Genomic DNA, 72,089 nt, shown 5'->3' with positions numbered 1-72,089 from the left:
TTATTAAAAAAATTTATATTTTTATTTTAATAATAATTTATTTTATATTAGTTTTTCTTTGTGATTAATTCTCTTGAGGGGTTGAATGTAATTAATTACCTTTTTTTTGGGTGAAAGGATACATCACATTTAATCATCCTAATTTAAAAATATTTAACATTTTATTTTTATCAATATTTTTAATATATGTCAATATTTTCTAATATATATCCTTTTTTTTTGCAAAATAATATATATCACTTCACCTCCCATCTTTTTTCCGTTTAAGTTTTTTTGGATCACATCTGATTAGTCGTTTTTTATCCAAAACTTTGTTGTATAATTTTAGCAAAGCTTGGAGATCGATGATTCCTTTTATTATAATTTTTATTCTTAATCTAAATTGTCATAAAAAAAACTTTAAGATGTTTTTAATGTGTCGTTGCATGTAAATTTTTAAAATATTTTTTAAAAATGAAGATAACTGAGCTAATTAATTTATGAGAATTGATATTCTATCTTTCATAATAAATTTTGTTTATTGAATCAATTAAAAGATATTGGATGAACTTTGCGTAGAAAACAGATATGAAGCTTTTAAATAAAAATATATTTTGCAATGAAAATAAAATAAAATAAAATTTAAGGATAATATAACTTATAATATATCACGAATAAGAAAAAATATATCGAAAAAGTTACATCGATCGGGTTGATTATTATCTTGTAATTCTTAATATCAAATAATTGTATAAGAATTATATTGATATTTTTTTTTGCTAATTATAAGTGGCTGAAATTGTTTAAAGAAAGGGATAGATATCATGGAAAGAGAACATTTCTACGGTTTGACATCTCTCAAGTCATTTAAGTAGATTAATTAAATTATTTTGATCTTGATATCATAATTAAACTTAATTAAATATCTATATCATAATTTAAGCTTAATTTCCATTATCAAATATGGTTTACATTCCCACACACACAGAGGGTATATATATATATATATATATTGATCTGCAGAGTATAAATTCTTCAGTCTTAACAGCCATCTGTTTGACAAATGGCTACAATGGGCATCAAGTGATTTTCTATAAACTTAACTCTAGCCCTACAGATGTTGAAAGGTATATGAGGCTTATTAATAAATCATTGTAATACATTGATTTGATAATAAATTACCAATTATTTTTACTGTCTAACAGTTATTAATTAAAATAATCCTTTGATTATATCAATCTTCACTATTGCCGTACCTAATGAGTTTCCTAATGGCGAGTTATTGAAAAATGCAATGCTTTATTATAAAATGAAAATGCAATACTGTTTATTCATTTTTTTAAAAATCGTCATAAATTCAGTGAGATTAATTGCACTTTCTATTTTATCTATTGATATTATTTTTTTTAGAAAAAAATAAACTAATTTTTCGCATAAGATCGATCGCTTTCGACCACCCAATGATTCGACTGGGGAAAGAGATGTGAAAAGACAGCATCATAAAGCATTTTTAAATTGTAATATTAAATATTACATAAAGAGCTAATTTCACTTGAGGATCTTTACTAAATTAGAAAAAGGTAGGTTGCAATTTTCTTATGATTCTAATGAATGGCTTGCCACTCCTAAATAATGTAATAAAATTTTTTCAAATTTCCTTACAATTAGTTATAAAATTTCAAAGTGATCAACCGATCTTGTTAATTCAAAATATACAGGGTCTTAAAACTAAATCGTTATGATATCTGTTATTATACTGACATCCACATATGAACTGAAAGCGATCTATAACATCTGTGCATGTGCATGATTTGGCACTTTTGTATCTCTCAATGTTCAATTATTGTAGACTGTAAATCTAATTCATCGTCAGATTAGATGTGTGATAAGCATGCTGATTTTTAATGTCAAATTTCATAAAAAACGAGATGATGGAAAGTTATGATTAAGTTTCACATATAGAATTTACAATAATATATTATATGTTAATTTCAAATGGTTAATTTTCTTAAAATTTAAGGCAATGAGTTTATATCTTTTTTTTTAGTTCAGTCCTATTCAATTGAAGCTTTTTTTTTTTTTTGGTCATCCTTCTCCCGTTAAGTCAAATTCAACCATGGTACCAAGTTCAATACATGTTGGTCTTAATAAAAATGGTTATAATTATTTAAATATCTTAAGTTTGAATATATGTAAATGTAAAAAACGCCTTGGGAGAATAACACTAAAATTTCAAAGAACTATTTTATCTCAATAAAGTTCAAATGAATTTTCAAAAACATAAAAAGTCTCTTGATCTTTATCTAATCTTTTGACAATATTTTAAGTTGCAAAATTACAACTTATTTCTTGAAATTTCAAGTCTATAGCTTCTAGCTTGATTCGCAACTCAATTTCTTATTTAATTTAAGAATGTAAATTTTTTTTATAAAAAACACAGTATTTTAACAGTGAATTATATAAGATTACTTATTCAGCTTTAATTGCAACTTTATCTATTATGATTTACGATTCTATATCCCAATCTTATTATGAATATAATCTCAATATTTATTGCTTATTCAATTCCAAGAGTTTGCAACTTACTCTCTACAATTTATAATTCCATTTACCTTAGTTTGCAACTCAAGTTTCAAATTTTATTTAAAAAATCAAGATTTCAACCTGAATTTATAATGTTATTTTGTTAGTTATAGGAATTGTAACTTACTCTTATATTTTCAACTCGTTACCATGATTTGCAACAATATCCCACTTTATTTATGAACACAAAATCATAAATTATTTAAGAAATTTTATTTATGAATTTGGTTTTAAATAAAATTTGGAACTCAAGTTATAACTAAGGTAAATGGAATTGTATGTTACATAAAGTATATAACAATTCTTGAATTGAATAAGTAATTTTTTATGAAAAAAATAAATATTGAGATTATGTTCATAAATAAAATTAGGATATAGTGTTGTAAATCACAATAGATAAAGTTGCAAATCCAAGAGAGTAAGTTGTAAATTTCTAGAACTGAGCAAATAATCTTATAATAAAATTCAATGTTAAAATTTTGTGTTTTTATATAAAAAATTGTGTGTTTCTTAATTAAATTAGAAAATTAAAACTGAGTTGCAAATTTTAGAAATAGGCTTAGAATTTAGAAGTTTAAAATTTTGTCAAAAAATCAATTAATGTTCTGAGGAACTTTCTTTGCATTTTGACATTTGTTGGGATTTTACTGAGATAAAATGGTTTCTTTGAAACTTATGTGTTATTATAGGAAAACATCTTTAGAAAAGATATTTTCAATTAGACCTGATAATGTTTGAATCTAAAAAAAAAAATCACCCATACTTACTATTCTAACATAAATATTTAATAAAAAATTAACCAATTAATGTCAGATTTCATGGGGAATTTTTATATAAAATTATTAGTCCATCATTAAAAAAAACATTATCAATGAAAATTTATTCAGTGGAGGGAAACTTGAATTTTGATCAATCCCGGTATATATCCGATATTGACCCCTCTTCAAAATGTCTCTTACATAAAAAAAAAAAAGGCTTTTCATATATCTACTTTTTAATTTTTTTTTATCTGTTATAGTTCAATTATTACTAAAACATGGTGGAGTTAGATAATAATTTATATTTTTGGATAAAATTAAATTAAATTACAAATTACAATTTGACTGAGACATTTAGCTATAGCCATTATGGTTATATCAAATACGCGCAGAGACAACGAAGCTTGAGTTGTAATATCTTCTTGCATGTATTAAGATCTAGAGAAATTCTTAAATACATTAGGTACCCTATCTTATTTATAGTCTGTTCTAACAAAAATATGCATTTAGATTATATTAAATATAAATTAATTTTGATATTATTATCAAAATCAATTTTATATTATAAGAAAATGAAAAAAAATCAAATTTGCATTATATATAAGGATAAAATCATTAGAAAATGTCTACAAAATTTTATTCAGATTACTTAAAGCATTTTAATTGTATAGATTATCACATGACGTGGTACACCTGATCTATTTAATTATTTCTTTTAAAATCTATCACATTCATCTCATCAAATATCAATAGAATATTAAAACTTAAAAGTTAAGAAAAATGATAAAATCTTCAATTTAAAAAGAGTAAATAAATAATTTGTTGTCTGAAATATATAGTTTGGTTTAAAAGAAAAAAAAATAGTGACTGCAGAAGTGAATTTTAATTTAAAAAGAAAAAAATCTATTTGCAGATACAATTTATATTAATCAATATAAAAATTCAACTAGGAATATTCATCAGGTGTTTTAACTATGAAACACTGAAAGTTAAATTAAACAAATATAATAATAACAAGCATGAAAATCAAACATGATTATTTAATTCTGTGATTGAGACAAGAGATGATGATTATATAAAATATCAAGGTTCTAAGTGGATTAATTTAAAATTTGTATATTTGCAATATTTCATCTAGTCTTATTTGTAAGTCATTATTTTCAACATATTTACCAAAACAAAAAAAAAACCCTAAAAACTCATTACTTTATCTAAATATTTAATAAGCTTACAACTTTGTCCTATTAAATATACATACATACATACATACATACATATATAGATACATATAATATATATATATATACACATATTACATACACTCCCTCCTTTTTTTAATATAAGGCAAAGTTTAAAAGTTTTTTTATCTTTAATATAAAACAAAGTTAGAGTAACTAATGTTTTCTTTCTACTTTTTTACCCCCTTGTTTATTTATTATCATTTAAATTTCTATACAATAATTTTTACTCCCTTTATTCAAAAATATAAGACATTTTTAACCCAATTTTACCCCCCATAAAATAGTTATCTACTTTTAAACTAACTATCTTTTTAATTTATCCTTATTAAACATCCTACAATAATATAAAGTCATTATTAATAGGGACACTTTGAAAAAAATATAATGATTACATCTCGAAAGACTAAAAATACCTTATATTTTTTAACATAAAATTTCTCAAAAATGCTTATATTTTTTGAATGGAGGAAGTATTACTTTTTAATTGCAAAGGAGAGTAAAATTATAAAGTTACATATATTTTTGTACAATTTTATATTTATAACTAACATTTCTTAAACAAGTGCAAAATGGTTAACCTTACCTTATATTAAGGAACGTACTTATACTTATTAATAATGTACTTTCCCTCACAAATATTTAATAGGGGTAAAAGAAAAAATTTGTTTATAAGAAATGAATGGCATGACTTATAAATAAGAACGAAGGAGTACATGAATAATATCTCTCTCCCTGAAACTTACACATGAATTAGGAATTAATTAAGAGGAGAATACGAATATTGAGACAAAGGTGTGATGTGAATTTGGACATAAAAATCAAAAAGCAGGAGAAGGGAGGAATTGAGGTTCATGCATTCTATATTATACCAAAATCCAAAAACTACAGAGAGATAGAGAGATTATTATGCTTTGTTGTCCCCCCCTCAAAACATAACATTACCATGTGTAATCATCCATCCTCTATATATATTATATATATATGGTTGCTTCAATACTCTCTCCTCTCCCTCCTCCATCGTTTTCCCTCCAAGCATTAGCACATGGCCGTGCATATATGTGAATGATACACACACAACACATACTATATGTGTATATAAAAATATATATATAAGAGAGAGAAAGAAGAAAAAGAAAGAGAGGAGTAATTGAGGAGAAGGGGAGCATAGGATACTATGAAAGAGTGATGAATAGGGTCATCTACTACCTTATCTTCCATTGTTTGCGTGTCTCATTGCATGTTTGGGCATTTTTAATTAAGTAATGCAAATTAAATAATACAAAGAAACCGTGTTGATTATATTAGATTTTGATTCATAAATTGAATTACATTTACATGACATTACATGAATGAATCTTTGCATGTGCTGTGTCTCTCATGCTTGGTTTTCACCGCTAATCATATCTATGCAACCACCTCTTCTTTATTCTTTCTCTAAACCTCCACTCCTACCCTACTCCCAACTCCTACATGATGCTTTTTATATTTGTTAAAAAATGTTTGACTTTTTAATTTGTATTTCTCTATATGAATTACAAGTTGGTGAAATTAAGGAGGGTAATATTGAAAAAAAAAGTAACGGCTACATTTTCATTCTATGTTTAGAATCAATTAAGGCTTTAAAATTTTGTTATGTAATTAGGATTAGAATGACTGTGTTTTAGATTTATCATCACACGTCATATTATCTATTATTTATACTTTGCTTTCTTTTGTCAATTGATCAATCCACAACGAGGCAACATGCTTATTATAAGAATATTTTATTGATAGGTGATCTATAGCATTCTTTAAATCTTAGACATGCCATATGTCACTAAATCACAATTCTTCAAAATTCAACTTATCTAAATTCTTACTTTTTTTTTTACATACAAGCTCCTTCTGGTCCCATGTATAATAAGTTACATGTGTTAGAAAGAATTGATGGTTTTTTTTATAAATCAATTTATATAAAAAGTGGTTCATTAATTACTTTCTTTAAATTTTGTCATTTTACAATTTTCAATAAATAAAAGATATTGCATATGAGAGGAAAAATATTTTTTTAAAGATGATGTATTTAATTAATAAATGTAAACTAGAAATTTTTTTTAACATAACATCAAAAATTTAACTATATATCTCTTCTCGATTTTAATGTAGATTTTTTTTTAACATAACATAAAAAATTTAACTATATATCTCTTCTTTATTTTAATGAAATAGTTAAGAGTGATTTATATATGAGGGGAAATTGTTTACAACTCAACATACTTACTACATGTGGATGTGATAATTGATAATATTAACATTTACATATATATATATATATATATTATGCCATATTATTATTGCACGTCTCTCTCAACCATATTTTCAAAAGTTGATGGACCAAAAACGGTTGTTAATAACGTTTTGGGAGAACGAGTTTTGAGAGAAGTGAGAAGAAGAAACAAGCCTCCACCAACATTCCGCGTGTTGCATGCTTAATTTATATTATAATTAACTATATTTGTATTTCCCAACTTTACCATATTGCATAACTCGATGTTGACCTTTCCTTAGTTGCACACTTTTTCACTTTCTATTCTTTCAATTAACTTCATCTATTAATATTCCATTGCTCTCCAGATCCAAAGATTAATATAATCATAAAAGAGATCATTGATTAGAAAGAAGGCCACATCACCGACCTTAATTGGTATCAAGTAAAGCCTGTCTTCCTTCTTTTATATATTCGGTCAAGATCAAACATACGTTCTTCATATGTTAATATAATTATATTGTTGCCTGCATGAATTGTATGGGAAATGACACTACAGGATCAAAAAAATTGAATTAAACTTAAATAAGGAGTAAAAGTTTTGAAAATACAGAGTAAGGATCAAAAGTCTGTTATTGAATTGGCCTAGTTACGGTTATTACTTTCATCTCATATTTTGCAACGTAACCTTTTGAAACAAAAATTTGCTGATTTGTGACATTACTTAAAAATCATTTTTCTTAATAAATTAATGAATCTTACTAGTAAATTTGTGCTTTAAGAGTTGCAATTGAGAGTATATGAGAGTAGCAAATAACCAAAAATGATGATATGTTTATCAAGTTTTTCTTTATTGACAAATTTCATTTGAAAATTCTTGTTTAAATGGTTGCAAATCATGAAATGAGAACAGTAAATTTTTAGACCAAATAAATAAATTATTTTTGGTCCTCATTTTGGATTTTCAATTTTTTTAGTCATTTAATGTCATATCCCTTGTTTATAATAAATAAAACCCTAAGCAATTAATGTGATTTGTTTCCGATATTAATAAAAGATATGGGTTTTGCACACACAAACAAAAAATAAGCAAACACAAGTCTGAATTTTAATTAAAATACATGAAGGGTAAGAATAATATATAAATTAGGAGACAGTGGATAATAAATATAGATGGATAATTAATAAAAAAAACAAAGTAGGATGAATGAGATAAAGATGGGTCAGAAGTCCCCCAGCTGGAGGATGCATCACAGTTTCTGTTTGCTCGTGGGATCACTCACCCATGCCATCTCTTCTTTTGTCTCCTTAAGGTATCCTATGAACTAATAATATAATATATATATATATATATATGAATTATTGTCAAATCATTAATTACCCTAAAGTAATTTTATATAGTAAAAAAAATTATATTGAGAAGGTTCTCAATAGTGATGAAATCAATATGTCAATTTGTCATACTTCTTCAAGAAATTGGAATGAGAGATCTTACTACTTGTTATCAGAGATCATCGATTGTGTAATTATTTATTTAGAGAGATAAATAATTATTCGAACTGGCTTGCTTACGGATATAATTACTACTAGAATTCTTAATGCCTCACTCGTACGTATAGGGATATTTTGGTTGAACAATATATGAGATTGACATGAAGAAAGGAGAGATTAACATGAAGCTAAGTGATAAACATGCAGATCTATATATCAATTCAGTTCTTCCAGTGAAATCAATATACATACATACATACATACATACATACATACATATATATATATATATATATAAAAACAAGTGTGCGTGGGCGTGAGACTGTGTGCATGTTTTGTGTGTGTGAGTAAAATACAAAGAAAGTACAGATATTGTGAATTGGATGAATGAAGACGGATGAGTTTGGGAGGACTTGCCGGCAACACCTTTTTGGCTTTCACTCATCACAATCACTCAATCACACCCTCTCTGACACATCTATCTTACATTTTTATTTTCATTAACTGAACATTTCCTACACAAAGTCGGCGCTTTCATTTCTTTCTTGATCTCAGAGTAATTTTTTCTTCAATAGCACTAAAATACAAACCCAGGGGGACCCATAAATTTAAAAAAAAATTGAAACAGGAAGATTTTCATATTCAAAAAAAAAAAAAAAACCAAAGCTCATGCATATGACTTTTTCATCTGTCAATTTATAAGCTGCTCATTATTAAGTAATTAATATATGCCTTTAAGTTTTGGACTTCCGGGTAATAAAGTTTTGGATTCATGAAATTAAGTGAGCCGGGTTTAAAATTGTTTTCATTTTATTATTATGAGAAGTGGTATTTTACAAAATATGTTCTAAAAATAAAAAGTAATAAAAATAAATATTTTTTTCATCATTTTATATTTTTCAGAACAATAATTCTAAAATACTTAAAAGATATTTTTATTTTTTTTACTCTCTAAACTAATATTTTGTTTTTCAAAATAATTTTTAAAAACATGCTATCAAATAATTTTTTTTGTTTTAGAAAATAAAAAACTGTTTTTAAAATAAATTGTCAAATAGGCCCTGTATATCTTTTATAGATAGATGATAGAAAGATTTTACCATATGTATGTATTAAAGTATAATTTGTAAGTTCATATATAAAATGAATAACAATAATTTTAGTGTCACATTCGGCTTCTAAATTTCTTTTGGATGGAAGAATGTAATTTTGTTAAAGTTCAAACAATTTTTACCACAATAAACTGATTTTCATCTAAATTTTTTATTCTATTTATCTTTTAAATCTGTTTAATTTTGTGTACTAAATAGTATTATATAAATAATCTCTTAGTCTTCATAAGAAAACAAAGAAGCCTCTAAAAAATAATAAAATTAAAAAGTACATTGTTCCTGCTCATGTGTAAGTTGAGACGTTGCATGCATGAGAGAATGGGGCCAAAATGCAAATAAACAAAGGACAAAGGAGGAGATATAGTACTTTAATTTAATTTTAATTCATTTTAAAACTAATAATTGATGAGAACAAATTAGTACGTACCGAAACAAACCAATTTCATTTATTTATTATAAGAAACCTACTCCTCCATGTGCAAGTTGTTGAGAAAATAATAATAATTTTTTATAATAAAATATAGCTTTTCAAGACAGAAAGTGGGTAGATTTTAGTTGGGGTCACCCATTACGTACATTCATGGATATTGAAACCCTTATCAATGTCTAGTGTTCTAGTTGCGCCAATACACATTATTATAATATTTATACACACACACACACCTATACACATTATGATAATATATATATATATATATATATATGGCCACGATACTAGCTCAGATTCAATCCATTATTGAGTCTAATTGGGATAAATCTCCCAACATCGTTTTCACTTAGATTTAAATTCGAAATGTCATGTTTAAGCAGTCATAATTTCTTCTATTAAAACCAATGTTCGTAAGTCACATTATTACAATATTATAAGTGAAAAATATTGTATTTAATTAGCACAACGTGGATCAAGATTTTTTTTTTTTTAAATTCATAGAAATGAACACACACACTGCAGTTAGAGATATAGGGGGAAAAGGATAAAATTGGTATAAATATGAAATCTGAATCACACAAACTCAATTACAATAATGGAGATAGGAGAAGTGATGGGAAAAATGATAGTTAAGTTTTAAAAGAGAAAATTGATGACAATTAGATTCAATAAAAAATTGTAAAAAATAAGTTAAAAATATTGATTTAAATAATTGTAAATTCAATAGTTTCAATCGTTAAAAAAAGGACAATTAAGTTGTAAATAAAACTATCAATTTTTAATTGGCATTTCTATTTATAATTGTTTAAATCAATAATTGAGAACCCAATTATCATTAATTTTTCCTTTGAAAACCTTTCTACTACCATGTGATTTGCTCTTTATGCATATTGTCACTTTCTCTCTGAATACATTGATTAATGTAGGAAATATATATGAGATCTAACTTTATTTGTTGATCAACATTTGTATGCCAACTATGTTATTGAATTTACTAAAGATTGTTGTAGCCATAGTTTGGTAGATCTACACCAACTATGATTTTTTTTGTGTGGGGGAATTTAAATAGTTTGGTAGATCTACTTCAAAACTAAAGTGTAGTTGACGAAGGGTTTATTTAAGGAAAGTTTATATTTATCTACCTTCATTTTTGTATATAAAATTTTCCTTTCAATCAACCAACTTTTGTGATTGATTTTGATTCATTCATCTATGCTTGAAGGCATGTACCCCAGATGAAGATAAATCTGCATATTTTCATTTTCTATCATTGTAAATATGTTGATTGTTGTGCATATGTAAAAGCAGAAAAAGTACAAATACACTCATATATTTATGTATCATGAAAGTTAATTACATCAATAGAATCTGTAATAAATTACACTATTCACAAGTCAATAGAACAAGTTGAAATTATATTGTTAATATGATATAGTTAATAAATCTGGCAAATTCATGAGGATAAGAACTTGGTTGGTGGTGGGTTTGTTAGAATAATTATTATAAGTATATAGTTTGATAGGTCAAATTTCAGTAACAATTACTACCTACACCATTATACAGCAAGGGTGGATTTTTTTTTTTTTAAGTATAAGGAGCAGGCTTTGCTAATAGGAGAGAATATTTTCTTTAAAGTATTAAGAATAATGGGTAAATCTCTCTCAATTAAATTGCTACATACAAACAGCATGAGGTTTGAACCTCCAACTATTTACTAAAGTGACAAGATCTTCTATACTCATGCCAACTTTAGTTGGTATAAGGGAGGATTTTTGTAGAAAGCTAGAGTTCTTATTTAGGAGACTAGGACCTGTTTAACAAAGGAGCTAAAAATGGCTAACCTAATTGAAAATGGACGGTATATCTTTTCTTTATATATCAGTTTAAATTTGATTATTATAATTAACTAGCTAGTATTTTGGGTATGAAATTTTAAATGCAATGAGTCTCCACTATACATGAAGTGTTTGCTTTTAACTCAAACGACCGATTATTATTATCTTGCATTTGAATTTAATGAATACATTTCTTTCATGGAATATTATATTGCTCTAGTCGTGTCTTGTATATAACTTAACTCTTTACATATTATACTTTTTATTCAGGAGAATGGTCAATTATTTACCTGCTGGAGGAATGAGAAAATCTCCCATAAAGAAGACATTTTGGTTTTACTTTATTGGAATAAAATGGGGAAACAAGAAGAAAATAGTAATATTGATATCCAATCCAGCTTTTATATATATATATATATATATATAACTCTGCTTTTTCCACCTGCCATAAACTTGGAATCTTCCTTTTCAACAGTTCACAGATTTATTGCAAGATTGTTGTCCTCCTCCATGTCACTCTGATCTGATTTATGCCTCTCAGAACTGTCTGGAACAAACTCTTTATTTTATTTTATTTTTTGGGTGAACAAAGCAAACCATTTTGCCTCTGAATTAAGTCTGCCAATGTGAGCTTTCTGCAACATATTCCTACCTTTCATATTGCATGCATCCGTCATAATTCTGAGTGCGTGTGTATCAAATTTTATGAACTTGCATGTTCCCTCTCTGCTTCTTCATCAAGGACATTGAATTATTTTAAAGGGCATGTTCAGATTACAGAGAAGGGGCTGAAGAAGGTAATGATTAGATTTACAAGTAAAGCGAACAATTACTTTCCTTCTTTTATTTTTTTTTTCAATCCAAAAAATATCCTGAACAATATATAGATTTTATGGCATAAATCTTTAAAATTAAAATTGAAAAAACATGAAAATTAGTTAGAGCCATGCCAAAAATTTAAACCACCAAGTGAAAATTTATAAATTTCTTTTTTTTTTTCAAGTGTATACAAGTGTCTTTATTTATTCAAGGCACTAAATGTGAGCACCTTGCTTAACAAGAGTTTGAACTTTGATTTGCCATATCATGTCATGAAGAACCAATCCCTTCCATTAGACAGAACTCCTATTAATTGTAAATATTATATATGAAGCTAAGCATGCATTATAATTAGGAAAAAAGTAACAAAAACTGTCCAAATGAAAATCCAGCCATTATTCTACACAAAATTGCCACTAATAATGACGAATAATATACAGAAATGAAAGAATACAACTTCATGCTAAATTTCAGTGTCCCTTTAACTGGAGAAAGAATTTCTGTAAGAATTTGAGTACTCGCATCCCTATCCTTTGTGCACTAGCTACAAATGACCAATGAAAAAAGGCCATGAAAGTAGTCCATAGCGGCAGCTAACTGAGTTAGTCTTCGGCTCTCTCCGTCTCAACCTTTTTCATACTCTCTTCATGCTTCATTAAGGCATATGTATTCAGTCAAAGAAAGAAAGAAGTGGGCACCCTGTCTCTGCCAATACGGTTAGAATCAAAACTTGTTCAATTTCCAAGTCAAGAAAAACTGGGTTCAGTAGACATGGGTCAAGTCAAAAAGAGTATAGCTCTTCGGGACTAGAACTCCATTTTGGCCCTTCACAAATGGATTTATTTTCAAGTTAGTCCGAAAAAGATTTTTATTCTTCTCTAGATTCCTCATGTTTCAAAATCCATTAGATCTTGATCTTGTTAGTGAATTGCCAACTTGGCTAATAAATCATAAACAATGTGTCACTTCACCAGATTTATTAGCAAGTTTAGAAATTCAATAACGGACTGAGGGATTCGATTGAATGATCTTGAAACAGGAGGAGGTAAAATAAGAATGAAAATCTAATAAGGACCAACATGAGAATTGAGTTATCAACGGTGGACTAAAGAGGGCTTTTAGTATATGATATGTGAAGGCCGGGTATAGCCCTTCCTATCGTCCAAGTGATTTCTGCTTGTAACCATATTTCATTCTTTCAATTAGCTTCTCTTTCAATTTTCTCTTCTTATCCATTTTCAGCCTATACCTTTCTTCCCTCTCCCTTTCATAGACCCCTTGCCAGTGAACCTCCCCTGTTAACGGCCACAGCCACATATATCTGGGATGGTCACCATCATCAGAAGCCTCAGCTAAATCTTCATCCATGCTTTTCAATGTAGTAAAGTTGAAGTATTTTGCCCACATAAAAGGCCTGCGCTGTTCAACCGGGTGCTGCTCTTCCATGGCACCGGTGCTAGGATCTATGTATACCATCTTCCGTGCACTATGATAGGCCCATATGTTGATGAGAAGTTCCGAAACTCGACAGTAGCAGTGCTTCCGCTGTGCAGAAAAAACAAATGTGAGAATGAAAACAAATAATGAAATCCTCAACAGCAAAATCCAACAACTTACTTCAATCTCTGAAGACCCTAACAAGCACATATTAGAATTGCTGGAGTTTGTGTGCAGGGCATCAATGGAATCAACAAACATCCTGTATTGAGAAATCACATCTCAGTTTATAGTTTAATTCAGAGAAAGGTGCATCCCTTCAATTACTGTCATGAAAATTAAAATGGATCTGTCAATCACCGTGAGAACATTATGAACTCCAAGAAAGAAGGGGTTGGCATCACCCAGCTGTGTAAGGCTGACCAATAATGACCATCTTCTGGCATAGGAGGAAGTGCTTCTGCATATGATGGCAATGCATACATCTGGCGGAAGCCATCTTGAAAAGCAGTTCTGAATGCATTTTTGGAGCATAATATTAGTAGACATGTTCGAAAAAGTTTTTCCAAGATCTAATTTTAAGAAAATATATTGGAACTTGGAAGTACATAGCTAAGGTCGTCTGGTCAGTGATCATAATAGGGTCACTTCATGCCCAGAATCTCTTACCATACTACAATCATTATGAAAAAAACTAGTCTCATTTTTAGCATAAGCTACAGCATCATATGCAGATACTGCGACTAACACTGGATGCAACTTTAGGATTAACATAGGAGCAACTGGTGTGATCATTGAAACTACTTAGTAGCTAAAAGAAGGCAATGAACACGATGTATGTATAACATTATAGCCATATTTAAGTACCTGCAGTTGCCCCCATTTAAGATGTCACACATCGACCAAAAGGTAAGTGCACTACTGCTTCCTATGACACCCTGACCAATGTCCAAGTGTGCCCAAAAATATATGACATCTCCTTTTGAATTCTCTTGTAATGCCTCAGTCAAAACCCTTTCAGCTTCCGCTGACAATGCTACCTGCTTTAAAAAAATGATGTTCTAAGCAATGATTGCAAAAGCAACTGTAACATAGGAAAATTTCGTTTTTTTCTTTTAATACTAGTAGCATAGGAAAATTTCAATATAAATGTTAAGAGGCCCAATTTTCTGAAAACCAAACTTCAACCTTGCAATTTATATTCAACTTCTATGGCTAAGAAAAGCCAAGGGAAAAAAAATTCTTAAAGCTATTATGCATGGCTTCAATAGAATACAAACACAGAAATCTACAATCCTGTCTGTAGAGTAAAAATGGTGTAATGAGTCAAACGAAAACAAGGAATACCTTGCTACCAGCAGCACGCCATGACTGAAACCCAATCCAAGGCCTCCTGTGAATGCTATCCACCCTATTTGCAATTGCAAACATGCCGCCCATTTCACAGAGGATGTCTCGAAAGTAAGTGTTATTTAAAATATGAAGACGATTGGTTGCATCCACATCATCTGACCATTGTCTTAGTGCCCTTCTAGACTGCCATTACAAATACTTCTTATTGATCACGAAATATGTCAAAGAAATTGCAGTAGCATTCACACCATCCACATCGTTATACAGGATTAACAATGAAAATTCAGTCATCTAGAGACAAGGAAGCCATCACCATGTAACTAGAGCAAAACTTTCGTGCCTTGTCTGAGTTATGGAGGCAAAGAAATAACAAAAGAGGTTTGTTTACATGTTTTAAACGTGGTAATCAAGAAGTTAGAATAATTACATGGCTCAGAGAAAAGATATTTTGTAAACAACCCATATCTTAATTTATAAAGTGAATAACAATGCTCAAACAAAACAAGGGAGAGAATGGAAGAAATTATAATTTTCACATGGCAAAAAATATTAAATGTGGACTATGACACTCACAAGACTTAACCCGCGGTACAAAGAACCATGGTGCAGGAATGGCCATGCTCCAGACCCACTGTATATCTCATAAATGCACACTGGTTGTCCCATTCTCTCCAGCTCCCCCTCATCCCTTTCATTTGCTTCAAACTTCAATTTCTCAGATTTTCTAGCATTACGATAGATCACATCCCATATGCCACCATGTTTTTCCATCCTCTCTTCAAGCTGCAACAGGAACAAATCATATTCTTGATCCCTCAGTCTCTAAAATGAAGTTTCAATAGAGTGAAATATGCAGAAAATGGAAAATGTAGGTAGGAAGGAAGTACAAATTAAATGCTGCAGTTGCAATACAACAAACCTCTTCCGTTTCAAGCATCTCAACCTCTTCTGATCTTTCAATTTCCCGTAGAATATCCCAATCTAATTTGGTTGGGATATCATGGAATGAAACTTCAGTTTCATGCTCAGGGATGTTTGTTGCATTATTGATACCAGCCAAATCCTGCTCAAGGGCATAGACAATGCTAACTTCTCCAATGGATTCATCATCAGCCTCTTGCATATGAGCACCAAGTTCTTTTTCATTCTCAAACAAATCCCACTCCCACATCCCCTGTTGAAGTTGAGAAACAGGTCTAGGTAATAAAGTATCAGATGGAAAACTGAGTACATTCTCCAGAAGTCTTGCATATCCTGTTATGCATTCCAAAGCTAGCACATTTTTAGCTAGCTGTCTGCCAGATGAAGCAATGGCTTGAGCAAATTTTGAGAGTCTTCCATTGGAGAGCAAAAGTGAAAAAGCACTCATCAAAGAATCTGTACTGTGTTTAGAAAAAAATATCCCATGGACACCATCTATTATCTGTAAGTTGATAGAAGCTCTTTATGAGTTAAAGAAAGAAGCAACCATGCTTACAGAAATCAACGAGTGAAAAAAAGGGAAGAACTTGGCCAAAACTCACGTATTTTCTTAAGACTGGAAAATCAGGTGCAATGACAGGGACTCCAAAAGTCATTGCTCTAATTAGTAATGGAGGAAAACCCTGTATATCTTGAGCAGAACCATAGAGAACGATATCAGCCATCAGTAACACACTGTTAACATCACCATTCAGGCCATAATGCCTTAAAGAATCATCAGGAAGTCCCAAGCTTGAAGCAACTTCCTGCACCAAATGCTAAAGGGATTAGTGAGCAATTTCTAGGACAACGTGTCCAAAGTTGACACTAAAGGGGGAGCTAAACATAATTAAGATTACACATTTTCATTCACGCAATCAAGAAAGCCCACATTCAATGTTTCCATTTTCAAAAGGATACTGGCAAAATATTAGTTCAGAGGGTATGAGCATGCTCAGTCATTAATTTAGCGGTTAAAACTTAAAACTCATAAATATGATGCCCAAGTTGAAAGAAATTCTACCTGTAATGCGTCATCATACCCATCAGTGGAATTGCCACATAAGAAAATAAATTTATATGATTCAGTTGAATCCTTCCTTCTTGCGTATTTTAACAGTAGAGGTCCTACAGCATGCATTGCCACAGCATAGTCCCAAGACAGACCGTCATAGAAGATAGAACTCCCAATAATGACAACCAATATATCATCTTTATGAAACCCTCCGAGATCTCTTAATTGATCCCTCGAATGGGTCTTACTATAGCTTTCTCCAGCCCACACATCTACTGGTGATCCCGGAATCACAAAAAAGTTTCCCGTGTCAAGCACACCGTATAACATCTGACAACAGAAGAAATAAATTCTAAGAACCTGCCTAGAAACAAACGGGACAAGTCTAATTATTAAGTCTAATAATGTCAATGTTTGTGTAATTGTGTGTACTTAAGGGAAACATTACTGGAAAAGTGAACTCTGGGAACACCACAACACTGGCCCTTCCAAAAGCACTTCTCCAATGAGAAACAAGATGCTCCCAGCCCATTTGCTCATAAATCTTGAGACGACTTGAAAGATTATCTTCTTGAATAATCCATATAACAGGTAGTGAACAGAATGGCGCCTGCATAAGGCTGCACAAATATAAAACTCACTAAACACAGCAAATGAATGCATCACATCATGTGTGACGCTAGAGAGATAGAAGTCTCACAGCTATAAATCCGCATTACCAGACTCTGCCAAGTGATATAACAAAACCAAATATATTCTAGGAACACTTGATTATTTCTCATACAGAAAATATGAGATGTCGAATAGAAATAGAAGTGTCTGTACATTAACCACCATATAAAACATCCATCATGCCAATCCATTACCACATATTAAATTCCCAGAATGTGTGTGCTGTGAATTATAAACACAAAGGACCAACAAGCAGGAAAATGTAAGAGCACAGGAATTCTAGCCATCATGTTTAGATTATAATTTCTTTTAAAGGAAAAGGTCAGGGGCCTCCATGATGGGTCAACCGCATATCAAGATGCAGTTGAGGATGACTGCACCTAGAATTTTCTCAAGAAAAATTTAAAATGAAAGGGTTGACATTAAAAAAAAAATAAAAAAATAAAGAAGTAGAAAAAATTGAAAGCTTTTGTTTTTAACAAATGGCAACTAATGTTTCTTCACCCCCCCCCCCCAAAAAAAATATTTAGTTTTGAGTAGCATTAAAAGTTCAACCTCAAAACATCAAATCTCGTTCATGATCTGCTAAATAAGCCTAATTAGGAAACAAATCCATCTGATCCCTCAAAAAAGGGGGGGATCCATCCAAATAATCTCATGCACATGGTAGAATTTTCAAATACCTGCTGAAATTATGCGCTACACAAAATTAAAATACAGAAAAACAGGTAGCAACACTTTTGAACTCCAACAGGGCTAAAAATTAAGGCCCAAATGACTTCTCTACACAAGGCAAGAGGTCAAATATTTTAACAACAATCATCAAGTGTCAGAGAGGATGAATCAAAGAAAACCCACCTTGAAATGGCTTCTTTTGATTCTAGAGAGTCAACAATGACACCTTCAAAACTGTAAGGAATGGAAAAAATTAATCAACTATGTCAAGTTATAACAAGCAATAATTTCATAAAAATCATGCTGGTGCAAAAAGTGCAACTGTGTAAGCAGGTAACCCTGATTTGAACCCTAACATCAAAAGCAGAAAAGTAGTAGAACTTCAAGAAAAATATTTTAGTGAGGAGAAAGATTACAAAAGAGGCAGAGGACAAGATATCCTCTCAACAAAGGATGAAATGAAGTAGACTAAGAAGAAATGCCATCAATACAAAAAGGCTTTCCACTCCTCTACAATGTCTTCGAGATAAATAATCTTGAAATGAATATGAGCATAGCACTAAAATGAGGTCATAAAGATAAACCCCGAAAATAAAAAGCAAAAAGTAAATAACATAAAATTCACACCTACATTGACCAATTGATCTGGCCTTGCTCCTCTGGACCTAAAAATGTGAGATGACCATCTATTTTCTCCCATATTGAATGTGCATTTCCATTCCCTACTGCAAATATCTGTCAACCCACATGAAAAAGAAACGCAGAGACTTCTCAAAATATTTGCTTAGTAACAATTCAAGGGTAGAAAAATGAACAAGCTAGCCAACCCATTCAGGAGTAACTCATACTGACAAGGATGTGTGTATCAATTTTTACTTAACTTAGATATCATGTATATGTTCTGAATAAAGCACCATCAGCTTTCACGAAAAACTCAATATAATATCATAAAGAAAAAACAGTGACTCACCTTAAAAACATAACCCAGTTTCTGTAGATTCTGAATTATGGTAACCAACATCAATGACTGGGGATTTTTCTTCATGTGACCTAAAATCTGACAGAGATGAAACAAGCACTAATAAATATGCAAAGTGCAAGCAATTCAACGAATATGTGAAAAATCAAGATGCTATGTTTTATGCACAGAGAAACTTTCATTATATACAAAGAAAGATATACCAGAGAGAATAAGACATTACCCTAGAGAATCATAGGATAACAAGGCTAAAAAATGAAGAATCTACCACAAGGAGTCTTATAAGACTGTATGAGATAGTTGTAATATGTAAAACAAACTAGAAGCCTTTTCTTTTCATGCTTTGACAATCCAAGATGGAACCAATAGTTAAATAACTGGACTAAGAGCTGTAGGATTTCTTCTTTTCTTTTCTTTTTTTCCTTTTAGTCAAACAGCAGGGAAGAATAAAGCTTTCTATTGCGAATATATGATCAAACAAAATTGACCACACCAAAAGTCTTGGTCTATTGTCCTGACCCATGTAGTATCTAAAAGGACTCTGGCACAGTTATAATTTCCATAAAATCACATAACAGAAAATAGGATCAAATGAAATTTCTAAAACATTATAATTATAAAATTACATAAACATTAAAAAAAAATTTACGCCCATAACTAACTCTTCGGATCCGCATGATTGAACCCCAACTTCTATATTGCGCTAACATCAGATTGAAGTTTCCATTCATTAAGCTCAGCAGCCATAAAATGGAATTCTTTTAGTTTTTATAGCAAGTCATATAAAGACTAGGGAGAATTTTTATCACATAATTAGATAACCTCTGTTAAACTCGTCAATCTCATCATAAAAAATGATTTCAAATTATTCATCAGCGTTAAAATGGAATAATATTTTCCTCATTTTCCACAAAACCTGAGCAATACTCAAGATGATAGCAAGTCTAACTACAAACATGCAGCCAAAAGACTTGCAAATGATGCCAGTTTCATTTCTTCAAGCAAAGGAGACATCTTTATTCACCATCAATATTTCACTCGGTGAAAAAAAAAAAAAAAACTAAATTCAACTTGGACTGTAATACTGCAAAGTTTCTAATTCTGATTAATTTGCACGCAATCATTCTATACGTTTTGACTTTTAATTCAGTTCAAGTATTCGTTTTTCGCCTTCTCATGAACATATGGAAAATTAGCATTTTAACTAATTTTCTTTGATAATGTAAATATACTCACATGTTTCTAGCACAAATCCGATTAGGAATATATTAAAGCCATAGATACTTTCAATTATTGATATCCAATTTCCACAAGACCGCTTCGATTCTGGTTAGCCTCAATAAATGTAGCCGCCCATCTAGTCGGCAGCCATTTGCCATTGCCAAGAATACTCGTAAAACATCACCATTACACTGAGCGACAACGAAAGAACACACACGTCCGGAATATTAAAAGTGTCGCGGCCAAAAAGAAATGAGACTTACAAGAGCTAGTCTGGCTGCTCGAACACCAATTCTCGGCTGCAAACGCTCCCGATCAAGGCCGTCTCCCAGCATAAACCTCCGAGACACCCTTCCAGGCACGAACTTCAACGTAGTCCCGAACGTCATATTCGGCCGTGATAGCCTTCCACGGTCGCTGGCCTGTCTCAACACCGACATAATCGAGCTCTGCAACACCATGGACGCCAGAGCAAACAAGAACAAGACGAAGATAATCATAGCGTAAAAGCCCGACTTCCCCTTAAAAGGGAAGAGCCAAAGCAGGCCCTTGCGATTGAAGCGAGTGTTGAGATGAGATCGAGTGGTTCGGGGCAATTGGCGATCGGAGGAGGCCCTGGGGCGGTCACGAAAGTGAGTAGGATTCCTCTTGAAGGGGAAGCGATCGCGGATCGAATGGAAGCCAGTGTCATTACCAGCACCGCCATTCCCACCAGTATTATCATCGATCTCGGGAAGGAGAGATGAGCTGCGGGAAACAGCCATGAGAAGGGAAATTTTCCCGAGAAAGTGATGGAAAAGTTCAGGAAGAACGGAAATTGGAAGCAGAAAGTGAAGGAGGAATGTGAAGTGGTGTGAGAGTTGGCTATGGTATTGGCCTCGCCGGTGGCCGAGTTTGTCAACGTGAATATGTCACTGAACCACTCGCTCTTTCTCTTCTGAATTCTGATTCTGGTTTTTGTTTTTTCTTTTCCTTACTTTGGTTCATTTTATTTATTTTTAAATACCGGTCAAATATTTGGCCTAATCTGCCTATATTAATTAAATTTTTTCCCCGTCCAAGAGGTTAAGAGTTCTATTTTGATCCTTTTACTCAAATAATTACTACACGTGCACTCTTTTCAGGAGATTACTATTACTATTACTCTTTTAATTTTATTTATAAATATAAATTATTTTTAACATATTTTGTTGGCATCAAGAAAAAATTTTAATTTTTTTTAAATTTAATAAAATTTTTATTTTATTTATATTAAATATATATTTTAATAATATAATTTCCCTTTTCAATATTCAATGAAAGATAAATAAAAAAATTTATTATTAGAATTTAATTATGTAGCTCATAGATGAGACAAAAAAATTTCTTCCCTTTCTATTCTATTCAACCAAAGAGAATACTATTCATTAACATATTTGAGATGTACCTGAAATCATAAAGATAAACCCGGTCATGGGGGTTTCGCATGATAGTGCTATCACGTAGTTGTTTTGTTTTTGTTTTTTTGTTTATTTTCAGTTGTATTAAAAAAAAAAAAGAAATCATAAAGATTATAATGAAACTTATGATCAAAGTTAACATTGATAAATAATCTAATTTCCATATATGGAAAATTTTCTTTTCAAGACTAAATGATAGTCATATCTTGTATTAAGGAGAAAACGAAACATTTTTCAAAATTTAGCAACAAAAATACAAAAAAAGACTTGTAAAATAAGTGACACCTCTTATTTTGCTAAAATTTTGTTTTAAAATTTCATTCACTAAACAAACAGTACTAACTAAACAATCACATGATTAATCAAATAAAACACTCTAAACTATAGGCCATCAAATTAAATTTTGTTCAAATAATACTTTAAATTAGAATAATCGCTTTGCCTTGCAGAGGTGGTTGTTAAAAAACACACATAAAAGCAAGTGCAATTATAAAATTAAAAAGGGAGGAACAGAATCAGTACAGTAATTTATCCTTCTTTTATATATGATTTTTAAGGAAAAAATTGTTTCAAAGGCAAAACTTAGGTTCATTTACTCTTACCCATTAGAGATTAGATCAAATTCTCCAATCAAATCTTAGCACATGAACTTTTTATTATACTAAAAATTCACATGGATAACATTTCAAAATACTGTTAGATCATCATTAAGGAAATGTACTTAAGCTCAGTCTTTGTTTCTACTTATATATCACTTTATAATTTTAACACAATATTAATCAATAATTTTCCAAACATACCTTATATCAGTACCTAAACTGTTTCACAGCATACATTAATTATATATTTTTTTAATTTGGGTACAGTTAAAAAGTTCTCACTTCATCCCAATTTATAAAACATTTCTTAGGAGAATCAGCATTTTAAAATATAAAATATTTTAACAAAAACAAATTTTATTACTAATTTTTTTAATATTATTCTTTCCATTATATTCTCCCTTTCTTTAATATTATTTCACAAATAAAATAATAGATTAAGGACATTTTTTAAAATTTATGTTCTTGTTTTTTAAAATAAGATAGACTGAATAAGTAAGAATTTTAACATATTACTTTTTTTTTTCATTCATCATATAAAAAGAAACGGCAAAGTAACATTATAGGAAGTTTTAACTTTTTGTAATAATATAGAATCTCCAGTACCATTATAAGATAAAAGGAGAGGAGGTTTTTTTGTCATAATTATTAAGCACATCATTAATTATTTATTTATAATTTTTTTATTATCAATTAAGTATTGGTGAGAAAAAACAAGTTATTAAAACATGTATATCTTTTTAAACAATTTACTATATATAAAAATTTAATATATATAAAATTATAAACTTAATAACATTTTATAAAAAAAATTGATAAATTTTTAAGTTTTTTTATTGGGAAAAGGATATTAAAATCTCTTTGAATTATTTAAATAATATTTTAACCCCTCAAAATATTATAATTTTTCTGAAAGCCATAAGAACTTTTCTTTCATCAAGAAATTAATACAAATATCAAGCCTCAAAACAAATATCTACAAACTTGTGAATTGCTATTGAATTCTTGCAATTTTTTTTTAAAAAAATTGTAAATATTAGAACAAAATTTACAAAGGACAATTAATACTTGCAATATTTGAGAAATATTAAAATTTTAAATATAAAATTATGAATTTCTGTTAAATTCTTATAATTTAAAAAAAAGTTATAAATTTTAAAATAAAATTTATAAATTAAGGTATGAAGTATCTGAGACTTGAAATTTTATTTCAACCAAATACAATTAAATCTTTTATATTATTAATTTTTTAATAATGAAAAGGTTTTTAAAGACTTTAAACAAATTATGACTTTTTAAATAATTAAAATGTTATTTATATAATTTAAATATATTTTATTATTTTTATTTTTATTTCATTTTATAAAATATGATGAAAGTAATTTATAATTAAAATATGAAGTGGGTGGGCGCTCATGATTAGACATTAAAAAACAAGACCGCGTGGGGTCTCTTTGATGAACGCAATGAGCTATGACTCCGTGAGTCTGCTTTGTTAGCGATAAATCCGAGATACGTGCTGAAGCCGGCGCAAAATGATAATAATAATAATAATAATAATAATAATAATAATAATATATATATATATATATATATATTGTTTTCCTTCTTCAAGGTCCAATTTGCAGACTAAATTTTTAGATAATACAGTAAAAGATAAGGAAACCTACAATCATAAAAACATCTATTGTGTATATTCATATAAAATTTAATAAAGTTTTATATTAATTATTGAGAGCATAACACAATTCTCTTTCTTTATTCAGGTTTAAAACTTATTGTAAAATATAAGCAGAGTTATAAGGGAACTTACAACTCCTTTCAAAAAAAAATTTGGGATATTTTTATCTCTTAACTTTTTTAATTTAATATTATAAGACAATTTAAATTGAATTACATTTTTAAATTAGTTAATTAACTATTTTTAAAATTAAATACTCTTCTCATGATAAGGTGTACTAATTAGAAAACATTAGTTACAATATTAATGGGGTTGGATTTAATAAAAGGGATTTGTCTCTCACAATATGTCAATCGAAAGTTTAAATTTTTATTAAGAAATGTGTTCATATTTAATACTCAACTGTATTTCACACATGATTGTTTTCAATAAAGAGATTATATGGAAGCAAAAAAAAAGAAAACATAAGTTACACCCTTAATTAAGGATATTTTTAAAAAAAATTAGTAATTACAATTTGAAAAATTCAAAAATATTTTATATTTTTTAACTAAGGATATTTTTAATCTTTTTGTTATCCTCTTTCATCATCTTCCATACCTAAATTAGGATATGGATGATAATTAAAGAGACAAAAGTAAAAGTCATTCAAGGTTTAAGTATAAATACAAAAAAAATGTAATCAATATATTAAAATATTGACTATATTATTAAATTTATCCTTAATCATCGTATTGGATAAATTAAAGTTATTGCATTAAATAAGGGTATTATAAGAAAAATTTTAATAAATATTGTTGAAAAAATTAATCTTTTAGTCCTTCAATTTTTAACTCACTTGTAACTCAATCTTTTAACTATAACTTGCTGTAACTTAGTTCCTTAACTATGACTTGTTGCAGTTCCTCAACTTTTATCTCACTTATAAGTCGATTCTTATTTTTAATTTTTTAAAAAATTCTTTATCAAATAAAAGAAATAAAAAAAATATTCATATTTTGCTCTAAAATACCCTCCTCTTGATCTTTGATGTGGTATATAAATTAACATAAAAATATAGAGCTAACAAGAGTTGAGGGATTGGATTAAAAGTGAGTCAAAAGTTGAGGGATTGAGTCATGGGTGAGTTATAGTTAAAGGATTAAGTTACAATGAGTCATAATTAAAGGACTGAGTTACAAGTAACTCAAAAGTTGGAGGATGAAAAGATTAATTTTTCTAGTATTGTTTTATATTTCTAAAAAGACATGTAAAATGAAATAAAATTACCCCACAAAGACTTATATTTTAAATGATGAGATTATTAAATATATTTCTATTTTTAACATCATATATTTATTTTTATTAATGAAAATCTTAAATTTTAAACTATTACACAAATAACATCATGAATTATAAACTTTTGAAATGTTTAAAAACTTTTCTTAACTTTTAAATCTTGACTACTTCAAACCTTATTATTAAACTAAAAAAATAGCTATTACTTTTTTAATTGTGAGGCCTAATTATATACTGATGTGGCAGTTGCTTTGGCCCAAAAAATAACGGCCATTTTTTTTTTAATTTAATGGTTGGATTTTAGATGCTCAGAATTTAAAAATTAAAAAAAAATTTAAAAGTTCAAAATTTAAGATGTTATTCATACAATATTTAGTGTCTAAAATGCTCATTGACCCTATTTATTTTAAAATTATTATTTTAGTAGTTAAAAAGTTAGAGAGAAAATAAAGAAAAAAAATATCTTATTCAAGGACCCATAAAACTTCAACTTGAACTTGTGTAATATTGAGGTGATCAGGATTGGATGAGTTGTAGGAAGAAAGTTGTGTTGGTTACGTGGGATGTAAGGCATTGGAAGGCTGTAAGGAGACATAAGAAATAAATGAAGAAGTAGGTTGAATGAATAAATTAAGGCCAATCATTTAATGTTCAATGACCAAACAAGAAAATCATTCAATAGCCTGAGAAAAATGATGTGGATCGATCATGCGAAGAATGAAGATGAATCTCTCCCAGTGGTCAACCTTGTATTTTTCTTGGAAGTTGGACTGACGTTGGTAAAATTTAATTTAAACTATCATTTGTGCTACTATTGTTTTTCGTTATGCCACCTCTGAGTTTATTTGTAAGAAATAATTTATAGTCAAATATATTTAATTTTAAGTTTTTTTTTATAAGTAGATCCGCAGGGCATACAAAAGACAAAATTTATATTAAAAAATGGATGAACCTTGTACTAAACAGTAACACATACATCTTGGCAAAAGGGTTAACACATACATAATTTTTTTCCCCCTCCTTTTAGTTAATCACATAATTTAGTTAGCCAAATAATTGTATTTTCACATGCTTATAAATCGTAATGAAATTTTTTATATTTTATGCAAATCAAAATAATTATTATTTCTTTCGTCTCAAATTATAGGACACTTTTAAAAAAATTTTTCTATTTTCAAATTAAAACATTTGAGTAGATTAAGATTTCATTAAACGTATCAATTTTAATATTATATTTTCTCTCTTTATAATTAATTTTTATTCATTTTCTTTTCAGTATATTAAATAATGAATATTTTTAAAAGTTTATATTTTTGTTTTGAAAAGATAAGGTTGTTAAATGTAGTTAATAAAGTTTATATTTATTGTCCTTTTCATTTTCCGTTTCATTTTTTGGGGTAATTACAACCGTGTCCATGTCATAATGAAGATAAACATTGATCGGCGTCCAAAAGAGAACAAATGACCAAGTTGTAGTTAACAATAATTATTTTTTTTTATCCAAAGTATTTTCATAACAGTTATAAGATTAATCTCTTAAAAAATTTAAATTTAAAATTTTTTTAAAAGTTATTTTTTCTCAAAATATGATTTTTCATATACACAAATTAAATATTAAAATGACACTTAAAGAGAACTATTTGTGTCATATCCATTTAATACCATGATTCATTTTGTATGGTTTTGAATTTCTCTAACATCTAAACGCTTTTCCAAGTTCCAACACACACTCTTAGGGTGACCCAAATGAAAGCGCACACATTATTAACATCTAAACTCAAGATGTTAAGGCAATAGTAGTTTCGCGATTGTTTCTACCATGAAAAAACTGGCAGTAATAAGAACAGCTAGTTGGCCCCACAAAAAACAACCATTCCTACTAATAATTCAATCCATGATATATATATATATATATATATATTCTTTCTGTCTAAAATTATAAGATAAATTTTGACATCATTTGATATCACAAAATATTAAACACTTTAACAAAAATAAAAGTTTATTAATTATATTTATTTTAATATTGTTCTTCCTTCCTTATTATATTTCCTAACAAAAATAAAATTTTATTAATTATATTTACTTTAATATCATCCTTCCTTCCTTATTACACTTCCCTTTCTATGTAATGTTTCAAAAATAAGATTATATTAAATAAAGAATATTTTTAAAAATGTATGTGTTTTTTTTAAAAAAAATTATAAAGTACTCCCTCCATTAAAAATATAAAATATTTTTAATTAAATCTCACCCCTCAATAAAGTAGTTATCTGCTTTCAAACTAACTCTATCTTTTTATATTTATCCCTATTAAACACTATACAATAACTATAAAGTGATTCACTTAATAAAGGCACTTTAAAAAAAAAGATAATGATTATAACTCAAAAAAACTAAAAATATCTTACATTTTTTAACATCTAACTTATCAAAAAATGACTTATATTTTTGAATGGAAGGAGTGTATTTAATGCACTTTATTATTATACATAATTTCATCTAAAAGTGTCTTCTAAACTGGCATTAATATCCCCTTTGGTATGATGGAATTGTGCTCTTGGAATTGGAAATGAAACTGAAATTTAAAAAAAAAAAAAGTTAGTTTGGTATGACTGAAATCAATTCCATATGAAATGTAATTCTATCAAATGGGTGGAATTGAATTCCATAAAAAATATTCAGATTTCAAATTCCACCTCATTAGTTTCAATCTTTACCCTTCCTCTCTCATTCGGTAACCTAAACGCTGGCAACCTCCTGTCAATAACCTCTAGCAACTTGAATGCCGACGACCTCTTGTCAACAACCTCCAGCAAACTGAACGCCACTAACAAAGACCCGGCTTCTACTCTATGTTGCCACGACATTCAATCGCGTACAAGGCTTCGCCGTACAATGTTGATGCGGCAACTCTCTTCCATCTCAAGTCGATAGTAATGAACGTGATTCATCAAGTTTACAAGGTCACAAGAGCGCAAGTTCTCATCACACACTGTGGCACCATGAACATACTTGAGCTGGATGGTGTTCTCATTGCAAGAGCTCCAAATTTTTATTTTTTGATATATATTGTTATTTCATTGGATGGAGATTTTGATATAGGTTGGAAAATTAATATTTAGGTTGAAGCAGAGTGTTTTTGGGTGAGGGCATTCTAGTATTTTTATATTTTAAATATTAATATTAAATAAAAATAATTTATCAATTCTATGAACATAGCAAACATATTTTTAAACCCCATTTCCACTTCTAATTCCATATCCATCTCCACTTCCATTTCCATCATACCAAATGAGACATAAGAGTGTATGTTATAATTATTATAATTACAAAGAGACTGTGTGACAAATAAGCCTACTAAAAAGCAAGCCTAACAATATGTCTGTTGCAGAACACTGAAATATTTCACAAGACAGCCATGAATCCAAACTTATTTCACTGAAAATTCATTACAATTTCAAGAGGAATGATCAAGCTAAAACTATTATACTTGTGTTACTTTACATACTTCTGACCTTTTATGAGACGTAATCAAGGTTGAATAGATGCAGCAAAACAATAAACATATTTGTAACGTAAAGCTTTTGTCTCCCATTTCCGCTCCCCAAAAACAAAATAAAATGTCCAAATTCATCCTTAATGAAACCACATATATGTACACACTATATTTCACATATACACAAGTGAGGTCATGGTTCATGGCTCTTCATCAGTAAGAGCTTCAAGAAACTGTCTTATTGTCAGCCGTTCATCCTTTGTCAGATCAGGATCATCACCCATCAACCTCTTCCTTAGGGAGGCATCAACACTGTCTGTATCGTCAATGACCTTTCCATGCACATAAGAGCAAGACATTCATGATTCAGAAGCAGTGCATGAACTTGTCATGCCTTGAAATGTATAGTGGAGATAAATTGTATTGCAGATTAACCCCCACTCTTTATAATTTCATAGACTAAACCAATCATGTCCAAACACGTAAGAAGTAAATCTCACTTAAAAACATACTACTATACTTACAGATATGTTTATGATTGGTTTTGGTCTATCAATTTTACCATGACCTCATGCACCACTTAACATATATATTATGACGCATTGTGTTTTATGCTCGAATGAAGTACCCATACACATCCCATCTTCCTTTTATAACAAGAGTTTCCAGGTTCCCAAAATATTTTGAAGTATGCAAAACCTAGAGGCACACCTCTAGTCTTGAAAAGATTATATTTAGCCTCCCTATTTTTAAGTTCTCACAAACCTTAACTTAGTCTTCTGATGATCTGTATAGAGTGCGGCATTAAATTAGGCTCTTCAGAGTTTACAAGGAGGAAAAATAACTTATAACCTCCATCAACAATTATAGTAAGATGAGAGCTTTCCAGATAAGTCTAGTCTAAACTAGAAAGTAAGTGCAGGTTTAGAAAACTTTAGAAGAGATGAATGTATGGAGAGAGAAAAACAGTAACTTCCAGCTTTGCTATGGATTCAAATATGTAAATAATAATAATAATAATAATAATAATAATAATAATAAAAAAGAAGTAAAAAGTTGTGTGCATCTCGGTTCTGGATCCATTAGTTAATTTTTCATTAGATAATTAAAATGTAAGACCTTACTTGCAGATAATTATTGACATGGCCATCTTTGTTGGGAGAGCTCACTAGTTCATACTGATTGCACGTCCATTCCCCATCAACAACGTACTTGTACTCGTAGTGTCCTACCTGGTAAATAGATCAACAGAGAACTTTGTCTTCAGTTTGATGAATAAAATACTTGTTTAAATTTGCCGCATTTCTGGAACTAGCAAATGCATTCCAACATTTGAATTTTAATCTGCCTATATACCTTCATAAAGCATCCTGAGTGTCTGAAGGGTTCAGAAATCGGCACTTTTTTCATTAGAGAATTACAGTTTCATAATTCTCCCTCAAACAAGAAAATAGCATCTAAATATGGAGGGGCAACAGTAACAGTAAATGAAACAGAACTTTTATTTTTTGTTAAAAAAAAAAATTGAAACAGCACTTGCAAGAACCTCAGTCATATGGTTCTTTCATGGTTAAAAGCAATACTGTGAAATGATGACTCAAGATTTAAGGCCTTCTAAGAAGATATTTAACAATAACAACAAGATCAAGCCTTATCCCATTAGGTGGGGTTAGTCCATGAAGATATTCATGACCGAAAATTACAAATTCCAAACACATTATTAATCTTGTTTTTTTTTTTTTTTGCTACTACTCAAAAAAAAAAATTGGACAGTTTGACAAGGTAGTTTCCTTTTTATTTTATTTTATTTTCTTTTTTTGTACATTTATTCTCTATCTAAACCACAAAGGTTATCCTTAAACGTGAAGTAATTTCATCAATATAGAGACCAAACTTTATATTCGAACTTTTTCAATTGATAAGTCGACTTACAGGTAATTCCCTCTTGAGAACCCACAAACCCTGTTTGTCATCATAATGCAGGGGCATTCTCTGAAGGAAAATCAGGATACGTCGAATGAGTAACAGTTAAGCATGATACTATATTAACTAAATGTTGAAGACATTAAAAAGGGCCAATAATACCAAGCGCTTCTAAGACAACAAAAATCGAAAATTGAGATATTTTGAATTTGAAATGACACTTCATTGTTCGTATCATCTGTGCCTTTGATCAGAACTCTCTGGCTCAACAAAGAAGATAGTGAGATGAAGCTTATGGCAACAGGGCTTTTCAGTCCAATATAATTTTCCATGTTATATAGTGCTATCAATTTTTTAATAAAGCATTTGAGATGTCTTTTGAATCTGAACAAGAAGGCAACCATCACCTGGCCCCATCCAATATCAAGTCCAGAAATTTCAACTGAAGAGCAATTGTTGCCTTCCCACGTCAATGTGACGAACTTTTTTCTGAAGCCTGTAAGCTTTGATACCATATGGCAAACAATGGTTAGTGAAATGATCCCAAAAAAAAAAACAAAAAAATTCTAGAACAAAAAATCTATTTGCATGTTTGACTAAGCAAGAAGATCAATAATGACAATTACAAAAAACAATATGCTTAAGCCCCAAGTTGCACTCTTATTGATGTAGCACGAGAGGAAGAGAAACAAATAAAATAACAATAAACACTCAAATTTCATAATCAATTCAATTAATTTACAATAATCAAGAAACAACAATTTTATTATACTCAAGATAGATTTATAGGTAACTGAATAAGAAAATATTAAACTTGCAAAAACATTAGAAGGGATAATTCATAATGCCACTATTGATAAATCATAATTAAAGCCTAAATTACATTACATTAATTATTAATGACAAATACATAAATCGCAAAGAAAATTACATCATCAAGTGATAAAATAAGCAAGAACATTACCATCTCATCTATATCACCAGTCCTCATGCAATGCAAAAACTTGGGTTCTGATAAAGCAATTTATTTGAGGGATGTGAGAAAGCGGTCAAGCTATACAACAAATTTCTTATTATTCTTTTGCATCAATAACCTTAACTAGGTCCCCTGTCATATGTGTAGAATGCTTCGGAAATTCAAGAAACATGTTCATCTATTCTTACACACTCACATTGTTTGGCAGTTTTGCAATACTCACTCTAACATTTTTTACGCATTGTTTGCCAACAGAGAATATAGAATTTTCTTCATATTATTTTTGAATGATTGGAAGAGAAAAAGGGAGCGCAAGGTTTTGTTATGCATGCCTTCCATTGGCATTTTTTCTCCCCACAGCTAGTACAGGCACCGTAAGTTAGCTTCTTTATTGGATTCATCCAATAATTTCCTAGGCAAATTCTCTCTAAGATTTTGAGGGACTAGAGAGCTCCTTTGATGCCACAGTTTTTTTCTTCTTTGAAGTTTGCTTACCTTTAAACCTTTAGATAATTTTCACCATAAATAAATAATAACAGAGCTTTCAAGTAGAGGAAAAAGAGACATTGGGATGTTAACAATTAAATAAAATATATAAATTAAAGCAAACGCTACAGTTCAAGAATTGTGAACAACCAGACATATAAGAACAGAAAAGCAAATTGACTCACAATATCAGCTGTTGCACTTTTTATCGCATCCAACTTTGGGAAGCATGGTCTTTTGCTCTACAAGGAAAAAATGTTCAAGATAAATTTATATACTGCTGTCAGATTTCCTTTTTTTTCTTTTAACCAAATGCATGTAAAACTGAATCAGAATAATTAACCATTAAATTGCCTGGATAAAGTTCACTAAAATGTACTGATGCATTACCAGAAATAAGAAACTCAGGAAAGTATATTATTAACAAAGATGCCAGTCAAACATATGAGAGGAAATTGATGTATTACTTAGCTGATTGAACTGGCAAGCTCCCCAACTCAACCATCTACTAGCTAGACATATCTTGCATTTCATCCTAATTGTGTCTCAACAATGCCCATGAATTACTCCCCAATCATCATGCATAGAAATTACGATTTGTATAAATTTTTAGACATAGGGATATAATAGGACAAATAGAATTAAGAAGTCCTGAATGGAAACAATCACGTGCAGGGACTTCTTTAAGTTCTACAAACTTCTAATAAAAGCCAAAAGAAGAAAGAAAGATAAAAAAAATGCGATACTTCATCTCAATCCAAAGCATCAGAAATACTGGAAAGTTAAACCCATGCAACATATCCTCTACCAAGAACCCCATACGCTTTTAAAACTTTAAAAATAGAAAGGATTCAGTGAAGTCACCAGGAGCAATCTATAAGCCTCATCAAGTTTATATCCCTGAACCCAAAACATATAAGCCAACTGAAAATACAAGAACAATTGTTAGTAAATGACTGTTGGAAGGATCATGAATATATCACTTACTGGTAAGGTGACAAATAAACAAAACACAATTCATGTTTTCAAGCCAAAATACTTGGTAGAAACACCTCAGTAATTTTTTGTCCCCCTTAAATATTCCTAACTCTACAATAATCATTTACACTCATTGTACAAGGAACTCTCACCAGTAAAAAGAACTTCCTTATTCCTCTATGCCTCAAGCCCTCAACAGATGAATGCTTTATAAACTTTGCAAGGTGGCTTCGCATTAAACAATTAATTTAAGAGACATGCATATAGTTGGAATGAATAGTAAGAAGGGAAGTAAGCTTCAAAGCCAAAAATAGTCTTGTGTGAAATAATTCTACAGCGCATATGTGAAGCACAAATCAAATTAACAATTCAACTTGCAATCCAAAAAATATCAGTTCAGAAGTTCAGAAATTAAACCCAGGGACATACCGCAACAGCTGGAGCTCTCCCAAGTCCAGCTGTGCAATGTATATATGTCACACCCCCATTGCAATTTATGGCCTTGTACAATTTGCTAACTACAGTTGAAAGCCTCATCCTCAAGTCAAATGCATCAAAGTCCCTACAATGTCAAAGTTAGACCACCATATGATGGGAAGAAATCCATGTGAAGAGGAAAGAACATGAATAATGCAGCAGATATTAGTATTTAGTTAACATATACAAGAACAAACTGAAATGCCAGTCATCACACAAACTGTATAATATATGGTAAAGAGGACCACGTTTTACTCAAAGTTAACAGGAAATCAGGAAATATATAATGCAAGATGAATGGCAACTAGTCTAACACGGAAATCCTCAATGAACTATCCAAATCCCATGACATTTTGGTGCATTTATATCCTAAATATTTGAAACAGCAAATTGCACATATATAACAATAAACTCCAAGTACTTTTTTTCCGTCTATGAAATTTAAGAAATATTTGGTGCAAGGTATAGAGCTATAAAACTACTATCTGTCTGAAGGAAAATATAATTGCTGAGCTTAGTTTAACTATGAATTAAAGCATGGAATCTCAAAATTTATTCACAATATATAGGTTTATAAATAAACAATCAACAACGATTTGCTATCCTTGTATTCGAATTATTATCTCACATGCAAATATACATGGTGAATCTTAATAGCAGGCAGCAAACCAGAATCTTACAATCAAAATTGCTCCATTTTGTGAGCATTTATATTTTGTGATCATAAATCATTTCTATAACCTTTGACAAACATAAAATAATGTGGTACAGGTAAATTTCATACAAAATAGTTCCCAAACAAAGTAAATTCATTTCACAGCAGAAGAAGAACAGTAAGGCAGAATATGGGGCAGACAAAATTGAATGAACAGAACTTATGTGAACAAGTTTAACAAATATAACAATGATTAACCCTAGCAACTGAAACACTAATGCACAAAGACAACATAATGAGGTGGGAATTTGCTCCAAATTGATTCCTTAAATTTCAGTTTTTTAATGAAACTCAATGTGTCACAAGAAGCAACAATCATTTTCGGAAATAATAAAGTGACAAATTTTTGTGCAGCAATCCTTCTGAAATATTTTTTTTCTTTTCTGGTAAAAGGGAAATCATCACATTCAACATGACCTCAATAATAATATTTTCAGGCCAACCTATTTAAATTTGTAATGAATTGCTGCTTGATGAAAATATAACACTATTTTGCCCTGACAAACCTTATCTCAGCCCGCAAGTGTTGAATGTCATTGCAAGACCTGGCATATTCTCGAATGGCAGTGATATCAACTCCAAAGTATCTAAAGTAGTGTTAAAGAAAAAGTTTTGCTGGATCACATAAGTGGTAGTTGTCACAAAGGTTCAAATTGTATATTAAAATAACCATAAGCTCAAAGGGAACTTTATTAAACAAATCGTCAAGGATACTCTAGGTCAGGGTCTTGTTGCAAGCAAAATATAGTTTTCACTCCTATTGCACGAAGTTTGTCAACGTCTTCAGGAGTCTAGCAATTTGTGGATAAAATTAATTGTCAAAGGACCAAAACGAGATTTAATATAATATAATTGCAGCAGTTTGCCATCATTGAGACAAAAAAAACACCTGCAAGCATGATCCCACTATTAAGTCTGGACGAATGAAGTTGTAGTTCATCCCCAATTCGTGCCTATAAGTTAAAACTGTAAAGGACCCAATATCAAAAATCTAAAAACACAGATTCAAAGAATGCAAGAATAGGATGACCATGAGCATCATTTTAAATCCTTCAATTAACCCAAACTAATAGATGAATATGAAGATAGTATAGACTGCTAGAACTGATCATAAATTGTAACACACAAAGCTAAGGCTTGTAGCAATCATGTGACAACAGAATTAAACCTACCAGCACCCATAGCTTCAGTCATATTTTGACTATATGCCTCGGATTTCTCCTCTTCTTTCACATTAGCACTATTTGTCCCTGCACTGGACATGGAACCAGAAGCACACTGCAAAAAGAAAATCCAATCACATTTTCCAGGAAAGACAATAAACATGAAGCAGATAGCAACCAGAAGATAACAGATAATATCATATATGAAAACATCCCAAAATATCAAACTCAACTCACAGTAAATATCGAGAATAGCAAGGCCCAGAAGTAACATATGCTGTTTCTCTGTACTAGTTTTGATAACTTCTGTTAAACTATGACTATTTATTTACACTTGTGTCACTTCCACTTGGCACCAAAATGTCAAAATGTGTAATAACTATTATAAATTAAGTAGCACCTTTAATTCATTGGTTGGCAGATTTTAGAATATGCCATGACCATTTGTACGCTGTCTTATTATTGGTTCTCACAATGTACTCAGCCAGAAATTCTGCACTACCATAGTTCTATTGAGCCACTGAACATTATTCAAAAGGTTTTTACATCAATTACAAACATGACCATACAATGATTGAATACCAACAAAAATGGTGATAACACAGAACAATAAGATAATGATCTCAAAATGAAAGGGGATGAATGAATAAAATTAGAAACATAATCGTCAAGAAAGTACACAAGAACCCAATAAAAAGGAAAACGACATGAAAAACTGACAACGCAGGATATTACACTCACCTTCACTGCCATGCTTCGATTTGGATCACAAGTATTGGACATTCTCTGTACGAACCGGCAGAAATGGTGAATATTGCATACCCATAAAGAGAGAGAATATATTCTGAAGCACAGAGTGTCACAGGCACGAAGTTAAGTATATACCAAGGATTTGGCAGAGCAAAGAGGCATCCTCTGGTGGCTTCTAAAGCATTGGAAAGGCAAAACCGAGGATCTGAAATTGGAAAGCGGAATCAAACAGGAAATTACAGCTCAAATTCAATATTTATACGTGTACGCTACGCTAAAAGAAAATCGTAAAGGACGCACAAGGGAAGCTGCCAAAGACAGTTCATAATTGAGAGAAGGGAAATTCGCAGTCAGTGCAGAGGATAAGTAGAAGCTTTATTTTTTGGTCTGAAACCTCAAGCTTCTCTGCGTGCAGATATTTTTCTGATAGTTCACTGATTGAGACAGAAACAAGAGAGGAGGAAAAGAGAATAGCCTTTGGCAAGATTCTCCTCTTCAAGTATGCTATGCGCCATTGCGTGTATATGTTTTTTAATGGGAAAAAAAAACACACACGTTTTATTTATTTATTTATTTATCAACGTTTTATTTTTTTTAATTTCATAGAAAGCATCAAGTTCGGTCTCTTTGTAAAGACAAAAGACTCAATCGCCTGTTTACTTTTTCTTTTCCTATCACTCTCTGCTTCATTTCAATTTGTAAAACTTCTTACCATTAATATTATCATTTGACATCTTTACCAAAAAAAAATATATCTTATCCAAAAAAAAGAAAGTATCAAGGATTAAAGTAATTTAAATAAAACCAACAATAATTAGGACTCAATTTCTCTTAAATAATGTACATATGATAAATACATAAAAAAAATAATTTGCACGAATTTGTTGCAAATATATTCCTTCAGTTTAATTGTAAGACATTTTTATGACTAAGCTTCATCTAAAATGTAAAATATGTAGTATTTTTTAAATTATTTTTAAAATTTAGCTTTATATTAATTAATGTGAATATGAGAATTCTAATCTGACTAAGCATTTCTTTTTCACTCTTCATAATACTAAAAAGGAAAAGACATGTCATTTTCTTTATAGCAGCAAGAAAATAGCTACTTTTATTCATACATGAAATCCAAGAGATTTTGGTTTGAAACCTAGAAGTGAGTGGACCCACAAGGAGTTGATAAAGGTATAGTTATCTCTAGGTCCAATAAATAATGGTAAATAAGATGATTGTAGGGGTCCAATGGTCAAATTAGATTTAAGTAATGCTAAGGACATAGTCAAAATACAAGTTCCGTACAATCTCATCTTCACCACAGTTAAGATTTAAGAACTATCTGACATGGCTAATAGTAACAGGATTGGTGGTGGATCATGTCCAAAACCTCTACTTTTTTTTTATAATAAATCAGATTCTGATAATGTGTATTACATGGACCTGAGTCTAGACGTCGCATGATCAGATTTTGAGGATGTATGGTTTTTAATTTACAGTAGTTTGCTAACAATAAAGGTGTGAAAAGGAAGAAATTTTTGCATCTTCTAAATACCAATTTGGATGCCAAAATACTCTCGAGCTGCCGCGCATTTGTGGATCGCTCTGTTGACTTTTCTCTGTGATTTCTCCTATTCTCCTAATTGGGTTTCCAAGTAAGGAGGGAGTTTTCTTTATTATCATTATCATTATTTTGAGTAAGGGTGCTTGGGCATTTCATATCTCATATTTTATTTTATTCTTTTTAATTTATTGTTCGAGATATGATTAAATACTAAATGTAAATATTTTATATTTGTTTTCATTGCATCCCAAATAATAACTTAGGAAGCGACTTTGTGAATTTCGACCAATAATATGTTTTGATATGAGAATATACAAATTTGAACCCCTAGAACTTTATATACTCTCAATCAAAACAATGACTAAATTTCAGTGCTTCATTCCACTTTTATCATATGTCCTCGAAGGGACACAATAGGTTACATCATGCTTTTGAAGTGTTAGAAGATATTAGGAAAATGTTCATACAAGATTAAGAGATATTATATTATCATGTGTACAAAACAAATACTTGCATCGACCAGCTTACACAATATGCTCACAGTTCAAACCAACAATTAAGCGCAATTATGGAACCACCTGTAGGGTATATTGCTCTCATAGGCCTCGATCTTAGTCATGATCCTCGAGATACAAGTTAATTTCTCAAATTTTTCTATTTTGTTATTTAGACTTTTGCCTCCACTTGTAATCCAAAAAAAAAAAAAAATTCGGTGCTTCTCAAATAAGAAATGAGGCGTTGACCCCCCCCCCCCAAAAAAAAAAAAAAGGAAATGGGGCAAAACAGTATGCTCTGCTATCGCCCATCCGATCTTCACTGGAAAATTGAAAACGTCAAACAACTTTTAAGCTGAAAAAGCTTCTGATTGTGACACAGACATTGAACTCAACAACATTTTGGGAATTATTATATACAGCATAGAAGATCAATGTCTTCCAACAAAGACAAACCCACTTCCAGATTTAGTGGGTCAACAAGGCCTGTAAGAGCATAGAACATCCAATAACAGAATAAAGTTAAACAGTAATATATATATATATATATATATAAACATGAACTTCACTCGACCAATAAACTATCAGATAATGACGTGTGACAGGTTAAACTGCCTAAATCTGCAAGTCCTGGGAGGATGAATGCTGAGGGCCATTATACAGCTACGGATGCTACTTCGAAAGGCATTGAAGAATGAATAAATTAAGAGCATCCTCACATGTCTACTGGCCCAAAAGGACTAAAGCTATTTTGATCATCAGAGGACTGGGGATCTCCCAGGAATGGTTTAAACCTCGGTCTTGCCGGTTGATCTTTTCCAAGGGGAAAGTTCCAGAAGGAATCGGAGTTCTCAAAGAATATGTAAAACACAACAGCTGACGCTAAAAACAATCCTAGAAGCAGCAAGTAGATCTGCCACTCTGCATGGATAAAATAATTTCATGAAGATGTGTTTAGATGAAATAAGAGACATAGTAAGATTCACATAGAGACACACACAGGGGAGGGAGGGAGAACCTTTCCAATCTGCTGGAACATTTGGTTTTGTGACCAATGCTCCCCATTCTACAGAGGTTGTAAGCAAGACCCTACAGAGATACAACCAGTGTCAGGTGAGTAGACAAGAACCTAGAGAGAATGTAATATATAGATCTACATTTGTTATCATAGGCTGGGCTTATACTTAAAACACAATGATATCGTGCAATTTATGTAGCCAACCCCACTTAATCAAATAAGGCTAGTGGTTGTTATTTTTGCATGCTAAGCCTATATTAATATTAGGCTTATATCAAGTCTTGAGATATAGATTTCTTTAGGCACCATAAAATTGCAACTTCTTTTGACAGGTTAGAAAATGTGGTCAGTATAGAGTACCCCAAAAGTGATTTGCTGTTACAAATCACGTTCATCTTTTTGTAACCATATTTTTGAGGTGGCAGAGTGGGCTGGACCATCCCACCTAATAGCAGTTGCCGCATATTTTCCTTACCTTGTAGTCTTTTTGGTTTTGAGTTGCCCTGTTGGGGGAACATTGTAAAAAGGTTAAAAGGGTGTCATTCACTCATTAGACCCCACTATATCTATACTCCCCCATCAGATCACTGATTGGAGCGCACCCTAACTAATTAACATCCTTAACCCATTCCCAGCTAACTATTTATCCCCATATAACACCTATGTACAAGCTCTTTCCGTTGGTGGATTTTTTTTTTTTTCAATAAAAGTAAAAAGGTTTTCACTATCTATTAGGCATCTATAAATATTCCTTTCAAACACTTTACAATATTATAATGATTCTCACAACCCTAAACATTGTGTTCATGTTAATTAGAAAGAATAATTTAGGTTTCAAAATAAAGCAACTATCTATCCAGGGAGAACTTACCTCTCAGTGGGACAGAATTCAAGCGTTGCAATGTCTGTCCCCAGATGTAGTCTCTTAATATAATGCATAATCTCCATTTTCTTAACTTCTACTACACTTACATCTCCGTCTTTGCTTCCCCTAGAAATAAATAGTAACGAGTTCAAAAACTGTTAATGACGTCAATGACAAAGAGGAGCATGGCATTGCAAGCTGCTTGCGTATTAGATAGCATTTTATAAAATCAGATATTGTAGACTGGATCAGAGACAATTGCAATATCTAACAAAAAAAGTGACCAAGGGTTACTTCTTTTTTTTTTTTATAATAAAAGAATCTGTTGCGGAAGAAGACAAGTATATAACGGGAAGGGAAAAAAGTCCTCCTGAAAATATACAAACGAAACCAGTCAATTTAGTATACTTACAGTTATAATTCTTGTTATCGTTTTAAAAGCCAGAAAATTTTTTACTCTTCTGCAACCAATTTTCTCAACCAATACCACCAAGAAAAGAGGTATAAGACTGTAGTCACTGTTGTGACCCAGCTACTTAATGGAAAAAAAGAAATCAGAATTCAGATCCCACAGATTCTGTAACCCTAACTTATACTTGGTCAACATAGCGCTGATTGTTTGTTGAGACCATAATATTTATAATGACATACGACAACCTAAATCTTCATTATCTATGCTGTTCTAGTATAACTGTAACCAAAATGTCCAAACTCATGCTAGAAAAATTGAAAGGAAATAAACAAATACCCCAACTGTAAGTAAAGGACGGCTAGCATTTTAGCATGAAGGCTGAGAATACAAATGTAAAGCCACAATAGAAAAGCTGATTGAATTTGAGAAATATAAGAGACAGCGCATGGTATCAAAAGGAAATTTTATGCAAAGGGAAAGAAAATACAAACTAAAGAACGCAGCAATTAGTATAAAGAAAATGATTGCATAATTCTAGCCATGATTGAGATCACTTTATATGTGCAAAGACGTCTAAAGAGACTTAAAAGAATAAATCATCTTATAGTAAACCTAAACGAATTTCTATGTTCTAGATCAGAAAGAGTAAACTAACTAAGATGGCAAATCATGAGGGAGTCCATATTATTTCAATCTTTTTTCTTATTATCCATGATAGTTATGATAACAGGGCCAAGATCAAATTGACAGTTCTCCACAGAATTGATCTGAGGTTAACATTCCAAAAGCCATTAGTGGGTTCTTACAAAGCAAGATATTTCCCATCAAGGCTCATTGACATTATTGAAGCAACCTTGCGGAGCAGCCTCTTATGCCCAATTTTGTTCCATGTACTTATGTCCCAAACTCCAACAACAGCTTTATCACCTGTTCAAAGATACTTGTGCATCAATAAAGGTACTAATTTATTTCTCAAACAATGTTCTAAACATATTGTGAAATAATATACTGCAGAATTGAGAATACTCATATTGATATACCTTTCTGAACAGTGCAAAACAGAAAAGGTTTGGTCCCATCCTTAGAAAATCTACATAATTCAATCCTTTCATCCTACAAAGGGGGGGAAATCCATCCCCAGATAATTTTAAAAAAATGCACCAATATTGCTCCAATTTCTTAATTATTCCTTAAATAATAATCAAACACACTATACCGCATTACGAGACAAAGTTATCAAAGGAACACCATCTTCAACCTTCCAGATCCTAGCTGAACCATCAGTAGATGTTGAGACCAGAAATTCTGAATCTAGACTGAAGTATGACAGAAAACAAAGTACAAAAGATTTAGTATCCTAGCGATTCTAGTTGAACAAAGAAACAGGATCCAAAAGGACTTGGCTAATATAACCTGAAATCCATATCTCGAACAGATTTGTGTGCCCTTGGTTCATCCAAAATCACTCGCATTGTAGGCCACTCCCAAATTCTGAGGTGCCCATTCTGTATTGTTAAGTATACAAGTCAAACACACAGCACCATCATGTTAAAAGTGGGGAAAAAGGAGGTGCCACACATTCACAGATGATAAAACCAATTTTGTACACTGGCTTAATGCTTACCACTCCACCAGAAGCAAACCTAGATCCATCGACACTAAAAGTAATACATTTTTGAGGACCAACATCATGAAGGGGGGGAAGTGCTTTGGCCAATAGCTTTACACTTGTTTCACGACCAGACAACTCAAAAAATCTGCAAGCCAAGAAAATAAACTTCAATCCATATCTGTTTCATATCAAAAAGGAATGTGCACCAATAACTCAGGGCAAATATTAGCACACCAAATTTAAAATTCAACAACTATTCTGTCATCCCCTAGCTCCAAGGAAAGACAAGCAAGAAGCTGAGAACAAGTAATTTTCAAAGCCAATCCTGCAGGTGTAATAAGTTAACCAATACTTTATTATAGTAGTTTCTAATGAAGGTTTTAGATACTGTCCTTATTAAAATAATGGAATTACACTAAGGCAACATGAAGCTTCTTAAACTGTCTTAAAAATTTTCCAATTTATAAAGAAAGAAAAGAATTGCTTTGGCTCTTCAAATGAAATAAAGTAGGAATCAAAGTAACTCTTAATTTGCAAATCTCGCAGAAAGAAAAACCTTTGGACATGGCAAAAATACTTGGTTAATACTCAGCACCGGACCCAATTCAAGCAGAAGAACGTGAAAAAGAGACAGATAACCATATAACCAACGACGCACTCTTCAGAGGGAAATTGGCATAGCTGAACAAAGTATCGAATCCAAAGTTCTAGTAGCTAAAAGCTCACTTGCAGCTACCCTTGCTCAAAGAGCACACGATTTCATCTCCACTAGGGTGCACTGCAATAGCAACAGGATCACCTTCTTCTTCTTCAAGCACAAAAGTGGTCTGGAAAATAATAATAATAATAATAATAATAATCATCTTCATCATCATCAAACAAGTCTGTAAAAGAAAGCTCCGGCAAACCACACAACCATTCAGAGACCAAGCCACGCAACGTTGAAAATAGTAGCATCAATATATTTTCTTCATAGCATGTACCTTCCCCAAAACCCTTCCACGCATAAGATAAAAACAAAGGGTATGTGCTAAAAACAAGAAGTCAAGCTTCAAAAAGGGTCACAAATTTTTTTTTCCCCGTCGTCTTTATATTCGACTAAATTAACGATTTGTAACCTGAATTGCAAGGCTTATATGACTTCAGTCTTCAAAATTTAGCGAGAGTACAAGTTGTATCCGAAACTAATTGCACATTAATCCTCCCGGTCCCATTCGACAAAAATATTACCGTTACGAACTTTTTTTTTCACTTTTGAAGACTAAAATTAAATTATCCTAAACAAGTTACGGCGTAGTTATTAGTTTGGTCTTAAATTCTTAATTTTCAAGCATGAACCAACCCCAAGTGCAGCAGTTCCAAAAACAGAGGTGAACAAAAGCAAAAGCCTAAACATAGAGTGAGAATTACCAGAGGGGAGGAAGATAACGAAGTGGTATTGGGATCGAAGGAGAAAATCTCGAGCAAAGAAGGGCAAGAATTTCCGCGCCTCGACCTTCCCAACAGAACCAGATTACGCTTTTCGGGTCGCCGAATCCACTCCCCGCAAGTAACCGGACCCTGCTGCGACCCGCCACCATCGTTCTCCATGGACGACGTATCGGGATTAAAGGAAGCTGGAGATCCAAGCTCTCGTTGAATGGGTTTTGGGGAAATCAGAGTCCGAGAGTATTGAAAATGACGGGTTGTACTTTGCAGGCAGAAAGAAATACTGGGGCGAAAAATCCCAGAAAACTGTGAAGTCAAACGTAACTTTTTGGCTACAATAGTCATTTAACTTTATTTAAAATTTTAATTTAATTCTTTAATTTTATAAAATATTTTTTTAACTTTTCAACTCTGTTACTCTTAGTTTCATTTGCCAAAAATTATTACATTTAAATTTTAAATATTAAAAGAAATATTGTTAATTTTTAAATATTAAGTTGTTAATTTTATTTTAAAAATAATAATAATGATTAACATAATAAATAATCATTTATGATCGATAATGTTAAAATTTAAAAACTAACAAATTATTTTATAAAATAAAGATTTCAAACTTAGATATTATATGAAATTTAAATATCAAAAATACAGTTTAACCTACCTTTCTTTTTCCCGCAAAATATGGTTCCAGCTAGTAATTATTTATTAGAATACAGAATATGCCAGCGTGTTGAACAAGTGCTATCTTTCAAATTTCAGAAAAATCGGCTAATAATGACAATAAATTTTGCACTTAGTTAAGAGCATGATAAGAAATTTTTTTTTATTTCATAGCCTAGCATACTTGAAAAAATAGATATTATCAATGTCCACTCAAACTAATCTTACTTTTATTGTGTGAGATTATTATCATAATAGTAGCTTGATATATTTATTTAATGAGGTTGTATATTTTAAAATTCAAATTTGACATTTAAAATGATAGTAATTTCTTACAAACAAAAAAATTTAAGTGAATTATGTCTTGTATTTTTAATACTATATATATATTTTAATTAAAAAATATTTAAAAAATTACCTACTAACAAAAGCTATTAATAATGAGATTTGAATTTATGTTTAGAATTATAACCGTCTCCTTATCAATTAAACCAATATAATTTTAGACAGGATTTAGATACTTAATTTTATATACTTAATTTATTTTTATTTAATAATATTAAAATAAATGAATGTTAATGTGTTATTAATATTAATAATTATAAGAGTTTGTTATAAAATAAATAATATATAAATAAGTTACATGTCTTTATTTATTTAAAAAAATATATTAAATATATAAAGTTATGTATATAATTTTTCTGTAATTTTATAATAATTCCATTAGTATTTATTTTGGTCAACAGTCCCATGACTATCAGTGGACAGCTATTATTTCATTAATTACTAATTAATCATGGGATTGCATCGCAGAAACAATACGACAACTTTAGAATATTCGCTCCAGATTCCACGGGCGGCGCATGCAGGCTTTAATTTGCCGCGAATGTCCAGAAATTAATCAAATTATCATTTAAAAAAAAGAAATGAAAAATTAGTTTATCAATGGTATTAATTGTTGCAAAATGTTGCTTCCTAGCTTAGTCATTAACCCATTTGTTCAATTCGAAAATGACACAAAAAGAGTTTCCAAATGTTAAATAAAAAAAACAGAGTTTCCAAATGCATATTTAAGAATATAGTAACCAAGTTGCAAGCATCAATATATCGATATATTTATAATAATAAAAAGACAAGTCGCAACTTTTGTATATTGAGATTTTCAATTCTTAATATTTTATGTTCCTCCAAGCGGTCAAGGAAAACCAGGTTTAAAGAATGTGAAAACGTACCTATATGTTGGAAGAAGCAGCGACTTATGAGGTCTCTAGTCCGAGATGCGGATGGAAATTAGATTAAAATCTCATTTAATTATTAAAAATGAATAAAATGGAATGAATTAAAAAAAATAAAAATGAGATGATAAAAAAAATGATAAACCACATTCATAAAAAAGATGAATAATTTAATTTATAAGATTAAGAATCATGATTCATAAAATTTTTTAAAAATATAATAATTCACACATTTATATTATATATTAGTGATTTAGGAAGGAAAACATATTAAAGTCGGAAACGAAAACCAAGTTTGGTGAGTGGCCATTTAAATTCTTTTTTATAAAATTTGGGTTTAAAAAATTGCATTTTTTAAAAAAATTGGATTTTGAAACCCGAGTCTAATAAGCTCTAAAAACGAGCAACAGTTAGGACAGTCCTTTTAGGCCCATTTTATTTTGGTGAACATTATAACGTATATTTTTTAAAAAATATGAAATATTATAATTAAAAATTTTAATTTTAAAAAATTAAAAAAATAAAAGCTAGCTTATGGGCTCAGTTTTGGGCTCTTTGAATAAAAGTTAGGTTTCAAAAAATGATGAATTATGGGATAATTGGGCTTATGGCTTGAGTTCTTGAGGATTGAGCCTATACAAGCCAAATTCGCCTATTTTTCACCTTTAAAGTACAAGTTCTAAACTCAGTTTGGCAAAGATTGAGTTTTGTACTTTATGTTTAAAAAAATTTGAAACTTGATCTAATTCAAATCGAGTTTTAAATTTATAGTATTTAAAAAAATAGTTTTTAAAGTGTAGTATATTGATAAATATTTTTTCTACAGTACGGTGGTCAAATTGTTGTTTTCTTTTCTTCATCTGTAATGCAAAGTTAAAAAAAAAAAAAAAGGCTCAAGCTTCATTGGAAAAAAAAGTATACAGGGAAAATCATATCCAAGGACAAACAATAATCAATATGCAATGAATTATTGTTAAAATAGAAATATAGATTTGTTTTTTTAAATGAGACTTTATTTTTTTAAACAAATTAAAAAGTGTAAGTAAATTGAATTTCAAAAGTTTTTATATTCAAAGAGTACTTACAAAACTACTTATAGAGAGATGACTCACCAATCCTCATATCTAGCTACAGCATATGATTTACATTTAGATTTAGATATCTGCTTGCACATTATTTTCATTTGATGAATGTTGTGTGTAATTCCAGCACGTGCTCCAAACCGTGCAATGTCTTTACCTTCCTTACAATACATATATGTAGATAGATTATCAAAAGAACACTATATACTTTCTAGACACACACACACACACACACAAACCTAAATAGCTATTTAATGTGGAAATTAAAGCTCGTGAGATCAGCAATCCCATGTTGTGTGACTACTCTAGAAAGACATGGCTGGAGTCGCTTAGTGTTCATGCCTGGATCAAAAAGAACGTAACCCATCAATCAATCATCATCTCTTTTATTAATTCATCACTCGATTCTCAATCGACACTAGATGATTATTATTAATGAAACAGAATTACATGGAATAATAATGATGATTTTTTAAGTTTAATAATACTTATTACAAGATATAATGATTGTTCAATAATACATGGGAGCTGCAAAATTATCATATTAAAGATACACCCTTGGTTTGTAATAAACAGTGACCTCTTCTTCACCGAAGGACACAAGGACCTGTAGTCACACACAGATACAAACACATCATATAGTAACGAAACATGTCTCAAGCAAGAGTAAAGGAACATACATGCATGAACATATATATAACATAGATACATGCATATTATATTAATAAATGGCGATGTCCAGGTCAGGAGAAGCTTTGGGAATAGCAAGCAAGAACTGAACCATCGCATGGTAAGTTTGGATTCTGGTGGCATCGTCTTGAGTAAGAAGATAAATGTTCTTCTTCTTCAGAACTCTGCCACGCTTAACCAGACAGTGAAGCATACCCTATTCATTCAGGCACCCACTGAACCCCTTCATCTTCACAACCTCCAGACTTGTTTTCAAGCACCTGTGATGTTTCGTTTCCTCTAACCAGAACCTTCTTCCGTCAAAACCAGACAACGGACCCCCATAACCCTATATATATGATCCATCCATCATACATACATATATACATACACATAAATGCATGTTAGTTAATAAGGAAAAGGGATAATGAATTTTTTTGTCTCTCAAATTTATCTCAATTATTGATAAGTCCTTAAAATTTCAAAATTGTACACAATTAGTCCTTTTAGTTTGAAGGATAAAATAACATCACAAGGACTAATATTGTATGGTTAAGAAATTTAGGGACCAAAAGTTTCATCATCTTTAGAGAAAATACAATATACTAGGTCCTTGTACTTTGATTGCATGTCATTTTTAGTTTTTATAGTTTTATTTCATTATTTTAAGACCTTCTAATTTGATAGAGTTAATTTTGTTGACGTGTACTTTAACTTTGTCAACCCATATTTGTTAACCTATATCACGTTCTATTTAAGCCAAATATAAAAGAAAGCTCCCACCTACCTTTTATTTTTTTTTATAATATTTTGTCAATATATTCCCAAATTAACATATTTTTACCATGTTAACAAAGGGTTAGTGGAGTCATAACAAAATTAGTTCTGTCAATACTAACTCACCATCTTTATATGCATTATTAAAACAATATAAGACTAACTTTGTAAATGGATCAAATTAATTAAAAAGGCTACGAACAATGAAATAAAACTATATAAACTAAAGACAAATTAAAATGAAATCAAATTATATGGGGATACTTGCTGTTGTGTACTTCCCCTAATTAATAATTAGTCTCATGTGTGTGTAGAGAGAGAGAGAGAGAGATACTAACTTCAAACATGCGTGCAGGGCCTAAGTGAAGAGTAAGAATGTGGAGGGAAGGGCAACTCTTAAGAAGGAAAGAGATTCCCCAAAACTCATTGGTGTACAATGCAGTATTCAATATCAAATGTCTTATGTTCAAGTCCATGTCCAGATGAAATGGTTCAAATCCCAGAGCAATTGCCTTTCCATTCATTCAACAAAAACACTTCGTCATTTCGTCAAATATATATACACACAAAAAGCTAGAGAGAGAGATTCTCTAATTCTTACTGTAATTGTAATTTGCTACAAATTAAACATTGCATCTTTTGCTACAAATTAAACATTATACCAGTGACAAAACCAGGACTCCTAAGTGAAAGATTGCAAAATCTTAAAACTTAAAGATAGAGGGACAACATAATGAAACTTAAAGATGAATAATTTAAAATTTTAAAGATAATACAAATACTTAAACATATATATTAAATAATTTATAATTTCTTAGAGTAAGATGCACCCACCCACACCACTGCTACGATATATTAAGATTTGTATATATTGTTATAATATACTATTTATTGAGATTTATTTAGTTAAAATTTAGGATACTCACTAGTTACTAGGATAGTCTATTTTTTGTTTGTATATATTTTAAGCTTTTCATATTAATAATATATAATACTTTTTCAATTCTCCTTTCTTTCTCTTCTAACTTCTTTCATGATATCAGAACCCTAAGTCCCCTTTTACAAGTCAAATATTTTTTGGGCCGTCTTTGTAGGCTGTTGCTTCTTTTTTCTCCTTCACCTCCTTACACTTCATCATATAGATGTTAAAAATGCCTTTTTGAATGGTGATCTGGGAAGAAGTTTATATGAAGCCTCCTTTCAAGGTTTGTCACCTTTATTAGACCCTCTGTGAACTTAAGCAAGCTCTTCATCCTTGGTTTGCCAAGTTCAGTACTGCCATGAGCTAACTCAATGGTCGGCTTCATTTATAATCCTTATGATTCTACTCTCTTTATTTCAACTACAGCTCATGGCATTGTTCTACTCCTCTTATATGTTGATTACTTGATTACCACTGGTGATGATGTTACTAAAGTCCATGAACTTAAGGATTACTTAGGACAATAGTTGAAATAAAACATCTTAGTAGATTGTGCTACTTTCTTGGTCTTGAGGTTTATCACGGGTGATGGTATCTCTCTTTCCCAAGTCAAATAGGGTACTAATATGATATCTTTTACATATATGTTTTATGAGGAGGGGTTGAGAACACTCCCATATAACCCAATGCTCACTTCACACATACTGACGGAACCTTACTAGAAAATCCTACACGATATCATCAATTGGTTAGGGGACTCATTTATCTTATAGTGGCTCATCCAGACATTGCCTATGCAATTCACATAATTAGTCAGTTCATGCCTAAATCCCAAACTGCTCATTATGCAGTAGTACTTCACATTATTTGGTATATCATGGTTTACATTCTCTACTAGCTCATCTCTTGTTCTTCAAGCCTACTATGATGCTAATTATGGGAGTAATCACGCTAATCGATGTTCTACTACTAGTTCCTGTATCTTTCTTAATAAGGAAAATTAAAGTGAGGACCCCTTGATCAGACTTAATTTTAGTCAAATCCCCTAAAATTCTAAAATTTCACTGAACTTGTGGAGGACTAGAATGAAATTAAAGAGCTATCTGAAATGACCTATTATCCTTGGTGAAATTAGGCACATGAACAACTCATATAGGAAAATTAACAACTAATGTATGGAAAATAAACAACTAACTAATAAGAAATTTTATTTAACACATTAATTAGCTTATTGAGACCATTTTACATGTATTAAAATTCTCCATATGCATTCATACCACATTCTTAATGCAAATTTGCCTAAGTATTCAATTACATACATTAAGGGTATTTTGGTCATGAAATATACTTTTTCATCAAATTAGGGTTATGCTAGAGATTTATGTCTTTTGATAGGCTAAAATGATTGGTCATATTAGTTTTTATTGATTCATTCTAGGTTGAGAATTATTAAAAAAGACAACAATTTAGAGTTGTCTTCTTAAGGGTTACCAATTAGCCTTTAATTTTGATTTAAGTGTGTGCTTGTTTATACTTGTATCTTGTGAGACTTTCATATTCATTTTCCCTTGTAAGTTTAATACTTTGAATGAATTAAATATTTTCTATCTTGGTCTAATTAAATAAATATCACACTCTGATTATTTGATTATTTGATTTAATTGTGACTTAAGTAAATTAATGTGACAAATGAAAACATAACTCTAGGCAATTGAAGAGAGCTTCTAAAGGACATTATTGGCATGAGATAATCAAATTTAAAGAATTCAAATTAGACATGGAATGGTGTATTGTGTTAGACTAAATCTACATTAGAATCATCACCAATTTCGCTCTAGATTCACAAATAGTTTTGGCCACATATGCAAGTAGTTGAAGACCACAACCAATTTAGAAGTTTCCATCACTTTTCTCTCATTTTTTCTTATCCAATTTCATGAACTTCACCTCCAATTCAGATCTCTAACTCATTTTTCCATCTTCAAACATATTCTCTCATTTTCTCACTTGTTCTTCAATTTTTCTATCAATCAATCACCCATAACTCTCTTATTTCTCATCCAAATCACACAAAACTACATTCATTCATCTCCTCTCTCTATTTTTGTCTAAATTCTTGTATCCAATCAAGAATTGAAGGCTCACATCATCATTGAAAAGAGATGGAAAGGCACAGCCACATTGGTTCAACTTTGGAGGCTTTGAAGATGATGATGGGTTACTAGATTTCTCGAGGGATCCTAGAGGAAAAATGGATAAAAAATGAATCAATGATCTTCTAATGGCTAAGACTTTCTAATTCTCTTAGTTTCTCTCAGTTGATTTGATATTTAACATCTTAGTCTAGAGTTGTTCTATTATTAGTTTGTAATTCTAGTTAGAATTCATCTTGATGTAATGAGAAATACTTGTTTGTTGATTGAATTCTTATGAATATCCTTGGTTAATTTGGTCATTTCTAGAAATATACATAGTCTTTTGTTTATCTATTAGTGATGCTCTTGCTTTGCTCTTACATATATAGTCTTGTGAGTAAGGTTAAGATACTAGAGAGAATTACCATAGTTTTGGGGTTCAATCTAACCTTTGGGTCCCACAGTTTTTACTAGAGTTCTTCTAACCCAAACACTCGGTCATTATAAAATCAAACTAGGAAGATCACTTAAGGACATTAATTGATGACTTATGGGATTGAACTAGCTAGATTATGTTTCTTAAGATAGTCTTCATGAGCAACTACTAAAAGGCTAAGAAGAAAAATCAATCACTAAAGCCATAAACATGGATAAAGGTAATGATTCTTTCATTATCTAACTCTAGGATTCTGCTTTAATAAAAGGATGTTCACACTTTAGTCTAGGCTTATAGCATTTTAGTTTATTAGTGGTAGCTAACCTCTTTCAAAAATCTAGATAAATTGTTCACTAAATAGCTTCATAATTAAATTGAGACACTCACTAGGAAGATGACCAAAGGTTGACCCTATACTATATTGGGGTTAAAACTAGTATTATTTGATAGGTGTGCAATTAGCCTCCATCACTGACATAAATAAAATTTGCAACTCTCATTAATAGCATAACACCACTATGAATATAACCAAGTAAAGTTAGGTATGTGAACAACTCATGCAAAGAAAACAAATAACTAATGTATGGAAAACGAACAACTAATGTAGGTGGAATGAGAGTTGTAAATTTGTTCATGTGCCTAACTTTACTAAGAACAATAAGGTCATTTAGTCAACTATTTAATTTCATTTCAGTACCCTAAATGTGTAGTGAAATTTTAGAACTTTAGGAGCTTCGACTGATTAATTAAGTTAGGTCAAGGGATTCTCATTAAGATTTTCCCTTCTTGTTGACTCTCTTATTTCTTGGAGAAATAAGAAGCACACCTTAGCCTCTCATAGCTCTGTTGAATCAGAATATTGTGTATTAGCAGACACAACTATAGTTCTAAAGCTTTGTTGGTTACTCAATATTGTGATAGTCAAAGTGCTATGAAGATTGCTCGCAATGATGTGTTTCATGAGTGAACCAAACATATTAAGATTGAATATCACTTTAGTTAGCAATAAGTTATTTGAGGCACTATTCCAACTAGTCCCAATTTGAACGAAGCATCAATCGAATGATTTGTTTGCTAAGTCTTTTTATCTAGTTTCTAGTAGACAAATTCAAGTTGCTTTATCAAGCCATCTTAGTTTGAGGGAGAGTGTTACAATATATTAAGATTTGTATATATTGTTATGATATATTATTTATTGAGATTTATTTGTTAAGATTTAAGATATATACATTAATTATTAGGATGGACTATTTTTTGTGTATATATTTTAAGCTTTTCATATTAATAGTGTATGACACTTTTTCAAGTCTTTTTCTTGCTCCATTGACTTCTTTTAGCGACAATTTGGTTCCACCGTTGATAAATCAAACATATTAGGTGAGCCCCTTTATGTCACCCAAAAAAAAAAAAGCACACCAGTGAGCACTAGATGAGCAGCTTGGTTATTAATTCTAAGTATCACTATATATGATTGTTATAGCCTAAATTTTGTAATTACAATATTAGAAAACATATCTCTAAAGTATATTTAATGAAAACTATATATAAGTATAAACCCTCAATAGTGGAGATCAATATGTTGTATGCAGTATAAAATTGCTTGCATATAATCAATAATTAAAAATTGGACTTGACTAAATGATTGGACCATGGACCAGTCAGGCTGATGGCTTAATTAACTTGAAAAAATTGTTTAGGATGTTGGCCCTAATTAGACTGCATTGGATCAACTTTTGGATTGAGAATCAAGATCAAGCCAGGAACCGGATCCTACTCTTAAAAATCATATCAATTTTTTTAAATGACCCATTTTTTTAATCATTTAATGTTATGTTGAATCATGTGGCTTCTTAAGTCATGATAAACTTAAAATATTTGATTTTATTTTTAAATTAAATAGCAATTTCATATTTATTTCTTATATTTATATTTTTATATACATATATAATTTTTTTAAATTAATTATTATGTCATCAGTTTGACTATTGCGAACCACAAATCGCTAACCTTTCTGGTTCAATGTATGGTTCAATTCTAAAAACATTGCACATAATATAAACCATTTATATTTCCTAATAAGGTGTATTAACTTGATATATATGTAGTATAGAAAACAACCCCTATATTTCCTAAGATCTATTAAATGATAGAGCCATAGGTATAAACCCTCTATTGTGGACAAAATCAAATATTTGAAGAACACAACATTTGTTGTATCAACAATAAGATATTTTGCAGATAATAACATAATAACATGATTAAAAGATGAAGTTTAAGAACAAATCTTTATTATCTTTAGACATAGGTTTTATATATATATATATATACACACACATATATGGATGTCACAAACTATAAATTGGTAAAGAAATAAAGAGTTCACATACATTAACCAATTATTAGGTTAATTTATGTAAGTAGTTAGAATAATTAAGAAAATTCACCACACAATGAACATTCACATACACAAAACAAAGAAAATTATTATGAGTACATGTTTAAAGAGAAAACTCATCCCAAAAGCTAGCATATTGGGATGGTGACTTGGCCTCCAACCGATCAAAACCCTTTAATTTATGGGTAGCCTTCTCCGTAACATTGATCTCTCCTAAAAGTAGTAATTATGAGCATAAGTCTAAAGAGAAAATTTATATCAAAAGACTAATATGTTAAGTGAAAGAGCTTTAAATTTATAAACTTCACTTTTTTTTTACGAGGTCAATATACAAAACTCATAACAAGAAATGGATAATCACAATATTTCTACTATATATACGTATGTAGATCTATGTGAAAGAAAAATTCTAAATTTATATATAGTACAAGATTAATTAGAACTGAATCTTATAAGATGCACTAATGTAAATTAATTAAACAAAATTTGAAATAAAATAAAGATAAAAGAATAGGTTACCTGGAGAAAGTAGCTGCAAAAAATGAGAACCTTAATAAAGAGAAGATCCATTAAGATTTGGTAAAGAACATCACTAGAGTATAAATAAACCTCGGATGAAAAATCAAGATCTGCTTCTTTAATGGGCTTGTACACATTCATTTGATGATAAGCTCCTACAAGCCCACTGTACTTCAAATACCTTACTTTTAGTGCCTTAAAAGCTATATAATCTGTTTGAAAATTGCATCTCTCAATCGACAACCTCGTCAGACTCAAACTTTAATTTCCTCCCAAATTAAAATGTGCCAGATTCCAACACTTTTTCAAACCCAAACTCTCTATGGTTATAACATAGTTGAACAACAATTCCTCCATGTCACTTGGTTCCACATATCCAAAAGAAACATCATTAAGTCCCATAAAAGTGTTCATCAAATCAGACATGGAAAACTTACAAGAGAACAACTTTAAAGTCTCCAAACTCCCGTTACCCCCACCGTTATTATAATAAACATAACCTTCATCTGGCAAGCAAAAGGAAGCAACGTGATGATGATGATCACCACAACCACCCTCATCATTTTCTTCATCATCCTAATCCGGTTTTGAGAAATTGAGTTCTAACTCTTGAATCCTACATTGAAATGCAAAAGCTATACAACGTTACACTGTATCGGTGAATTCTGATGAGGGCTTTAAGAACCTAAGACAGAACTTGTTGACAAGGGGCTCTCGATAGTTGTCTAGGAAGTAATTGATGAAGTTAATGAAAACAAGTTTCTGAGACTGTTGGGTTTTTAGGAAATCCTCAGGATTCATGAAGAAGAGTTCGTTGAACTCGATGTTGGTGGTTGAATGCCATATGTGAAGCCATCATTTAGAGAATGGAGGTTCTGGATGCTTCCTTGAAGGGAAGGAAAGAGATGATGGTGAAGAGAAGTGTCTCAGGCAATAAACTAAATATGTCTATTGTAAGTCATAACGTAGTGTTATGGAAATGTCTCTGATCAGTGAATGAGATTTTGTGGGTTTTTATATTATGTAATCGCATCAACACATATAAATATATATATATATATATATATATGTTTGCAATCTTTGAACAAAATGTTCTATCCGTATATGTATAAGATTTTTTCCCTTTTAACATACAAGATAGGGTTTTATATATTTCCTTTTGTTTCATAACAAGGCAAATAATTTAAGATAGGATTCCATACATTTCCTTTTGTTTCATAACATGGCAAATAATTTAATTTCATATAAGATTTTATTTTAATTTCTTAATTTTATAAAGTATTTTTTTAATCTTATAACCCAAAAACCTTATTAGTTTTATTAACAAAAATGTCAACATTAAACTTTTAAATGTTGACAAAACATTTTCATATAGTAACATATTAAATTTAATATTTTAAAATAACAATATTAATAATAGGGTTAGAGAACTAGAAAAATACTCCCTACACTTCCTATTATAAAGCCGTATACTTTCTATAATGATTTTTTAATCCTTAATATAAGGCATAGGGAGGAAGAAGGGTTATTTACCATTTTTCAATTTTACCACTATTGTAAATTTTATTTTATGGCTCATTGTGCAACTTTCTCTTCTTCTTTTTAATAGGGTAAAGTTGAAAAAATTGTTCATTTTAAGATATATTTAATAAGTTAATTGTCTTTTCTTGGTTACAGTGGATTAGTTAAAAGCATCTAATAATAAGGACCAAAAGGAGTACTTTATAAAATTAAGAAACCAAATTGATATAATAGGTAGAGAGCCAAATATACACTTTTGCCTTATAATAATATTTCAATTTAATTCAATTTCAAACAACGATGTATTGTTTTCTTTTCTAAAAACATATATGAATCCTCTTATAAGATACACTTTTATTCGATCGAGATACAATCAAGTATTAAACGTAAGCATTTTTCCTAATAAAGATTCAAAATTGGTTAGTCATGTTTTGAGTGACTAATCCTTTTCTACTCAATCTAATCCATAGTTATTACTTATGTGTTCTTTTTATTTTTGAAGGATTAAATGACAATTTAGACTCTAAACTTTAGATTAAATGGCAATTTTTACCCTAAACTCGTATTTAATAAATTTTGAACTAAGGACAATTTGGCTCCTACTATTAATTTCAAGTAAACTCCGTTAATTATAGGCTATGAATTTTCTCACTCTATCTCCGTCTTTCTCTAGCTCTCTACCCTTCTCTCTCCTCGCCTGCTTTGAAAGCTGCTTTGCTAATAGAATTGTTTATAACTGGATGGAACAATGAGATGGGAGAGCGCATGGTTTAAAAATTAAAACTTTTTAAAAAGGCCTTCAAAAGCAACTTTGGCTAGTTGGGGTTATCCTAATAGTCATAATGCAAAATGCTAAAGTAGAGGGAATGCGAAGACTCTTTCAATAGCTTTATAGTTACTTGTCTATAGTCTATACCTAATATAGATGCCATTTTCTATGAAGTTCCACACAAATGTAGTCCAAGCCATGTGGTTATGCTAAAGACTATATATATTTTCTTCTCATTTTTTAAGGATTTAGTAACCTTAATTTGTCTTCTCCTTTTATCTTGGCAGGCATATATGGTTGAATTAGAAGTAGAATTGAATAAATTAAAGAGCTGAATGCCCCTTTGAAACTGGCTCTGGTACTAATATCATGAGCTATATGGCTCTGGTGATCATGAGGAATTACGCTGTTAAGTTAAGGCTAGAGCTGGTTTCTCTCTCTAGGAAGGCTACATCTAGCTCTGGTGATGGCAAGATCTAAATTGATAGTTCTGAAACTAGTTGAATATTGGTATGCTAATATTGGACCTAAGCCCAAGCTTAATTAGTAATAGTTGATATTATATAGTCTGTTATGCTTTGTTATTCTTATTATTCAATTAAGCCCTCATAACTGATCTGACAGTTCTATATAAAGTAATGTATTGCTATGTATTCATCATAATAATAATAATATCTAGATTCATACTTGAATTTGTTGAGTGTTCATTAACATTGTCATGGTACCAAAGCATTTAAGTCGCCGGTGAAGCTTTTATCATTGTTCATCTCTCATTTCTCTTATTTTTTTGATCTTATCACTTTTCTTTTCTCTATTATGGCTTCCTCAAGCAATATTCCAACTTTTTCAACATCCAATCCTGGACACTCGAGACATTTCACTAATAAAAAGATCACTGTCAAATTTGACGAGGACAAATACTTGTTGTGGAAATAACAAGTGCATATCATGGTAAAACAACACAATTTGTATTCTTTTGTTAATGGCTTTGTTGTGGTACCTTCCAAGAATTTCACTATTGAAGGTCGTACTTTAGTAAATCTAGCATTTAATGAGTATGAAGCTTTAGATTTTTCCTTGGCTTCATGGCTTCTTGCATTTGTTAGTCTTTCAGTTCTTCCTAAACTGGTAGGGTTAACATTTGCTGCTTAGATTTGGTCTAAACTCATTTGATCTGTACTCTAATAAGTCTAATGCTAAGATTTTATACTATCAAAATCAGTTGACTAATCAAAAGAAAGGGGAACTCAGTTTGTGTAATTATCTTGCTAATATTAAATCTGCTTGTGATCATCTAGTTATGTTAGGAGAGCCTAATTTTAAGTCATCTCATATTTCATATATCTTGAATAGACTAACTGCTGAATATGAGTCTATTATTGCCATTATTAATTTTACACATCCTCATTTTATTCTTGAGATTGTTACCATAATGCTTATGGATTATGAAGCTTATTGAAGGAATTTTGTCAATAGTGATGCTTCTCAGGTTTATCTCACATATGCTTCTAGTGACTATTCAAATGAGAATGCTCAAGCATATACAGTTCAATATGCTGGTCATGGTTATGGTTTAGTTCCTCCTTAGCGTCCTCAGTTTGTTGCTAGCCATAGATGAGGTCATTACTCTTTCTCTCACCGACCATCATGTCAAATTTGTGCCAAGATTGGCCACACAACTGATCATTATTATTTTCAGTATGAACCCGACTACTCTACTACTCCTGCTATTTCGAATGCTTATTAAGTTGATTCACATTATATTAATACTAGTGCAATTCCTTATTTTGATGCTTATAGTTCTCATGGTGCGTATTATGTTTTACTACCTGTGTTTTCTTATCTCACCAACTATACTACTCCTTCTATGCTTCCATATGTAATTATTGTGTCTGCTAATAATGCCTCAAGCACTTCTATCTTTACCACTCCTATTTCTGCTCCTATGTCTAGTGACTCCTACTCCTGCATCATCGACTTTGTGGCTTGCCCTAAGACTATAACAGATAATGCCTATACTTGGACTCTGGAGAAACTCAGCACATCACTAATAATGCTTTTCTCTTAAAGGATGCTACTGATCCTTATAGTTTTAGCAATATTATTAGTGGTGTAGGTAGTTCTCTTCCTATTTCTCATATAGATACATCTTTGTTCCCCCACTTCACATTTAAAAATGTATTGTATGTTGTGTGTTTTGACTATACAAAAAAATTTAATTTTTGTCTCTTAAGCTACTAAAAAGAATGGTATTTCTATTGAGTTTTTTCCTCATGGTTGTTTTGTGAAGGATTTGCAGACTAAGAAAATTCTTATGCATGAGGCTGCATGTGCCGGTATGTATAAACAAGGAGATAGAGGAGCATCTTCATCATCTCCTAATTTTACTATCTGTCACCATGTTGTTGTGTTTGATAACTTTGCTCTTTGGCATTGTTGCCTTGGGTATTCTCATGCTGATATTGTAAAGCAAGTTTTACAATCTGTTACTATTTCTTATACTTCTTATAGTACTATTTTATCTTGTACTGATTGTAAGATGGGAAAATTTCATAAAATATAGTTTAAGGCATCTTCTACTGTGTACAGTTGTCCCATTCAATTACTAATAATAGATTTATGGGGTATTGCTCCTATTGCTTCAAATGGTTACTCTTATTATATCTCGTTTGTTGACTCGTTTAGTTGATTTACCTATATTTACATGCTTCATAAAAAACATGATGCTCTTTGAGCTTTTCAAGAATTCAAGCTTTTAGTTGAAAATTGTTTTTCTACTAAGATTTAGCAAGTTCAAAGTAATAATGGTAGTGAATGTTTGGCTTTTACTTCTTTTCTCAAGCAATGTAGTATTACACAGTAATTCTCCTGTCCTAGCATGTTTGAGCAGAACAGCCTTGTTAAACATTGTCATCGTAGTATTGTTGAAATAGGACTTGCATTGTTAGCCAATATGTCTCTTCTTCTTTATTATTAGAGTGATGCTTTCTTGACTACTATTTTTTTATTAAATAGAATGCCCACTGCATCATTGAAAGGTCTCTCTCCCTTTGAAAAACTTTATGGTTTCTCTCCTGACTATTCTATGCTCAAGGTTTTTTACTGTGAGTATTTTCCATTGTTTCATCTGTACAATAAATATAAATTCGATTTTCAGTCTGCTTCTTGTTTATTTTTGGGATATAGGTCCCTACATAAAGGTTATAAATGCCTTCATCGTGATATTGGTCGAATGATTATCAATTATCATGTCCTATTTCTTGAGCATATTTTTCTTGGATAGGCTCAATTTAGTGTACGTGCAACAGCAACAAATTTTGCTCATGATTCTTCTACTGTTTCTACTTTTACACCACCATCTCCATCTCTTCCCCCTTTCCTTCACCTAATGTTGTTCCATTATCCTCTCCTACTTCTCTTTTGTTAACTTTCACAACTCAATCTACTTCATCTCTTTCCTCCTCAGAATCTTCATTATCTCCATCTACCTCTGAAGTTTTATCTTACCCACCCCACTCCCCTAATTTTAATACACTACCTATTTTTTCTAACCTTGAAATTACACTTGAAAATTGCCATCCTATGATCATACGAAGTAAGGCAGGAATTTTTAAGCCTAAGATGTTCACTTTTATTGAAGCTATTGAAATACCTCCTCTATTGAAGAAGCACTTATAAATCCTTATTGGCGTCAAGCTATTCATGATGAATATGATACTATCATCTAGTTTAAGACTGGGGATCTTGTCCCTCATCCTATGGATTAAAAAATTATAGGTTGCAAATGGCTTCATAAGCCTAAAACTCATGCCAATGGTTCTTTAGTACAACTTAAGCCTCAACTTGTTGTAAAGGGTTATTCCCAAAAGGCTAGATTTGACTATACTGATACGTTTAGCCCAGTAGTCAAGCCTATCATAATGCGTGTCTTACTCTCTCTTGTTGTTACCAACAAATGGCATTAGTATCAGATTGATTTTAAAAATGCATTCCTTAATGGTGAACTTACCGAGGAAGTACTCATAGAACAACCTCCAGGTTTTATTCAGACTGGTCCTCAAGGTGAACCACTGGTATGCAAGCTTCGAAAGGCATTGTATGGCCTTAAACAAACCCCACATATATGGTTTCAAAAACTTCATGAGACTCTTTGTGTATCTGGTTTTGTTGTAGTTAAAGCTGCCTCTTATCTATTTATTCATAAAGATGGCACTAATGTCTCTTATTTGGTTGTGTATGTTGATGATCTTCTTTTAACTAGTTCTAATGAAGCCTCTCTTCAGACTCTTATCTCTTATATGGCTCTTATTTCTATCTTAAGGATCTCTATGACTTGTCTTTTTTCTTAGGATTGAGTTTCATCCCACCTCAAATGGTCTTCATTTGTCTCAGCAAAAGTACATATATGAATTGCTAGCTAAAACTCAAATGCTTGGTTCTCATGTGTACACTACATCTATGGCATGAAATCTTGACATAACTCCCATAGATAGTACTCCTTTTTCAGATCCTCATTTGTATAGAAGTATAGTTGGGGCCCTTCAATATGTTTGTTACACTCATCTAAATATTTAGTTTATTATTAACAAACTTAGCCAGTTTATGCAACAACCAACTGAGAAGCAATGGACTTGTGTTAAGTGCCTCCTTTGTTATCTTAATAATACTAGCTCCTATGGTTTACTCATTAAGCCTCTTACTTACTTTTGGGTTCAAGCATTTGTTGGCACTAATTGGGGGATAAGAATGAAAATGAAATTTGAAAATCCACTAGTGGTTTTTATATGTTTTTTGGCACCACTCCTATATCCTGGACATCATGAAAATAGAAGGTTGTGGCACGTTCCTCTGCAAACATTGAGTATAGAAGCATTGTCGACACAGTTGTTGAGGTGTTATGGCTCTTGTCCTTATTACAAGAGATGAAAGTCACTATTGAAAAAAGCTCCTTTATTTGGTGTGACAACATAAGAACCATTATGTTATCCACAAATCTTATCTTACATTCCAAAACAAAACATGTTGAGCTTGACTTACATTTCATTAGGGAAAAAGTTGAAGCTAGACTTATCAGAGTAAGTTATGTTCTAACATCTTTTCAAGTGGCTGATGTTCTTACAAAAGCATAATCTTCATCCTTATTTCTTTACTGCAGAGATAAGCTTAATATCATGGTCCATACCATTGCTACAAGTTCTGATTTGCTTTCCTCTTGATTTTTTTCTCTTCGCTGGAGGAATATTAGTATATGCCCAATTAGTAATAGTTGATATTATAAAGTTTGTTATGTTTTGTTATTCTTGTTGTTCAATTAAGCCCTGATAATTGATTTGACAATTCTATATAAAGCAATGCACTACTATGTATTCATCATAATAATAAAAATATCCAGATTCACACTTGAATCTGTGGATTCAATTTCAACGCTCAACAATTTGCTAAGCACTGATGCGCTCGTCACCCAGGAAACATTTGGATCTAGATGGCCTAATTTTTTGAAATTTAATTTAAATTTTATATTTATAAAATAAAAATTTATAATTTTTATAAATATATTCATTATCAATCTGGACAATACTAATTTAATTTAGATGGTTCAATTTAATGTTATAATTTTCATAAATTGACTATCTAGATGTACTTTGGATAATTTAAATTTAATATTAAATTTTTATCTGCAAGGTCTAGATTTAAAGTTTTTTTATTTTTTTATATTTATTAAAATAAAAATTTATTAAAATTTTAATATTGAATCTGTTTTGTCCAAACTACATCTAGGTAGTCAGTTTATAAAAATTATAATATTAAATTGAACCACTCAGAGTCTCAAATTGAATCAGTATTGTCCAAATTGATTATGAATATATTATAAAAAAATTTATAAATTTTATTTTTATAAAATATAAAATTAAAATTGAAAAAATCTGTACCATCTAGATTTTAATCTGAATGGCCCAAATCTTTCCTAGATGATGAGCACCTCAATGCTCAGTAAGTTGCTAAGTACTGAAATTGAATCCTGAATCTGTTAAGTGTTCATTAACATTGTTGTAGAAGATGTTGGCATCACATACGAGACCAAACTTCTCGAGGAGCTTTCTGATAGGGATGGTTTCATCCTTAAAAGGTTAAACACTTGAGGAGGGAGCGACCCTATGCGTCAAGCATCCTCTTCTGCTTCAGCATTTCAGATTAAGAGAAGAGAGAGAGATGGAGAGATCCAAAAACAGGGTGAGGGAAAATTTATGGCCCACAATTAATGAAGTTTAATTTAAATTAATGGGAGGAATCTAGTTCCCTTAAATTTATTGTTCAATATTAAAAATATATTAAATATAAGTTTATGGTTTATCTAGATGGATCTATAGTTTAGAGTTTCAATTATCATTTAACTCATTTTAAATTAATCCAATAACTAGGCACACTAACTTCAAACTTGCAACTAAAGATCATGTTAGGTCCATTTTAAAGAAATACTTAGGTAAATCATATGCACTATGCCATTTATACTTTGTCCAATTAAAATACTTTAAGTAATCTACATAAAATCATATGTAGCATTTTTTAATTAATTTTATTTTTATAATAGAATGCATATTTAATTTTTTTCCTTTATCTCTCTATTATCATTAATATCAAAATTAATTTATACTTAATACCATCTAAATGTTATTTTTTTATTGCACAGATCACAAATGATCTGGTGCATTCGATATACCTAAGTATTTCTTTTCTTTTAACTGTTCGAAATAAAATGGGAAAATATATATGCAAGTTCTTATAATTTTTAATTTTATTAAGCTCTTGTGATTTATTTTATTTTAATTGAGCCCTTATAGTTTAATTAATTAAATTTCTTAAACCCTAAAAAATTAAAATCCTTGAATTTTTCTATAAAAACCAAAATTAAGATTTTTATTAAATTATTATATAACTTTATATTAATTGCACAATTTTATAACTCAAAATTTATATAATCCTTAATTAATTAAGTTGTTTTTAAATATTTTTATACTTATTAATTTTCATAAAAAATTAATAAAAATTTCAACAGTTTATTAAATCAAATTTTATTTTTTGATTTTAGATAAAAGTATTAAATTAAATTTCTGTTTCTGTAAACTCTAAAAGTATTTTTGTTAGGAAATTTAATAATTATGATTAATTTTAACTATTTAATATATCAAAGAGGGTTTGGTTAAAACAAATAACCTACGGGACCTAATTTAAATTTTAAAAATATAAGATTAATTCTCCCAAATTAAAATTACTCATAAGAATAAAACATTATCTTTTTCTAAGAATAGTCAGGATTACATAATATTATTTTTAAAAAGTTATTACTATACATTTTTCTTAAAAACTCATGACAAACATCACCTTTGTGTAATAGTAACTCAATTTATACAACAATAAAAAAAAGAAAGAAAATGAGTACAGTAAGAAACTAATTAATTTATGGATCCACATTTAGACAGTGCTTTGAATAATTAAGCAGTTGATACTATGCAGTGAACCTAGCTTTTTTTTTTTTTCGGTCGACCTTCATTTGTAGCATTTTCACCTGTTTGATTTGCCCAAATAATCAATTAATTGGGAGCAAACCATGGTTTGAAAAAAATTACCCAAACAGCATAATTAATCAGATAATCAATTACGTAGGTAGAATAACGATTTGTAATAAGCTACCTCTCAAAGCTTCTCTGAACCAAATAATCATTAATGCATCTTTTTGTTTTTGGATGATTGGGTGAAAAATCGTTTCAAGCCGATAAAACGATAAAGGGAAGTTGTCAAACTCCCTCGTAGGGATAGCAACCTATCACTGTCCACTCCGCATTATTGCATCCTATCATGATATATAAGTAAATGTTAATATTAATCTAATTTAAATTTTTATAATTGAACAAATATATATAATAAATAATATATTTTATTTCTTAAATAAATTTTAACAAATTTAATGATATTTTATATAATTTTATTAATAATTTAATCTTAAAAAGCAATGCTTTTCATATTATTTTGCAGTAATTAATTGATGATCTTGTTGAAAAAATAACACACATACAGTTGTGGGATTTATCATTAAAAAAAAGTAAATGTGGGATCTATCATTAAAAAATACGAATGTAAAATTGACATTTGTAAATGTTAAAATTTTACATAAGGTGTAAAAAATAATAAAATTTTATTTTAAAAGATCATGTGAGATCTATAATAAAAATTGAAGGTGGATATAAGATTTTTAGTAAAAATAATAAATTTTGATATGCAATGAAATTTATATGGGGATAATAATACGGTTTAGATAAAAATAATTTACTACAAATTATTATTAACATATGTTAACAAATCGTAAAATAATTTATGTGAGAATATATAAACAATTTTTTGCTCATATTCTTCAAATGCATAATATATAAAATCTATTATTCTATTATGTATATGTACAAGTAAATTATAGTTTGAAAACATATAAAAAAATATTGATGTAATTATGTGCTTCAAGCTTGAAAAATATTATGGGCTTCAAATTAATTATATAACATTAATGAATTTATCTTACACTACAAATTTAATCTTTTATTAATAATTATTGTATTACTTACAATGCTTTATTAATTAATATAATACCCTCATGCATATAATTGACAAATGATATTATAATATAGATTATATTATGTGTTTGATTTACTATTAGTTATGATTTATAAATAATATTGTAATATAAATTATAGTATGATTCATTATAATACTTTTTTCTTATTTTAAAACTTACATACACTTTAGTCTTATTTTTACATTATTAGGAATATCATGTTCATATTATAAAATATTTAATTTATTATTGTATTTATATAAAAATTAAAAATTATTAATTTACCCTTATAATCTATTTGTCTATCATCTTTCTTTATATTTAAGGAATTTTAAACAATTTTTGCCAACAAAAAACTTTAACCAATTAAGCATGACAATCATTTAAAAATTTTAAGAAGATTATAAAATTTAAATGAACATACACATAAATTTTATTGACTAATCTATCTCTTATTCCATTAAGTTTTTTTCCACATACATGTTTGAAATATTATTTTAGCAAATTTACTCCTTTCATTTAGAAACGTAAAGTATTTTTTTAAGTCATTAAATGTTCAAAAATATAAAATATTTTTAGTGTTTTAAGATGTAATTATTATTTTTTTAAAGTGTCCCTAATAAATAAATTATTTTATATTAGGCTAAATTATATGTTACTCCCTTGAACTTTGAACCACGCATAACCTCGTCAATCTTTAAAACTTTATAATGAACCCCCTTCAATTTTATATTGTGGTGATTAATTTTATACATTAATTATCTACACATGGCTTAAAGTTTAGGAGAGTCATACGTATATTGGTTTAAAGTTTAGAGGCTTAAATGCATGTAAAAATAAAGTTTAAGAAGGTATTCTCTCCATTTAAATATAAGATATTTTTTGAAGAGTTACTGTTTAAAAATATAAGACATCTTTAATCTTTCGAGGTATAATCATTACCTTTTTTTTCAAAAATGTCTCTATTAATAGTGACTTTATATTTATTATAGGTGTTTAAGAGGAGTAAATATGAAAAAATAAAATTAGTTTGAATGTAGGTAACTATTTTATAGGAGGTGAAATTCGATTAAAAATACTTTATTTTTTAAATGAAGAGAGTATTATAATTAATGGCTAGGGGTTATTTGTATAAACATATAAACTCAAGAAGGTTTATTATGAGAAAATGAGAATAAAATTCTTTTGAATTATATAAATAATAATTTAATATCTCAAAATGTCATAATTTTACTGAAGACCTTAAGGACTTTTATATCATTAATAAATTTATATAAATAATAAAATTTCTCTTATTAAAATAAAATAATTCATAAATTTTATTTAAATAATCACAACTTTTCTTTTTATATTCGTAATAATACAACAATAAATTACAACTTCACATGTTAAATTTTTGATTTGTTATTACATTATTACGAATATAAGAAGAAAAGTTGTGATTATTTAAACAAAACACTTGTGAATCATTTTTTTTTAACAAGGAAAATTTGATTATTTACATAAATTCATTAATGACAAAAAAATTTTCAAGAACTTTAGTAAAATTATGGTATTCTGAGAGACCAAATTGTCATTTGTATATTTTAGAGAAATTGTATTATCATTTTTTTATTTATTATTAAGTTTTAACTTTCAAAAGTTAAGGAGGTTATTTGTATATGGTTCAAAGTTTTGAGGAGTTATGTGTAATTTAGCCTTTATATTATTTTAGAATGAAACACCTTATTAAATAAGGATAAATATAAAGGATTGTATTAGTTTGAAAATAAATAACTACATTATTTAAGAAGTGAGATTCGATTAAAACTGTTTTAATTTTTTAAAAGTGAGAGTATGTATTTAAAATTTCTTAAAAAATACTAAATAAATCAGTTTGTATAAGTAATAAATTTAAAATATGAATAAAAATTTTAAAAAAATACATCAAAAAATGATATTTTAGTCCAACAAACTATCAATTAATAATAAAAAATAAAATAAAAACTTAAAGATAAAAGGTTTGTTTGTATTTTGTTACTCTTAACTAGATAATAGTAGAAAAAGCAATATATTTTATTTTAAGAATATTAAAATAAATTTTAATATTTTTTTATTTTTTAAAACTAAAGTAGATGCACGGCTATAAATCTAGTTGTGTGTAAAAATGCGATGTCTTTACAGTTCGGCATTGTCAGTCTCGATTTCCAAGCATGATTGCAGTGTCAGAGCGCCGGACGTTGGTGGCGGCGGTTCCTTGTGAAATTTCAAAGTGGAAAACCTTGGACGCGCACTTTCTTCCTGAAATTCTTCCCTATTTCTTTCTGTGGTAAAATAAATAGACTGCCAGGTCACTTGTCTCCCTCCTCCATTACTGCTCCCAATTTTGGAAAAACAGAACTTGAATGGTATGAAATGGACGGGAATAAAATCATAAACTATCTGGATTTTATAATATTGATGGTTCATAATTGATGATGGGTTTTCTTCACTCAACGGCCTCTAATTCTTTGATTTCGTTACGTGCATTCATTTTCCCTTTGCCTCATTGTAACAAAACACCTTCTTATCCTCTTCCTTACGCTGTAATGCCCCTCTTATCTATCACCCCATCTCCTCGGTTCCTCGCATTCTCCGCCGGGCGCCGCCGGGAATCTACTCCTACCCCCCGCCTTCTTCCTCCATTCCGATGGAAGCGTTCCCTCAGTCCGGCACGGTCAGTACGTGTCGGGTTTCTGGGTTCTGCTACGGAACCAGCTGTGGTTAGGTTTATTGCGCATGGTCTCAGCGCCGGTGCGGTGGATCTGCTTCATGATGCCGGAGCTACGGCGGCGATTCTCGTCGGCGGATACGCTTGTGTGTTCGCTTTTAATGATTTGACCCGGCGGGAGGTTCTTCAACAGGTATCTGGCAGTCTGGCTCTCAATCTGACTTGCATGCGTGAGATGAATCTTGCTGATTTATCTCTTGGTGTTTTATTCAGTTTTGGTTCTGAATTTTTAGGGGTTTTTATTATTGAGCTATGTATGGGACATTTTTGTTACATTGCTCCCGTGAATCGATGTCCTGTGTGGTAACCTTAAGGATTGATTAAAATTGATGTCAGAATCTGAGCAGAAAACTGGTTCATATGCTCTCTGGATTGCTCTTTCTCGCTTCCTGGCCAATTTTCAGGTACCCTATATCTCTGTTAGAAATTCCTCATATTAAGCACTTTTAACTTGAAATGCTTTCTCAACTTTCAAGCGTGGGCACCCTTTTTGGAGTGCCAGTATGATGTATATATGGCTTCCGTACTGCTGCTGGTGCTTCATGCCTTTTTCACATTCATTTTGATGTGATTGTGAGATTTTGTCTCTGCAAAGACTGGTTTATTTGAATGGCTAAATCCAAAGATAGCAACTCTACAGGGGCACGCTACTTTGCTGCCTTTGTTCCTCTGGTGAATTGCTTGAGGCTTGTGGTGAATGGTCTGTCATTGACGTCCGATGAAGATCTGATTAAGTCTGTGACAAGAAAAGGACAGCCGCAGTAATTTTTCTGAACCATCACTTGTCATTGCTTGTTATTCAGCTGTGATGTAATGTTGATCAATGTATTAAACTGGAACTTCATATGCCTGCAGGGAATTGCTGAGGGGTCCCTTGTATTATGTTTTGATGCTGATGTTATGCACTCTTACTTTTGGCGAGATTCCCCAGTCGGGGTAATCTCCTTGGCAATGATGTGTGGAGGAGATGGTAACAATCCTGTTCTTTTGTTATTTTTTTTGAAGTTCAACCTCTCATGATGAAGCTTTAGCTTTCTCATCATTAGATGCACATCTCACATTATACTTCTGATGGGGAGCAACCATCTCACGTAGTCACATTATATTCCTATCCTTACTTTTAACAGAAAATTACATATGGAGGATCATAATAATAAGAAATCTAAAGCCTAGAAGTATAGTTATTGGCCAAGATGCAACTCTTTCATTATCATTCCTTCCCCTTGAGTTGTCACCGGACATGAACTGCAAAAGTGGGGATTCAGACCTGTAATCAAGCACTAATGCCAAACTTTTTGGGAGGTTGTTTGCGTACTAGACTAAAAGCCATTATTGTTACTCATAGTACACCTATTTCATTATCAACCCAAACCAGACACAAAGCTCGCCAATTTCCATGACTTTGTAGCGACACTTGGGTGAAACCAAAGTATGGGTCTTTACTTGCTTATATTGTAATAATTTTTTAAGTCTCTTGTTAGCTGTTACTTTAGGAAGTCTAGGTGGCAACTTAAAGTCTAGATTGTAACTCCATAGGCTACAACATGAGTGTGCAAACTTCACCGGAGTTAGAAAGCAAGTTTATGAGAAATTTAAATCATGGTAGTTATAATTTTAAAAATCCTTTTTGATTCCATTTATGACAAATTCAAGTTCTTTATCTTTCTAATTAATTCGAGTTTTTTGAGGGCTGTTCACTGTATTTGCAAAGTTGTGGTCCTTGGATGCAATTTCCCTTTTTGTAATTTGATCAATGAATTAATTAAGGCATGACTCTTGAGGAGCACCCAATGCTCAAGTCTCTTGAGAGGTCAAACTATTTATGGAAGTGTCTTTAAATCCTTAATTGGCTCTTGCTTTTCTTTTATTTCTATTGCTAATGAGCTTTTTTGGCGCTGGGTGATTTTCAGGTGTAGCTGATATTATTGGCAGAAGATTTGGAAATGTGAAGATTCCTTACAACAAGAAAAAGAGTTTCGCTGGTAGCATATCCATGCTTGTTGTTGGATCACTCATTTCAATTGGGTACGCCCAAGCTTCCATCTTTAACCACTTCCTCATTGATTTTGTGCTTTTCAAAGTAGGGAATCAGCTTTTTAAGACCTGTGCTCCATTCTCTCTCCCTGTTATAGCTAGGCAGCTGTATCAGCTATTGAACTGAACAAACATGTACAACATGAAAGGTATGTTGGGAGACGGTTTACATGCATATAATGGGCAAAGTTCTTCAGTGGACTTGATTGACCAAATAAAAGTTGATTAACTCAATTATAAAAAATATATGTAATTACAATCTTCTCAATTACAAAGATATATATGTATTTACCTATCTATGTATGCATGTAATATATTTATATAAGCATGTCAAATGTTTATAGATCCTCTCCAGTGGTGCAAATGGTTGAATATGATATAATCAGGCTAAATTGGTCTCTATCTTAAGGTTACAGATGTGAAAATAAAAGGAAAAATGTATCTGTGGAGTTAAAAATTTTTTAACCATGAAGAAACATTATACTTTAAAAATCTCAACTATACGGGGAAAAAGAAAAGGAAAAAGCACATTAAAAAACAGTAGTGTGTTGACAAATTAGATCCTCTCTGACTGTCTTTGCATAACACATCTTTAGTGAAAATCACTTTTGACATATCCTTTGTTAATGGACTTTATCCTTCTACCTTTATCAAGTTGGATCTGCCTGAAATTTTTATGGTGATATTCTAACTGTCTTCGCAAAGTGCTGACGAAAACTCACTAGAATGTCATAGATGCTGAAAATCTATACTCATTTTGGTGATTTTATCAGTTCTTCTACACACTCGTTTTGGTAAGTTTCTATAGGCTCTTCGGCTATCTGCACAGTCAGTAAGTGCTACAAATGAATGCAAAATACTTCAATTCTGAAGTATATTTTCACATATTGGTGCATCTATGTATTTGTAGGATGCTGTACTACTATTCAGTGTTGGGATATATGCAGTGGATTGGGGACGCACAATGCAGATGGTAGCTTTGGTTTCTTTGGTGGCAACAGTGGTGGAATCCCTTCCCATTTCAGATGTTGTTGATGACACACATCTCTGTTCCTCTTGCAACCATGGCTATGGCTTCTTTCACGTTTCATGCTTAGATTTTCAAATTCAGATCCTTTCAAGCATCTCTGAAGAGGAAATAAAGAGAGGTGAGCTCCCCTTCCATAAGACTCAAACACGTGGGCGTGGGGACCACTTGTTTCTGTTTTTTTTTTTTTTTGCCTCCCTTTAGTTCAACTTCAGAGAATCTGGGCTCTGGCTTTTCGATGCCTGTTGCTATTAGCCCCATCTACATCGAATATTGAATGTATCAATTGAATAAAGAAAGAAAGTGTTCCCAAGAGTAGATGTTTGTTTAGCTGAAGTGGCTTTCGTAGAAATTTATAGGGAAAATATCACTGCAGGACCTGTGAAGCAATTTTATGGCAA

The 72,089-nt window shown here is 30.5% G+C and overlaps 4 protein-coding genes across 6 annotated transcripts; 1 reads left to right on the top strand and 3 right to left on the bottom strand.

Moving 5' to 3' along the window:
• Positions 1-12,888: 12,888 nt before the first annotated feature.
• LOC129287341 (uncharacterized) lies at positions 12,889-21,748 on the bottom strand. Of its 2 annotated transcripts, none has more exons than XM_054923535.1 (14): positions 21,069-21,748; positions 19,576-19,662; positions 19,237-19,340; positions 18,789-18,839; positions 17,707-17,878; positions 17,268-17,588; positions 16,807-17,022; positions 16,203-16,706; positions 15,857-16,066; positions 15,278-15,466; positions 14,798-14,970; positions 14,291-14,443; positions 14,111-14,192; positions 12,889-14,038 (listed from the first exon to the last, which is right to left on the bottom strand). In XM_054923535.1, the coding sequence occupies exons 1-14, from the start codon at positions 21,567-21,569 to the stop codon at positions 13,649-13,651; spliced, it is 3,153 nt and encodes a 1,050-aa protein (XP_054779510.1). In that variant the 5' UTR covers positions 21,570-21,748; the 3' UTR covers positions 12,889-13,648. The 2 variants fall into 2 exon arrangements, with proteins under 2 accessions (XP_054779510.1, XP_054779511.1); XM_054923536.1 differs by having other exon boundaries at positions 16,807-17,010.
• A 7,458-nt stretch (positions 21,749-29,206) lies between these two features.
• On the bottom strand, positions 29,207-37,271 carry LOC129317888 (phosphoglucan phosphatase DSP4, amyloplastic). Of its 2 annotated transcripts, none has more exons than XM_054962306.1 (14): positions 37,070-37,271; positions 36,905-36,974; positions 36,761-36,805; positions 36,029-36,134; positions 35,746-35,822; positions 35,571-35,647; positions 35,363-35,443; positions 34,094-34,226; positions 33,551-33,610; positions 32,872-32,928; positions 31,632-31,727; positions 31,234-31,293; positions 30,426-30,533; positions 29,207-29,633 (listed from the first exon to the last, which is right to left on the bottom strand). In XM_054962306.1, the coding sequence occupies exons 1-14, from the start codon at positions 37,093-37,095 to the stop codon at positions 29,502-29,504; spliced, it is 1,128 nt and encodes a 375-aa protein (XP_054818281.1). In that variant the 5' UTR covers positions 37,096-37,271; the 3' UTR covers positions 29,207-29,501. The 2 variants fall into 2 exon arrangements, 1 of the variants encoding a protein (XP_054818281.1); XR_008595084.1 differs by lacking the exon at positions 29,207-29,633 and adding an exon at positions 31,387-31,484 and having other exon boundaries at positions 30,452-30,533.
• Positions 37,272-39,151: 1,880 nt separating this feature from the next.
• On the bottom strand, positions 39,152-44,419 carry LOC129295572 (SEC12-like protein 1). The gene is made up of 10 exons (XM_054934104.1): positions 44,139-44,419; positions 43,455-43,555; positions 42,741-42,873; positions 42,530-42,621; positions 42,333-42,432; positions 42,157-42,229; positions 41,923-42,043; positions 40,711-40,830; positions 39,840-39,910; positions 39,152-39,742 (listed from the first exon to the last, which is right to left on the bottom strand). The coding sequence occupies exons 1-10, from the start codon at positions 44,316-44,318 to the stop codon at positions 39,537-39,539; spliced, it is 1,197 nt and encodes a 398-aa protein (XP_054790079.1). The 5' UTR covers positions 44,319-44,419; the 3' UTR covers positions 39,152-39,536.
• A 23,630-nt stretch (positions 44,420-68,049) lies between these two features.
• On the top strand, positions 68,050-72,006 carry LOC129303537 (probable phytol kinase 1, chloroplastic). The gene is given in 9 exon segments (XM_054942916.1): positions 68,050-68,760; positions 68,964-69,031; positions 69,257-69,388; positions 69,483-69,535; positions 69,538-69,597; positions 70,538-70,652; positions 71,572-71,606; positions 71,609-71,700; positions 71,702-72,006. Coding segments are annotated over 9 exon segments (1,041 nt in total). The 5' UTR covers positions 68,050-68,331; the 3' UTR covers positions 71,759-72,006.
• Positions 72,007-72,089: the final 83 nt, after the last annotated feature.

This window comes from Prosopis cineraria, unplaced genomic scaffold (assembly GCF_029017545.1).
Source record: "Prosopis cineraria cultivar Desert tree isolate PC_DT_omini unplaced genomic scaffold, ASM2901754v1 PC1, whole genome shotgun sequence".
In the NCBI taxonomy this organism is placed as follows: Eukaryota; Viridiplantae; Streptophyta; class Magnoliopsida; order Fabales; family Fabaceae; genus Prosopis; species Prosopis cineraria.
This window is presented reverse-complemented; position numbering and strand designations above follow the sequence as displayed.

Excerpts from the sequence above, each read along its gene's own strand:
- LOC129287341 (XM_054923535.1), bottom strand. The coding sequence starts at position 21,569 with ATGGCTGTTTCCCGCAGCTCATCTCTCCTTCCCGAGATCGATGATAAT. Across the intron at positions 17,023-17,267 it reads GGTATGATGACGCATTACAG|CATTTGGTGCAGGAAGTTGC; the intron begins GTAGAATTTCTT and ends TAATCCCTTTAG. Across the intron at positions 15,467-15,856 it reads TGTACCGCGGGTTAAGTCTT|TCTAGAAGGGCACTAAGACA; the intron begins GTGAGTGTCATA and ends TTGTAATGGCAG.
- LOC129317888 (XM_054962306.1), bottom strand. The coding sequence starts at position 37,095 with ATGAACTGTCTTTGGCAGCTTCCCTT. Across the intron at positions 32,929-33,550 it reads AGGCTTATAGATTGCTCCTG|AGCAAAAGACCATGCTTCCC; the intron begins GTGACTTCACTG and ends TTTTCCTTGTAG. Across the intron at positions 31,728-32,871 it reads AAAGTGCAACAGCTGATATT|CTTACAGGCTTCAGAAAAAA; the intron begins GTGAGTCAATTT and ends ATGGTATCAAAG.
- LOC129295572 (XM_054934104.1), bottom strand. The coding sequence starts at position 44,318 with ATGGAGAACGATGGTGGCGGGTCGCAGCAGGGTCCGGTTACTTGCGGG. Across the intron at positions 43,556-44,138 it reads CGTTATCTTCCTCCCCTCTG|ACCACTTTTGTGCTTGAAGA; the intron begins GTAATTCTCACT and ends ATTATTTTCCAG. Across the intron at positions 42,433-42,529 it reads GTTCGAGATATGGATTTCAG|TCTAGATTCAGAATTTCTGG; the intron begins GTTATATTAGCC and ends GTCATACTTCAG.